At 25.1% G+C, this 64,534-nt stretch overlaps 2 protein-coding genes across 2 annotated transcripts; both read left to right on the forward strand.

The window, feature by feature from the left end:
* The first annotated feature begins 38,608 nt into the window (after positions 1–38,608).
* On the forward strand, positions 38,609–39,658 carry LOC145840679 (L-aminoadipate-semialdehyde dehydrogenase-phosphopantetheinyl transferase-like). The gene has a single exon (XM_082948002.1). It carries the CDS (start codon positions 38,678–38,680, stop codon positions 39,533–39,535), a length of 858 nt encoding a protein of 285 aa, XP_082804128.1. The 5' UTR covers positions 38,609–38,677; the 3' UTR covers positions 39,536–39,658.
* Positions 39,659–40,014: 356 nt separating this feature from the next.
* LOC145840968 (calpain-7-like) lies at positions 40,015–60,709 on the forward strand. The gene is made up of 18 exons (XM_082948325.1): positions 40,015–40,143; positions 41,156–41,269; positions 42,252–42,437; positions 47,530–47,865; positions 48,641–48,735; positions 49,225–49,341; positions 49,599–49,694; positions 51,799–51,848; positions 52,894–53,084; positions 53,523–53,694; positions 54,047–54,165; positions 54,768–54,843; positions 56,591–56,768; positions 57,938–58,068; positions 58,721–58,926; positions 59,242–59,334; positions 59,653–59,786; positions 60,249–60,709. The coding sequence occupies exons 1-18, from the start codon at positions 40,042–40,044 to the stop codon at positions 60,394–60,396; spliced, it is 2,544 nt and encodes an 847-aa protein (XP_082804451.1). The 5' UTR covers positions 40,015–40,041; the 3' UTR covers positions 60,397–60,709.
* The last annotated feature ends 3,825 nt before the right edge of the window (positions 60,710–64,534 follow it).

Here is a 64,534-nt window from a genome sequence, read left to right on the forward strand (position 1 = left end):
TTTAAAGTAGCTTTACAGTATCTTTTTAAAGTTTATGTACTATTTATCATAGTTTTATATCTTAAATATCTTTAAACTATAATAGACCTAAATAATGTGTACGTTTAAAAACCTAGAGGAATATCGAAAACCTGGAGATATTTTGCCAAAAACATTTGGAAACCCTGAGAGGGCCTCATATAGGGTTACCACACGGTCAGGAAAAGTCAGGAAAAACTAAAAAAAATGACAAAAGTCATGAAAAATGGGGCTTTTTGAAAAAAATTCAGTAATAGTCAAGAAATAAGACAAATTAAAAAAAAAAGGTAAGATTTTGGTCAGATTAATTTACAAAGTTCCTTAATTTCCAAAGCCTTCAAATAGTAAAAAACAAATTAAAAATCATTTAAAGTCAGACTAAAACTGCAAAATTTTCCTTGAATTTTACAAAACTTTTTATTACCTATTGCCTTCATCTGGTATAAATTAGTAAAATATCCTTTGTAAAACTGCTAATTTTTCTATTAACATATTGAACAACTACGCTACTTGAACAAGCAGTTTTTTTTATGTTCTTTAGTATTGATGATCTGTGGCAAGAACACTTCCATAGTGAAACTGTGATATATACACTAAGAATTTCTTGCATTTTTTCAGTTTATGATATCTCCTACGCAGCCTTTTGTTTTTAAATTGTACCAGAGTACTTAGCCTGTTGTTGCCTTTATGCATCAAAATATTTCGTGCTTGGTAATTAAATTGCCGTGCAGCATTATGAAAGACGTGGTAGTTACCAACCTCAGCTTTACCAGTTACTCAAGGCTGTGTACTAAATGATCAAGCTTCCCTAAAACCTGCCCTTGACCTTGGTTGTGCTGCAACCAATTTGCTTGCAAATTTGAAGAAACAGATTCAGTTGAAGACCAAAAAGTTTTAAACTTTCGACAAAAATATAGATTATTTTTAATAAAAGCGGTTGAAAATTTCTTGTGCAGAATGGCTAATTGAAGTACATTTGTAAAGAATATGTCATGCCTAAACCCGCATAGCCTTAAAAAATTAGGAGTCACAATTGTTATTAGGCGTTTTGCCAACATTGTGCACCCCTTTTCATAGTAAAAAATTTGCTCTAACTCAGAAGGTGATATTAGCATTGAACAATTTAGAACTTTGGTGAATTGTCCAATAAATGCGTTTAAATTCAATAGCTTCAAGCTAATGGTAGATTGTATGGACTAGTTCTATTTTGAAACATTAAAATTTACTGCCCAATCTTCTCTCGGAAAGTTGTTGCAACCATAATTTGTGTTGCACAATGACCAAGCTGAGGTCGAACTAGATTAAGTATTAAAAAAGTTTTGCTTTAAAAAGTATGAAATGAGAAACTATAACATCCAGAATAAGAGTTATAGATTATATGTGTGCATACAAACCAGAAATAAATAAGTTAGAAATATATATTTTGCTGTTTAGTATTTATAGTATTTTGCTGTTAGAGCTGTTTATTGCAAATACATCAATCATACAAAGATGGTTTAAGTGATGTAATGGAAGTTAGATGATTGAAATAATCAATAAAACTGTTGTACCAACCTGTATAAAAATAAGATTTAAAATTTATATAGTTTCAAGTGTTTGATTATGTATTTTAGAAGAAGTTTTAATAGTTTAGATTTAGAAAAGTCAGGAAAAGTCAAAAAAAAATTCTTATCTTAATCTGTGGCAACCATGCTTACGCCGTAAAAGGATGAGCTACAAGGCAAAAATTTGAAACTTAAATAAGATGATCCGGATTTGAAGAAAATGAGGAAAAAAAATATTAAGTGGTTTTAATGGTAGTTAGTTAAGAAATTTTGTTAGAGGGGCATATATTTTTTATTTTCTTAAAGGGGCCTAATGATAAAAAGTTTTGAAAACCCTGATATAGAAAATGTTTGTTTTGTTTTTTAATAAAACCTAGTTTTAAGTTTTTATACAATATGGTTTTACTAATGCGATACTTAAAAGGTTTTTAATGTTTGTACATATTTAAGGTTTAAAAAAAGTATAAGTGAAGAGTTTTTAAATAAAAATATTTCATTAAATTTACAACAATCTCTCTCAATAAGTAAAACTTATTGTTTAAGTTGCTTATTGCTAAGAATTTTTTTTTTATATTAAGTATTATAGGTTTCTGTACATTAAATTCTAGGTGTCAAAATAAACAAAAAATTAGAAATGGATGGTTACAATCCATATTACCCAGTCAATATGCAGCGAGATACACCTCAGATGAACAAGTCAAATAGGAACACTCTAACTTCACCACTTCAATATACAGCGTCGCCCCAGTCATTTAGATACCGAAATACAGGTTCAATAGCAATGAGAGCTTCAAACTATCCTCGTTATAACTAAAAGTTTTCACCGCCGCCATATAATAGAAGTCAAATTTATAGCAACCAAACACACCAGAACTATGGTATGAATCCAAGAATGATTGGTAATAAAAATGTTAATACGTACAACAGAACAAATTTTTAACAGCCCTTTCCTCAAGTTCAACCTGTGATGCAGTAAGTTTTTTTTTTTTAATTTTAATAGAGTAGTATAAGAACTTAACAATATTATAATAAAGCATTTACTACATCTACTGAAGTACAAACAGCAAGAAAAGCATTTATATAAAATTTAGATCATTAAGTGAAACTTCTGTAGAAAGTATCTAAAACGTGAAAAAAATTAAAATATAAGAAAACCACTATCAACTATGTCATTTCTAATTTAAAATAATGTTTATATTAATTTAAATTTTTATAATTAAAACAGTTATTAACAGATTTTACAGTAATTTTTGTCTTTATTCGGTTGTATACTTAAAATAAAAACTTTTTTATCTAGTTTACAATTGTGAAGTTTTAAAAATAATAAACTAATAATCGTAGCATAGAGTGATTTTGTTACTTGTTTAAATTTTTCTATAGTCTTTTAATGTAAATATTATAACTTACACAAAGAAATTAAAAATATATATTATAAAGGAAATTGGGTACTACCAATGAAAAATTTCATTTTAAAACTTAAAAAATATATAATTGACTTAAATTTTGGTTTAATTCCGTTAAAAATAATTAAAAATGACGATTTTTTTTTTTACTATACTGAATTTATATACAATATATAAATCGAGTACGAGATAATTTAAACAATAAGTGTAATATTTATAAAAAAAAATTAATGTTTATATTTTTATATACACTCCTTAAATTTATAATATTTAATGGTTAAATAAAATTTCACAGCAGTGCACAAAGTGACAAAAATGTAACAGGAGTTGTACCGAAGAAAACGTACGACAGAAATGACGTGATTACGGCTGCTCAGATGATTGGCGGGGAATTAAAGGAAACTAAACTTTCTCAAACAAAAGTTGGTCAAAATCAAAAGAAAAATTATGGTAGTAGAGCAGAATTTGTGGAAGATTTTAACAAGAAAAAAGTAAACTTTGAAAATCTTATGAGGAGAAAAAATGTAAAAGGTATGTGTTTTTTATTTTATAGGTGAGATAAAATAAGTAAAATTGTCTAGTGATATAAAAATATTATAAATATAATGTTCTACATCATTTGGGTCACTTATCAATGTCTTTATGAGTTCATGAATCAAATATTCTCTATTTTAAGAATATATTTTTCTCATAGTAAGGTTAAATAATAGTATACTAGAATTTAAATTAATTTACAAATCAAACAATATAAAATATATTAAGAATACATATGGTATAAATAAAAAAAACTGTATAAATTAGTTTCAAACTTTTATATGAAAATGACACTAAATTTTTAGAATTAGTATTTTCAAACTCTGACAATTGTAAATTTTTACAGTGTACATTGTACGTTTCAAAGACATTTTATAAAATAAATCAAAATTCTTATTTATTTTTAATAGATATAATATTATAGTTGTTAACTTCTTAATACAATCCATAAGTATGAGTTTTATTGCAACTAAGAATGTTACTTATATTATTTTTAAAGTTATTGAAGCAATGTTTTAAGAATAAATCATAGTGAATTAATAGGTTTGTACTCCTATATATAACTAGTTTAGTACAATATTTCTTAACATACCTGTACTTATTAAATGGTCTAAATACTCCAAAATTTAATGTTTACTTACATATTTTTTTTTTCTAAATTAAAAGCTTAGAAAAAAAAATCTCATATAAATTGATAGTATCGAAACTAAAGTACAGACTATTTATGAAAAAAAATATAAATTATACATTGTCTTGAGAACTTATACTATTTCAAAAAACCTTTATAATAACAACTGTTTTATTTGACTATTAGTTATTTAACAAACATTATTATACAAATTTTTTTATTATAATACAAGCTTTTTAATTTTTTAAAGGTATTTTTACAATTTGGAACTTTCTGCAAAAAAAATTTTCCAACATTATATCCTTAAAACTAAAGTCTATAAAAAATTTTAAACTTTCAAAACCATTTTATTATTAAGAAAATGGTTGAGAAAATAATCAAGTAGCTTTTTATGGTAATATATTTTGTTAAATATATCTATTTACATGCATTTGTAATTTGTTTGAGCAAAGTTTTTAAATAAAAATAATTTTAAGATTTAACATTATATTACCAAAAGTTGTACTATTATTTAGAACATTATTTTCTAAATTAATCTGAACACGACTAAGCAATCTGTTTTATTACTTACTGTCAAATTAGAGTGTTAAAATTTTAACACTATAGTTATAATACAGTAAAAAAAACGAGACATTTTATTTCTTTATTTTTTTTACTTGACAAGTGTACTTTACATTTATATAATAAATATTTTCAGCAGAAATGCGTCAGGTTTCAAACGAATTAATGGAAAAATAAATTCTTAAAAGTGAGAATATTAGATTATTAAATACTTATTTTGATGTAATTTTATTTGATTTGAATACACATTTCTAAACAATGTAAATCCTTTTGATGGTTAAGTTTAAAGAAATGTTATAAAAAGATGATAAATAGATAAAACTGATTGTTTTCGATTGTAATAAACAATGTTGAACTTTATTACAAAAAATTTAAATTTAAAGCTAGTTTATCTATTCTAAGAAAAGAAAAAGTTAAGTTAACAAATATAATTTTATAGGTCGATATTCGGTAGCACAACTAATGAAATAATCTTTATTCACCTTAACTTGTCTGATTTCTTAAAAATCATTAAACAATTGCACCAAACATTTCTTAAAAAAATAGCATTAGGTCTTTTTTAGTCAGCTTAATTGATCAAAATTATAAGAATTCACTTTTTATTACAGACAAGTTTTTCATTTTTTAACAAACCAAAATTTCTTATGTTTTCTATCAAAGGCAACAATGTACAAAACTCAACTTCGTTTGGAACTACAATGCCAAGAATGACTTCTCCACAAAATTTAACCGTTCAAAGTGCTAGTTCTTATGGTGTTTTCCCAAATGCTGGACTAACTTACCAACATCCAGAGAATAACTTTCATCAAAAAGTTGAAAACAATTTTAACTCTCCTTTCGTCGGTTCCGTTCTAAAATTCATGTGTAAGTGTACTAATTATTCAAATAAAATAAAATAGACTTTTCTGAAACAATTTGTTATTATTAGACTCGTATTGAAAAATAAGCTTTAACAAATTATTTAATAGATTACATAAGTTTATGATAAAGTACGTGATTAAAACATTTGGTTTAATGTAGTAAAATTTATAAAAGTAATGAAGCTGTAAATATTATTTAAACTATTTTACATGTTAAAAATAATGTTATATAGGTTTAAGTGAATCAAAGAATCTGACTTGCATTCAACTTTATCAATTAAATTATTCATTAACATTAAACTGAATTACATGTTTTCGAAAATGGTTGTAGATAATTTATAAGAAATGTTTGACTAAATAGGACCAAAAAACAAACAACCTCAAACTTTTTAAATAGTTCTATAACGTTTTCGTAAGAGTTAACATTATAATAATAATCTAAATGTTCAGCACTTCTGTTTCCATTCATCCACAAAAACATGATCTACAAAATCAACTTGGAGCTTCAAAACCAGTGTAGTGGTAGTCAGTTGGTGCTGGTAGAGTTTAAAGATAAAAAACACATAACGCTTGTGTGAGTCAAATTGTTAATAGAAATATGGTTAAAAGTAGATTTAAGTCTTGTAAAATATTGATGTTTATGTCATTAACTTAAAATGTTGTTAAATTCTAATGATTAAGATTTTAGTAGATTTTGAATAAATATATAAAAACTTATAATTGAACTTTACTAAACTTGATCGTCAAAGTTTCGATGAAATACTCATAAATAACCTAAAACACTAAAAACAGGATAAAAAATCCTTCGGGCGCAATATTTCCGAAAAAATATGTTAAACTAGAAAGTTACCCTGAATTTAAAGCTGTTAACATATTGAGTTTTCTTAGTTCTTCTAAAGTGGAAGTTGATGGAAATTACGCTGTATTAAAAGACTCTTACGACGTAATGCTATAGTTAGTTTAAATTTATATATAACGATAGGTTTATATGTTTTTTTTTGTCAATTTCGAACCAGTTTTAAACTCTTTAACTAAATTCTAACTTGTTATAGTAGTTAAGTTTTTAACTTAGTTTAGTAATGCCAGCTAAATTCGAACTTTCGTACTAAATGTTATGTTTTTTTTGGAAAAAAAAACCTTAAACTTTAAATAAGTTGAACAAAATTTCTTTTATCAATTTAAAATAAAAATCATTAAATATTTATTACATAAAAATTGTTTTTCTTTAATTTGTATAACAATAAATTATTGAGTAGAATTAAAAACACAAAACATTTTATCTTTCGTAACTTAAGCAAAAATGTTCAAAATGAATATAAATAACTTAAGATTAATAAAGATGATGAATACTCATTCCAAAGTTAGTAATGTAATAAAAACAGTGAAATTGCCATTTAGTTAAATCGGGATTTCTCCGTAGAAACTGTTACTTAAGAGTATCAGACTCTTTCTGTTTAAAGCTTCTTAAATAATTTAAATATTTTATAAAAAATCAAGGTAGTTCTCCCATTTAACAACAAAAGCATGTAATATATTAAAATCTATGTTTTAAGAAGTTCGCACTTGTAATCTTGTTTTTATGTTCTCGTCTTTATTTTAAATTCAAACAGCAGACTAATGTATAAGTAAATTTTATATCTGCAAACATATTTTCTATCATAACTCACAATTTCATTGCAGTCTTGTTCGCCGTGGAGCTGTAATGCAAGGAGGAACTCTGATCTTACCAGCTTTTGAATAATGTCATTTGTTCTTCTAAAATTTCGACTTGGATGTCTTATATTGATTTTCCAGTTTAATTTTTGAGTGGGCAATATTTTGACGACAATGTTTACAAAGTATTTTTTAAATAAGTAAAATAATAATAAAATGTTTATATGTCACTCTAACTTTCTTTGAATTTGACAATTTTATAATTCTTCAAAATATTAGATTACTTTGTTTTTGTTTATAAATTGTTTTTACAATGTCATGTGAGCTTTATTTTTTTATAAGTTTACGTCTTGTTAATTTGTTTTAGAATAAACTTAATCGGTTATAATATATTTGTAGTTTATATTATTTTCCTACTTAAGATTCGCTAATTTACATTTTGAAATAAAATGTAAATTATTAGAATGTGTTTTTAGTGTATTTGAGTTTACTTTAGGCAAGAAAATTAGAGTAAACTTTAATGATAGTTCTAAAATTTATCTTTAGGTAATTTTCTAAAAAAACGAATTGAGTTTTGTTTGTCATGCTATACGGCTTAAAACTTAAGTGAGAATGAAATCTAGACCTAGTGGTACAAATAACTTTTTTTAAGATAAAACTCATCTGAATACAAAATATTTTGGACTAGAATGTTAATTCAGGCGTTCTAACTTACTAGTTATTGATTTGGCTGCAGTAGTGCAGTTTCAAATAGTTTATTATTTATTTTTAGTGTTTTAACTGATTCACAAAATTAGGATCCGGCCGGACGCGGATACATTTTTTAAGTTTGAATCATTAATTTCTATCAACAATTTTGAAGTTTGGCATGACTTAAATTTCAAATAAAGATCCGCCTGGATTAGATCATCTAGTATTTCAAATCTACAGTAGACTACCGATTAAGTACGCAGTTTTTTTGGTACGCACCCCGCCTTAAGTACTCACTTATCCAGAAAAACAAAAAAATGATTAACTTTTTTTTGAATTAAAAATGAAATTTAAGAACTAGTTTTGAAAAATCTACCTTCTGGACAAATACAGCATTTAAAAAATTTAGTTTCACTGTGAGTTGCTTGATGTTGAACTAATGAACATTGTAGAGCAAATTTTAAGAACTATGTTAACGAAACTAGAAAAAAAAAAGTTTTAAAAATACAACTTTATCTACATTTTTAACTATGCCGTTATATGTACAATTCATTTATCAAAATAATAGATGTTACAATAAAACTTCTAAAATATTCCAGTTTTTTTGCCTAAATTTTAAATCATCAAGATTATATAGATTTTGTTATGTTTCTAGGTAGAATTGCTAACCTGCTGAGTTAGCCTAAGACTTTCATAACATTTAAACTAGGGTGAGTAATTCTGAGTAGTCTAAGTGGCCTGAGATTGTGACTCAGGTATTATTACCCTATTATTAAATGTTAATAAACTAAATACTTGCAGAAAAGCGGAAAGAATAATAATATTTGAGCTGTAATGCTATAAAATAAATAAATTCAGAGGACAAAAGTAAAAATAAACATACAAATACAACATAGTTAAGTTATAATTTAATTTAAATGTATACACATTGATGTTTTGAAAATGTTTGGTAAAAACAATGTAGTTTGGTACTTTTCCTCTAACAAAACAAAATATGTGGCTATTTATAAGAAAAAAAAAAAAAACTAAATTACATATTATATTATGTCGTCAAAAAGTACGCACTACCCGTGCTAAGTACGCACTTTTTGGTCGGGTTCAATTTGCGTACTTAAGCGGTAGTCTACTGTAATTACCTTTTTTTTAGAGTCAAAATATTGCCGATATATGTTTTCTAACGTTCAACATTCTCCGAATAATTTCTTAAAAAAAGTTTATGGCTCGACATTATAAACTCAATATCTAGTTTAGAAGTTATAAACTTTTAAAGATATCTAGAAAAACTTTCGTACCGGATCTTAAATTTAGGGTTCTATTTAAAATTTGGATAATTTACTGCATTGTATAAATTCTTATTCCTAACCCATTTCAACTTTTCTTTTGAAAATTTTTTTAATCCTGGCCAACCTACTCAAGAAACATCTTACAGAAATATTTTTGCTTGGTTTAGTATTATTTTAAAAAAATATTCATTTTTTTATTTTTTGTTAAATGGACAAAATCTCTTTTTTTGTTATTAGTTGCACAGACTCCTGAAAACTAGTTTAGAATCATTACGTATGCTTTTATACCATTGAACTTATAAAAGTTAGATATTTTTATTTTAATTTTTGATTTTTTTTTTAAACTAATATATATATGCGTATATCTAACAGTTGCTTATATATATGTATCTATACATATTTATTTATTTATTAGGGTATTAAATTTATACTAAACAGTCTTATATCATATATATGATGACTATTGATTTTTAGCTCACGTTACAGTTAGACATAAATACATAAAAGATCGATAGTTCATGGCACGACGACTATTTAAATAATCATTTAAGTTCATATTAAAAGAAAAAAAAAAATTTCTATATGAAACACCAAGACTTTAAAAATGTTAAAATATGATTAGATTTTTTTAAAGTTATATTTCCTGAAAACAGCAATTAAACAACTGTTTTCTTGCTTGAAAATTATAAAGAGCAGTGTTGAGAAAATGATGTTGTTTTGCTAATGTAAAACATAAATATAATTTATAAAAAATGTAGAAAGAGTAATTAAAAACTTTTGTAACAGTTCCATTTTTTTTTAAATAATATTAAGTAGTTATTTTAGTTTTCAGTGAAATAAAAAGCTTACATTTTTATAATACTTAACAGCTAAATTTGTAATCTGCTGCTAAACTTAACGTTTAAGGTTTGATTGAAATTTAAAAAATATATTATTAGATGCGTAAACATAACTAAATTAATAAAATTTATAAATCACATTTGTAAATGAAATCAAATTGCGCTTAATAATTGTTTAAATTCTACGGAAAGTTTTAAGGTAAAATCTTTGTTCATCAAAGCATTTAAGAGAAAGCTCGCAAGGTCAAGTGTTATACTGATGAAAGTTTAGATAAGAAGAAAATAAAGAGCAGATAAAAAAATTCTGATGTAATATTAAATAAAATTAAGAAAATTTCTATATAAACCAGCCACAAAGATTTGTGAGGTCATTTTGCTACAGCTTAGTGCAGTATATATCTTATTCAAAAATAGACATTTTTGTTCTTTTGTATAAAGTTTTTTATTAAACAATGTTTTCTTATTATAAATATTATTTTAGTATTAGTTTTAAGCAGGTAATTCTTATTTTAACTTAAACATTCTCAAAGTATTGTTAATGTAAGATTTAACTCATGTGTAAAAGTTTTGACCACATTTAAAGTATTTGATGTTCTTTATATACTTGTTAGTGTTTTTAATTGTTTATAATGGAAAATATTCAATCATTGTTATGTCTAGTTTTATATAGAGTATCTTGAAGTATTATTTAATATTAGCTTTTAGTATAAATAAGTTTTAGTAAAAATTTTGAATGACTCAACTATACTTTTTAGTGTGGTTGAAAAGTACATTAGAACCTTACGATTACACTTAAAATATATTTTTATCTGTATTTTTTGAGATAATTACCTTAAACTTTTAGGAAAGGTTTCTTGTCATATTAAAAAAAAAAAACTTTGTAGCAACAAATTTAAAAAGAAAATAATAAAACTATAAAAAGTATGAAAAATAAAGCTGATTTTTTTTGCATAAAATTTTAAGTTGTTTTTTTATATTTTTTTTTACTACAAAATATTATAGATATGGAAAGGAACATTTCCCTAAAGTTTGAGGTAACTATCTCAAAAAACGTAGAGACAGATAGATTTTAGTTAAATAGTCATTTTTTGCATTTTTAAATATACCAGTATAAAGCAAAGTTTTCAAAAGTGTTTAGCTCTAACAGGCTTATAGCTAGAAAATTTAATAATATACGAGAGTGAAGTTGGCTTGGTAACGTTTTTAATGAACTTTTTAAAAATGTCTCAACTTTAGACCCAATTATTTTCCTTATCTTAATAACTTTTTTTTTTTTGTGTTTTAGAGGATTAATTAACTATTAAGATAAGAAAAATAATTTTGTCAAAAGTTTGGACATTTTCAGAAATTTTTGTAAAACGCCCGAAGTGCTAAATTGTGCTGACTAAACAAATATACAAAATATTGCTATCAAAAAGATAAATTTATTATAGTTTAAAGTTAAAGTGGTGCTTACATGTAAATTAAAGCAACATTTTAAATTCAATTACTTAAACACTTAAAGTAACAATACTTTGAAAACATTTAAGTATTTTTATACCATTGAGTCAATTTTCGACCTTAAATGTTTCTTTTTATTATAAAAAAAGAGACAATAATTATTGGACATTCCAAAACCTGGAAGTAAAAGGAAAAACTAAAAAGAAACTTTTCAAAACTAATTGCCACTTTAAGTATTTTATAAGTTTTCGAACATAATTTGAAAACACTTTAAAGTCTCTACAAAACGAATAGTAAATCGTTTTTTAAATTCTGTATATTAATGTTTATACATGTTTTGAGTAAATAAAAATCTATTTTTATTGGTTTATATAAAGATAGCAATTATTTTTGTTCAGTTTAAAAAACGGCTATAACGAAAGGTATATAAAAATTTTTCTTTAAATACAATTGTATAATGTTATTCCCATTTAAGAAAATCTATTGAAATTACCTTGGATGATGCTGAAAAGTATCAAGCTTAAATTATATTGTATTTGATGTCTTTTTTAACCATAATTCTAGGCTAAAAATCAATGTTTTAAGCCTCCTAAGTTTAATCTAAGAAGATTCTTTGTTTTAAACTAAATGTATAAAACATAGTATGAATTATATTTATATAGAACTAAAATATTTAATTAATTTAATTTTTCAATGACTAATCAACATAAATTATTGTATTGGTGCAATAGCTTTCTATTGTAAAATAAAAAAAACTAAACATTTAAGTTTTATTAGGTTTTTATGATAAATAAGTTTAGTTTTATTTATGTATTTATAAAATACAGTAGACTACCGCTTAAGTACGCACATTTTTTGGTACGCACCCTACCTTAAGTACGTTGTTGGACATCGACGTGAAAATTTTATTATTTTCGTTTTGATAGTCCAAAAGTCGAGTTTATAAGTAATTTCATATTTAAATCCTTTTCTTTTACCAATAATTCTTAAAATGATAAAAAAACTTTGGTTCTTAAAAACATTGTTTCGAAAAATAATAAAAACCGCTAGTTGACGCATTTTTGCCATGTAGAATTAATTACCGATCACGCCGGGTTTCATGCTTTAATCAGCATATTACATCATGCAACCATGTCTTGACCAGGCGATTGTTATGTAAGAAAGACGTATATAAACTGCAGAGCAAACGAGAAAGGGGATCATTTGAATTTCGACGTTAACAAGAAGCATCGCTACGCCAGTTTCCAGTCCGAAGCGTAAGCCGCTATCTTGGAAAAGCTAGCTGAATTCTCGGAAAACCTTCTCTTGGCGCTCTGAGTGTAAGTCGCCATCTTGGAAAAGGTAGATGAACTCTGGTGAAACATTCTTATTCAAGTATTTATTTGTTTGTCTGAAACATTTGCTTTATACTTAACTTCATAACTTTGTAGTTTTTATATCTTGTTCTATATACATTTTGTATACCTACTTTAGCAACGTCGGCGGGGCGTACAATTTGATTTAAGTTGTTAACGTGCCATACTCATAAGCCTACGCATACAGCAGCAGACAAGCAGCAACAACTTCCAGTTTGGATCAATTTGAACATTGAACTCGACCCATAAGCGCACGCATTCGGTGGCATCAATTTATTACTCTTATCTTTCGTTTTCTTTATTTAAATATTGTATCTTTTTATCTCGCGCGCTCTACATCCAGTGTCGACGAGGAAATATAAGTTCCTACATTCTGAACCAGTAAACTGTACGAGCAACCATTTGTTACAGTCCAACTAGAATTGTGAACTGCAAGAAGCCTTCTCAAGTAATAAACTTATTGTCTTGTCTTTGATTGTATTGTATAATAAAGCATATAGATAATTGTTAGTTTATATTTAAACTTAATTTATAAGTAAAATGAATAGGGTATTAGCTCTTACACACTCTTGCACTCGGTCGCAGACCGAGGTAGCGACCAAAGATAAAGATGGCCCCGAAACTACTGCTAATCTGGCTCCTGTCGAAACTGCCGAGGCGGTTTCACATGAAGCTAGAGACTCCAGTTGTTCGGAGTACATCAACATAATTATCCAGAAAAACAAAAAAATAACTTACTTCCACATTTTTAACTGTGCCGTTATAAGTACAATTTATTTATCAAAATAAAGGATGTTATATTAGAACTTCTAAGTAATTCCAGTTTTTTTGCCTGAACTTTCAATCATCAAGTTTTTCCGGATTATTTAATGTTTCCAGGTAGAATGGCCAACCTGCTGAGTTAGCCTGAGACTTTCACAACATTTAAACTAGGGTGAGTAATCCTGAGTAGTCTAAGTGGCCTGAAATTGTGACAGTCCTGTTATTAAATGTTAATAAACTAAATACTTATGTAGTGGTTGCAGAAAAGTGAAAATAAAAATGATATTTGAGCTGTTATGCTATAAAATAAATGAATCTAGATGACAAAGTAAAAAAAACCTACAAATACAACATAGTTAAGTTATAATTTAATTTAAATGTACACACATTGATGTTTTGAAAATGTTTGGTAAACACAATGTAGTATAGTACTTTCCCTCTAACAAAACAAAATATGTGGCTAGTTGTAAGAAAGAATACAAACAACTAAATTTCATATTATACTATGTCGTCAACAAGTACGAACTAACCTTGCTAAGTACGCACTTTTTGGTCGGGTTCAATTTGCGTACTTAAGCGGTAGTCTACTGTATAAACTTTTAGTTTGAAATTATGATCATAAAAGACATAAAATATATTAGATTTTCAGCTTGATATTGGTGCGACATCATCCTAGGTAATTACCGAACAGTTGATAGCTCTAGTTTAGGTATTATGATATCAAGTTTAATGCATCTCAATTTACTAGAAAGTTTTCAACAAAAAGTTAATAATTATTATGAAATTGATAGCTTTAACTGTATAAGAAACTCAAAAAAAATGTATAAGTAACGAAATTCAAACTATATACTTAAGTTATTTATACCTAAATGGAGCTTAAAACCTGATCTTCCAATAACTAATAATATTGCCAAATGGTCAGCCTTTTATTCACACAATCACTAGTTAACTCAGGCTGCTGATTGTTTTTATGACTTTGTTTTATATCTAAAACAATGTTTGAATAACCAGTATTCTGTTTTAGTACAAATATCTTTTTTTATATAGATAAAGATGAAGATGAATAAGGTAAAAGCAAAATATTATATGTTTAAAAGAGTTTTATTTTTTTGATAATATTTCAACTTAAATATTTTCAAAATTGTTTTTTCAAATTTTCAAGTTTTCTTTTGAGTTTAAATTATACATAAAAAATTGTGGATCTGACATAAAAAATTGTGGATCTGACTTATTGGAAGTTAATTTCTTGTAATTCTCAATTATTACCGAGATCTTTACATAAACAGTGAAACTATTTACTTTTTGTTCTTTTGAATAAAGTTTTATATAAATACTGACAAGTTCTTTGACCAAAACAGTTACAAAACAAATACTTTTTTTTTACTTTTAGAGCTCAAATCAGAGAGTTTAATGATTTGGACTTTTATTACACTGGAAATTAGTTAAAGTTTTTTTTATATAATGAAACAGTTCAACTTATTCCTATTATAGAAATAATAATAATATGATAATAATAATAATAATAATAATAATAATAATAATAATAATAATAATAATAATAATAATAATAATAATAATAATAATAATAATAATAATAATAATAATAATAATAATAATAATAATAATAATAATAATAATAATAATAATAATAATAATAATAATAATAATAATAATAATAATAATAATAATAATAATAATAATAATAATAATAATAATAATAATAATAATAATAATAATAATAATAATAATAATAATAATAATAATAATAATAATAATAATAATAATAATAATAATAATAATAATAATAATAATAATAATAATAATAATAATAATAATAATAATAATAATAATAATAATAATAATAATAATAATAATAATAATAATAATAATAATAATAATAATAATAATAATAATAATAATAATAATAATAATAATAATAATAATAATAATAATAATAATAATAATAATAATAATAATAATAATAATAATAATAATAATAATAATAATAATAATAATAATAATAATAATAATAATAATAATAATAATAATAATAATAATAATAATAATAATAATAATAATAATAATAATAATAATAATAATAATAATAATAATAATAATAATAATAATAATAATAATAATAATAATAATAATAATAATAATAATAATAATAATAATAATAATAATAATAATAATAATAATAATAATAATAATAATAATAATAATAATAATAATAATAATAATAATAATAATAATAATAATAATAATAATAATAATAATAATAATAATAATAATAATAATAATAATAATAATAATAATAATAATAATAATAATAATAATAATAATAATAATAATAATAATAATAATAATAATAATAATAATAATAACAATAATAACAATAATAACAATAATAATAATAACAATAATAATAATAATAATAATAATAATAATAATAATAATAATAATAATAATAATAATAATAATAATAATAATAATAATAATAATAATAATAATAATAATAATAATAATAATAATAAAAATAATAATAATAATCATAATGATAATGATAATGATAATGATAATAGTAATAGTAATAGCAATAGCAATAGCAATAGCAATAGTAATATTAACAACAACAACAACAACAACAACAACAACATCAACAACAACAACAACAATAATAATAAAGTGTTTATTTTAGTATTATTTTGTTATGTAACAATGACTTCTGATATTTTTAACCTTAAGAAACCTTAATAATAGGTATGCACAATATTTTCAACTTATATATTTTTTAGAGTTGTATAATTAAACAACCTGGTTATGTATTTGGACATCACTCACACTCAAAACTATACAACAGACAACCTCACAAGGCCCGGCAGCCTCTTAAGCTGAGCAACATTCTATAGCACCAAATCCTCGCTCATCTTCAACATGGTCTTGAGTAAAGAAACACCTAAAAAGCAATGGACTGAAAAACTATCATGAGTTTAGGATAAAGTAGGATGACTACCTGCTAATAGATGGTGACACATACAGAGGACTACAAGGACCTATCTTCAGGCTTTTGAGTCGTGAAGCTTTAAGCTGATTGTATTTTTAAATCTAGTAGTTTCGTATTCAATACCTAAGTTAAAATTTTTAATTTATTTACTAATTCTAGCACATAAAGTTTTCATGTTTAAGGCTCAAAAATTTTTATTTATTATAGTATCTAAATTATTCACATTTTTTTCTAATTCTATGCTATTATAGTTTTATTTTAGAGTTAAAAGCTTTTTTTACAAATTTGAAAGTTTAATTTTTTTCTAGTTAACATCTTATTCAGTATAAGTAGTCTTTAAAAATTAAAGACGCAATTCCTTTGTGTGTTATAGTCTAAATTTATTTAGTTCTTTGCCTTAAATGTAATAATAATGTTTTTTTTTAAATTATAAGTTTTACATTAAGTATAAGTAAGTTTCAATTTAAAGACTCTAAATTTTTCTGAATATTATAGTATGTTAGTAGCTTGTTTTATTCCTTAACTTTTGAGCAACTAATTTTTTTTTATATAACAGTTTCACATTTAGTTTTTTAAGCGCCTAAATCCATAGTGTTTATTTAATATTTTATTCAAATTATTGATTAACTTTTTAACTACATCATTTACAATTTCTAATTTGCTTATTTTGCTTTATAGTATCTTCCATGTTTTGTTTAACTTAAATTATTCATGTTTAAATTGTAATAGAAGATCCCTTAAAGGGCGAAACTTAGTTTTGCTAATAAAAATTTTGAACAATTAATCTTGGTTAAATTTATATTTACTTAAAAATTACATATTTGTTAATTAATTTCATAGAAAGTATTCTTCTATACAATATTATCCACTTACAATCTTAAATGACATATAACATTGACTCTTATATCAAATCTTAGAATATATGCTATAAAATAGTTTTTACAGAATAAAAAAATTCAAGTATTTTTTAGATATAATAAGTTTTGTACAAAAATTCCGATACAACCCCATGGAATTGAAATTTTTCAAGGCCAATTTCTCGAAATTTAAAAAAATTCACTAAAAGTCTGTCTTATCCTTCATTTTTAAAACAATATAGTTCAAGTTTTAAGGAAATGTATTCTTCAATAATACAAACATTTTCTAGGAAACAGATTTAGTAAGAAAAACATTTAAAAAAATTATGACTGAAATAAATAAAAAATTATAATTTTTTATGAATTTTTTTACAAAAATTACAAAATCTGTTTTTTACAAGTTCTTTGGAATAAAATTGAGACCACTCTGAAAAATTTTTAGAACAATTGCTCAAAAACTTAAGGAGTAGATATATTTTAGTAAAATAGTCTATTTTAGTCCTTTTTGTTTGGGCCTCTCATAAGGAGCCTATTGAATGCTCTGACTTTTATCGCTTATGTCTCAAAAGTTGTTTTGAGTTTTAACAAGCAATAGCAAGTAGCTTATCTAACTATGAAAAAAAATAAGACTAAGTTTAAAGAACAATACCCCTACCCCCCGATGCCCTTAATATTTTAATTGATAAATCAAATTCCTTTAATCGATAAGTTTAATTTGGACACTATTTAAAACAGCTAAAGCTTATTAATGCTGATAAATTATAACTTTTTATTAAAAAAACTATATAAAGATCCTTCTTATAAATCATTTTCTAAAGAACCTATTGAACTTTCCATCTTTTTACCCTCTTATGTCAATAAATAAAATAAAATTATGAAAATTAAGTAAAAGTTTTCTGCTATTCAAGTTAATTTACCCAACTCCTGGTATTACATGTAATATATTTTTCTTTTAAGAAAAAATCTATACTTTTTCAAGTTGTATTTCAAATAAGTTTGAACTGCATATAAGTTTAAAATTAATTTTGTAAAATATATTTTATTAACATAATTTTTTGTGTTTTTTATATTTTAAGAGCTTAATCCGATGGAATAAAAATAAATAATTAAAAAAATTGAGCTATGTACTGGATTCGAAGCATTGACCACGCAAAAAGAGATATTTGTAATTTACAGCTTGACCACTCAACTATATATATTGTGATAAAAATTTATTTTTTGCGTTTATATATGTAATAATATAAAAAACTTGAAAGAGATGTTTGCATTCCTAATTGTTATTTAACAAATATCTTATAATGTAGTTAGTTATGTACTTTTTTTGTTGCATATCTATGTAGATCCAAAAATGATTAAAACAAACAGGATAACTAACAGTTATATTTTCTAATAGGAAATCTAAGTATAAGTAGTATTTTCTTTTATTTGAATTGTTATACCGAAATATAAGCATAATATTTTAACTTAGACTTACAAAATGCTAAAAAAAAAAATTCCTTACAATTTTTATGTCTACTTTATATGGATCCAACAAACTTTTTTTTTTTGAAATACACACTTATTTACTATTGCATTAGTTTTTTTTACCAACAAATTTACTTTTTTTTTAATCTAAAAGTTTACTTATTACCAGATTCTATATTATCCAGCTTAACTTACACTTTTTAAATAATTTTTTGTAATGTTTTACAAACATCTGTTTAAGATGTTTTAAGTTTTTTTGTATTTTCTTACTAAAAAGTTTGTTTATTGAAAGGTTTTTTATAAAAAACTGTTAAGCTTATAACTTTATCTTAATTTTATTAATTTTCTCTTAAATTGGTTAAACTTAGAACTTAAGATGTTTTGTAAAGTTTTTTTTTTTTCTGAACATTTACTTTACTTAATAGGAACAATGTTTGTATAAACTCAGTATATAAAAAATATTTAGATGTTTGGATCGGGTTATAAAAAGATAATAAACAGAATATAAACATTTAGATTTTTAGTAAAAATAAGCATAACATAGGTTAAAAAAGTATTTAAACTCAGTAACATATGTTTTTTATGAGTTATAAATAATAACTATTACTTTTCTTTTAAATTATTTTTTCAACTATCGTAAACTTTTAAATTTGACTTGAATATCAAAATTTTATTTTTCAAAATATTTTGTTTGTTTTTCTAATGTACCTGTTTATATCTAATTATAATAATTTAAATTATCATGTTTCCTGCTAAGCTAATTAATTAACTTGCAATCTGCTATACACAATATAAGAAATCCACTTTATTTTACATAACGTATGTTATAGAATTTTTTGTACTTTTTAATCGTTATTTTTTATATTATTAGTTTTGATACAATATATTTGTAATTAATTATAAATTACATATTTAAATTCATATAGATTTTTTAAGATACTAAAATAGTTTATTTTTACTTCTAAAAATTACATTTTAAAAATATGGTGTATATAACGTTATGATTTATACTAAAAAAATAAACATAAGTTGCTAATTAAAACTTATTTAATAACAGTTAAATATGTAACTATACCATTAAATAATTCAAAACTAACAAATAAATCTACAGAATTTATTAATTAAATTAGGATATTAGTGTTTTATATTAAGACATTTTTTTCTTCAGATTATTTACTAAATTTCATATGGTTTACAATTTTATTCTTTGCCTTTGCATTCTTTATTTCACTTTTTAGCCCTTTTTTTATTTATTTAAAATAAAAGCTATTCAAACTAGGGAAGTTTTGGCGAAAATGAGAACTCATGTTTAAAACATAACTTAGCTAGTTTTTAGTTTTTGTTTCTAGCTTAGATGTTTTTTTTATCAATCTAGATCTTGACAAATCTAGCATAAATTTGAGATTATTATAATTTATATAAATAATGTAATGCAGTACTAAAAAACAATTAAATATTAAAAAGGATTAACTAACAGCATTAAGTATAAAATACAGTGCTTAGATTAATTTTTAGTTTAAGTTCTTTAATGTAATTTAATTTTTGGTGTATAAATTTGCATCATATTGTAATAAAAAATTAAAATTAATTATATTGAGATAGTAAAAAGTTAGAAATTATTATAATTTCAGATTATGTTTTTAATTCTTTGTCCTACAGAACAAAAAACTTGTATTCTTTATAAAATTACCTAAGATATGCTAAATATTCTAGTTTTATTGATTTACTCTAATTTTTTGTTTATATTTAAAAGAATTTAAAATAAAAGCAAAAGTTTTCTTATCTACTTAAAATGTAACTTAATTTTTTTTTTTACAGAAATTACTTAAATATATATATATATATATATATAAAAGGTTAAAAGTTAAGAATGGAGTATAAATGCAGTATATGCCTAGGTAAGCTGTTTCCAATAAACAGTGATGTTTCAGTCCTTCAATGTGGCCACATGTACCATAAAAGTTGTATAGAAAGAGCAATGAGTACTATCCAAAAGTGTCCAATTTGTCAAACAAAAATTAAAAAGGGAGTGGAAAGAATATACCCAGACTCTTGTGATCAACTAAACTACACTTGTTGTTCAAACGAAACAAAATATTTTCTTGATGAAATTTTTGACTATGAAATGGAAAAAAGAAAAGCTTTCTTAAAGATAATTGTGAAGCTTGACAAAGAAAACATAAGTCTAAAAGAAACGAATAAAAACTATGAAAACAGCCTTCATGTTGTGAAAAAGTTTCTTAAATGTTTTGAGGAAGAAACCAAGGACTGGCAAGAGAAAAGTAAGTTAATGAAGATAAAAAACAACACTTTGTCTGTGGAAATGGAAATGTTGAATAAAGACAAAAAAACTGAAAACGTAACTGAAGAAATAAAAATAGAAAGTGGAAATAGATTTTCCAGTAAAGATACTTTTAATGGTAAAGGTTAGTAATGTAAAATCAGTTAAGAATTGTATGGCTTTAGTTTTAGTCTTACTATAAATGTATTTTTTACATGTATACTTTATCATATGTTTTGATTTTTTAAAAGCAAATAAAGAGATCTTAGTATTTTATTCTTTCTAAATTTTTTGTTTAGTGAATTAACTTTAGATCAAAGACATAAGGTTGTACAATTTTGTTTGCATACTATTTTCATGACTGTTAAACATTTTTTTTACTGTAAGTACTGTAGGGGTAAGGAATACAGCACATTTTTTTGATATATTGTTAAGTTCGGCTGTAAAAATATGATTTAAGTGTGTTTTGGCTTAATAATATAGAATTAAAAATTAAAAATAAAATTTATTTAAAAAAAAATTGCACCCTAAAAAACTGATAAAAACCCCAAAAAACAAGTTTATCTTTGTTATTTCATTAAAATAGTATTCAAGTTACTTGTGCATGCCCTGAACTTATAGTTTATATTTTAAATGAAAGACTATACTTTTAGACATACATTTGAAGACATTTCAACTGCTTTTAATGTTATAAGAAATCATAATCACACAAAGTGTTCTTGTTTTTTCTGTAAAATGGTGCCTTATAAAATTAGAAAAAGCATAGCTGGTTGTATAATCTAATAAAGTTTTTTTTTATTTTAAAATAAAACTTTTTAGGTATGCTTACTCACCTTAAAAATGTAGGTTATGTGTTAGGTATATAAGCGGGTACGATGTTATAATTCATTAAGCAACATATGGTTAATAAACCTGAAATAAGTAATAATAAAGAAATATTATAAAGTTATAATTATTTTTTTAATGTTGTATGGCATTAAACATTAAGTTAATGTTTGCAAAATAAGACTATAGAACAGAAATAAAGAACATTGCACTGTATAATTTAGCATTAACAATCAACATACTGCAGTATGACTGATACTTTAACAATAATAATATAAATCAACTGTTACATGAATGCTAAAATTTAATATATTTTCCTTTTAAAATAATTAGGTCAGCATAATACCCATAAAGATAGAAAAAGCTATCATTTAGGTTTTTTAAATAAATCTTCGATCTACTATCAATACTATTTAGATATGATTAGAAAACAGAGATAGATCTTTTTTTAGAAACATTACATTCTAAATCAAATTTACAATCAAAATAGATTCTAAATCTACGTTAAGCAAATCAGGTTTAGGTTGGTGTTTCCACTTAAAATTTTTCAAATCTTGAACTCTCATGTCCATCTTGCAAGTCCCATCAAAAATTTTACCTATCATGTAAGCAGTATACCATTTTGTTATAACGCTTTACTATTTAAGTTGGTATAACAATGCTCTACCACACATTTTCAATTTTTTTCTCTGTATATGTTGGGAATAAGCCTCTACAATCAATAGTACATCAGTGTTTGTTGGTAAAGAAAAAAAGAGCACTTTTTCATCACCTTTTAAAACAAGAGCACATAAATTCTCTTGGGTATTACCATTAATTTTAAAAGTCCTGGATTGTATACAAGTTCAGATTTGTGTGACTCTGTAAAGTAAATTCAATAGTTAAGCAAAACAACTACATTTTTATCAAGATGAAATTTTTAAATAGAATGCAGCTCTTCCACGCTCACTACAGGCCAAATACAACTTTAACACATTTTGAGATACTTCTGCATGTATTGATCCCTTTTCTTCCATTTTTCAACTTTTTATTTTATCTTTTTGACCTTTAAATTGTTATTCCGCTACCCACCTTTTGCTCTATCTCATTAAAAAATTAATAATTTTATATAAAAACTTTTTATGTTTATTTTAAAATTAATAATTTGTAAGTAATTTTCAGTCTTTTCTTATCCCTTTTTTGAGAAGCGTTGGTTCTTAGATTTTGCGACTAACGCTCGCTTTCAAAATCTAGAAAGATGCCTTTTAAAATTTAACTTATTGTTTGGGTGTCTGTTTAGTTCTTCATTAATTAATAATGTTAACTCAGTAGCACGTGGTGGGTTCGTCAAACTAACATAGATCAAAGACATAAGGTTGTACAATTTTGTTTGCATACTATTTTCATGACTGTTAAACATTTTTTTTACTGTAAGTACTGTAGGGGTAAGGAATACAGCACATTTTTTTGATATATTGTTAAGTTCGGCTGTAAAAATATGATTTAAAGGTGTTTTGGCTTAATAATATAGAATAAAAAATTAAAAATAAAATTTATTTAAAAAAAAAATTGCACCCTAAAAAACTGATAAAAACCCCAAAAAACAAGTTTATCTTTGTTATTTCATTAAAATAGTATTCAAGTTACTTGTGCATGCCCTGAACTTATAGTTTATATTTTAAATGAAAGACTATACTTTTAGACATACATTTGAAGACATTTCAACTGCTTTTAATGTTATAAGAAATCATAATCACACAAAGTGTTCTTGTTTTTTCTGTAAAATGGTGCATTATAAAATTAGAAAAAGCATAGATGGTTGTATAATCTAATAAAGTTTTTTTTTTTTTTAAATAAAACTTTTTAGGTATGCTTACTCACCTTAAAAATGTAGGTTATGTGTTAGGTATATAAGCGGGTACGATGTTATAATTCATTAAGCAACATATGGTTAATAAACCTGAAATAAGTAATAATAAAGAAATATTATAAAGTTATAATTATTTTTTTAATGTTGTATGGCATTAAACATTAAGTTAATGTTTGCAAAATAAGACTATAGAACAGAAATAAAGAACATTGCACTGTATAATTTAGCATTAACAATCAACATACTGCAGTATGACTGATACTTTAACAATAATAATATAAATCAACTGTTACATGAATGCTAAAATTTAATATATTTTCCTTTTAAAATAATTAGGTCAGCATAATACCCATAAAGATAGAAAAAGCTATCATTTAGGTTTTTTAAATAAATCTTCGATCTACTATCAATACTATTTAGATATGATTAGAAAACAGAGATAGATCTTTTTTTAGAAACATTACATTCTAAATCAAATTTACAATCAAAATAGATTCTAAATCTACGTTAAGCAAATCAGGTTTAGGTTGGTGTTTCCACTTAAAATTTTTCAAATCTTGAACTCTCATGTCCATCTTGCAAGTCCCATCAAAAATTTTACCTATCATGTAAGCAGTATACCATTTTCTTATAACGCTTTACTATTTAAGTTGGTATAACAATGCTCTACAACACATTTTCAATTTTTTTCTCTGTATATGTTGGGAATAAGCCTCTACAATCAATAGTACATCAGTGTTTGTTGGTAAAGAAAAAAAGAGCACTTTTTCATCACCTTTTAAAACAAGAGCACATAAATCCTCTTGGGTATTACCATTAATTTTAAAAGTCCTGGATTGTATACAAGTTCAGATTTGTGTGACTCTGTAAAGTAAATTCAATAGTTAAGCAAAACAACTACATTTTTATCAAGATGAAATTTTTAAATAGAATGCAGCTCTTCCACGCTCACTACAGGCCAAATACAACTTTAACACATTTTGAGATACTTCTGCATGTATTGATCCCTTTTCTTCCATTTTTCAACTTTTTATTTTATCTTTTTGACCTTTAAATTGTTATTCCGCTACCCACCTTTTGCTCTATCTCATTAAAAAATTAATAATTTTATATAAAAACTTTTTATGTTTATTTTAAAATTAATAATTTGTAAGTAATTTTCAGTCTTTTCTTATCCCTTTTTTGAGAAGCGTTGGTTCTTAGATTTTGCGACTAACGCTCGCTTTCAAAATCTAGAAAGATGCCTTTTAAAATTTAACTTATTGTTTGGGAGTCTGTTTAGTTCTTCATTAATTAATAATGTTAACTCAGTAGCACGTGGTGGGTTCGTCAAACTAAATTTTACAAGTCTTTATTTTCTGCCTGTTTTGAAATTAAAAATTTTGGCGGCATGAAGACACATCTTGTATGAATTTTACAACACAACTTTAAAATTGGCTTAATATGTGCATAATGTACCACGTAGTTCAAATCGTGTATTATTAGGTTGCCGAGATCTTCATACATCTTAGAAAATAAATTAATAATTTTACTCTTAGTAAAATACTTTCAATAATCATAATATCTTATTAATAAAAGTAGCTTAGAATGTATTTTATATCTTTATTAACATGCAATTAAAATCACTTTACATAAATAGTATCTTTTTAGTTGATTGACTGCACATATTTGACATTCAAAAACCAAAGAAACTAAAAATAAAAACAGAAGAAAAGGTTGCTTTTTATATTAGAAAAAATGCATATTTTATGGTTATGACGTCATAATTTATCAAAAGTAGTTGAAATGTCTTCAAATGTATGCCCTTATATATTATTCTTTAAGTAGGATATAAATTATAAGTCTAGGCATGTAAAACCAAAAAAAACCTATATATTTTTTTTGATCAAAAAATAAATAAATATTTGATTTTTTGGTTCGAATCAGTTTTTTAAGGTAAAAATCAGTTTTTTTGATAAGTTTTATTTTAAAATTCTTTTTAACAAAACTTGATCACATCTGAATCATATGTTTTTATAAGTACATCACCGAAGTACTTTATACCCCTAAGTACTGACAAGGTCTTTGAACAAACCAGTTTACTGACCAAAAAGTTTTTAAAAGAATGAGTTATTTATACTTTTATAACACATTTTGTCATTAATTATGTAATATAAAATGTGTTCATTTGATATCTTTTTTAATTTATAAAAAAAATATTAAACTTTTGCATTGTTTAAAACTTATTGTAACTGTTGAAAATTTGAATAAATTTATAGAAAATAAAAGAGATGAGAAACTAAACGCTCTTCAAACCTTTAAGTATAAACTGGATACAAGTTTACCACTGAATTTCTTGACCACAAGTACTTTAAAAGAAGTAGAAAATATGCTAGAAAACATGAATGACTTCGAAAATACAATGCTTAATAAACTAGTTATAAAGATAAGAGAAACAGAGAATGAAAACAAAATCTTAAGAGAATTAAATAAAAAGTTTGAGGTTGACCTTGAAGATTCAAAAGTTATACTACAAAAAGTTCAAAACATTGCAGAAAGTTCAAAAGACACCTCTAGAATGATACAAACTCAAAATAAAAGTACAAATACAACTGAATCTTCAGAAGATAGTTATGCAAAAAGTCAACTAACAGGTTTTATAACTTTACTTTTAAATCGTATTAGTATATTTACAATTAGAACTGATGATTTCTTGATTATGTTTTTAAAACGGTTTTTTAAGTATTAGACTTCTTTATATAAGTTTAAATTTTTTTCAAATTTTTTTTAAATTAAATTCAATAATAAATTAAACTAGATTGTATATATTTTTTTTGTTAAAGTTATTTTATTTGAATGATTTGTATAAATTTAAAAGATCGTTAGGTTTTTTTATTAATTTCGTTTTTCTTACCGCCTAAATCTTTCAAAAGTATAGAATAAATTTTAGTTAATTATAAGAATTATTTTAACGTCAAGCTAAAAATAATTAAGTTATAAAGAGTCAAATTTAAAAATTTGTGTAAAAGCTTAAATCAGACGAAGCTATACTTTACTGTTTAATTTATAAATGTTAGAATGAAAACATTTAAAATCATATAAGTTATGCTTACACTCAATTTAAAAGTAAAACATTACAAAAAACTACAACAATGATAAACATGCTATTTATAATTTTATAAGTTGTAGAAATCTCGTTGTTTACAACTTTTATGCTTGCGACTTCTGATGACAATGATTCTAAAACTGAGAGATGTTAAGTGTTTCTCACTCTAAACAAAATTTCGAAACAACTACCCAGGTAGTTTCAACACAAATAGAAATGTTGGGAGGCGTTATGGATGAATGGTTGTCCAATGTTGGGCTAAAAGTGTTGAAGTGGGTCACAATTAAAAATAAAACTTTTAGCTTTTTTGTAACGTCTAGAGCAGAGTTTCCTAATGTGGGCTAAGTTTACTCAGGGGGCCAAAGGGGTGCATGAGTTCATAATTTTTAACTTACATTAGATATTCTTGATTTGTAGATAAAGAGCAAAAAAAAATTATAATTAGTTTTTTGGGTAGTCTTGTTAGATTCGGCCATAGCTTTTGCAATTTCTTCAAAGGGGGTAATTTTTAAATAAGTTGGGGAAACCCTGGCCTAGAGCGAGAAACTATTACCATCTCTTAGTTGTAGAATCATTGTTCATTAGAACTCGCAAGCAAAAACATTGTAAACAATAAGATTTCTAAAACTTAAACTATAAAAATAGCTTGTTTTTAGTGTTCTACTGTTGTCGCTTTTTATAACGCTTTTCTTTATTCTACAATTTTAAATATTTACTTTTAATAGTTCTATTTCAAAAGTAACTTTTATCACTAAAGTATAACTTAATTCTCATTTATACTATTAGTTTAAATTTTAAATTTAATTCTCCATGGCGTAAATATTTTCAACTAGTTACGAAAAATCCTTATACTTTACTAAAACTTATACTTTACTTTTGTCAGTATTTTGTAAACTTATTCTGATACTATGATATTATACTTATAAACAAAGGTCACAAACATATTTTACAATTTTTCAAATTTAATAGTTTGTACATAAATTTTCTAATAATATCAGTACTAATAAAAAAATAAACAGTTTAATAAAAACAGAAAAAGAATTAAGGAGTAATGGTGATGAAGATAGTATGTACATCACTGGTGGGATTACAAAATCAAAAAGTGGATCAGATACTTTGGTAAACAACAATTCTGTCTACAAGCTTAACTTAGATTCAAGTGAAATGAAATTACTATTAGACCTAAAATCACCAAGAACAGCTCATCAATCTACTATTATTGGAGGTAAAATATACTTAATGGGTGGATATAGTAATGGTAAAGATTTAGCTGATATTGAAACGTATCCAGTTTTCAATAAAGCAACTAGTCGTTATGCAACAATACCAACTATGCATAACGAAAGAAGGTTGTTTGGAATGTGCACCTTTTCAGGATGCATCTTCATAGCTGGAGGGTATAGTAACGATCATAAAGATTTAGATGCGTGCGAATTTTACAGTACCAAAAGTTATGAATGGACTAAAGTGTCAAGTATGAAGGCTAAAAGACGTTCGTTTGCTTTAATATACTTCCAAGATAAAATATGGGCAATCGGTGGTTACTCAAACAAAAAAGTTTTAGACTCCATAGAAACATATGAACTGAGTGAAAACGAATGGACAGCTTCCAAGGTCAAACTTAAAACAAAGCGAAGTAGTCACGGAGCTGTGGTTCATAACAATAAGTTCTTCGTTATTGGCGGATATAACGGACATGAAGTTCTTTCATCAGTTGAAGTTTACTCGAGTGAAACAAAACAGTTCAGTTTTGTAAGATCAATGAATCAAGCACGTTTGAGTTTCGGATGCAGTATATTAAATAATAAGGTTTTCGTGTTTGGTGGACGTTTAGATAGTGACAACATTACTGACTCTGTTGAAGTTTATGAAAATGGTGTTTGGTCTAAAGGTCCAAAGTTACCTCTCAAATTGAGTGAATTTGGATATGCAAGTAAATATTAACTCGACTTTTTTATTGTTTCAAGAATGCCTTATTTTAATTTAATTTTTGTTAAAAACAGTTTTTTTATAACAGTTGTTACTATGTTATAATTTTACAAATAAATAAGTTTTAGTTGTAATAGTTTTTACATATCATCTTAAAAATTTTGCATAAACTTTTTTTTAAATCACTTAATTTCTTTAATATCTATTTGAAAGTAAATTCTTAATATGTTAGATATTTATTTTAGAACTAAAACAATATTTAAATTTGTAAAAATGTGCTTAAGCGAATAGAAATCATGTTTTTATGGTCTTATTTATAATGCGTTGTCAGTTTTTATTCTGGCCATCATAAACAAAGTTAAGAAGTTTTTCGCTATCGAATATAAACAATTTCTCGGTAGAAAAATATTTATTCAGGAGCGTTGAAGTTCATTGCTTAGTATAGCACATTTTAAAACCATTGTAAAATTATTTCATTTGTTCGGTTTTGGTGTTCTGCAAGCTTTAGTAACACTCAATTTGTTTCAAATATTTACTTAATTTTTGCTAGTTTTGGTTCAAACTTATATATCATAAGTGAATGTAAAATTAAATTATGTTTGTTAATTCACCATTGAAACAATTTCTTGGAAAATTAAAATAATTTAATTTTTCAAACTGCATATAAATGTTAATTGTTTCGTTTTAAAGTTTAATTCTGGCTGTTAATACTTTTTGCTTTTGTGTGACTTTGTTTTTTTGTTAATTGCATAGTAAAAATATAAAAGTTTTACATACTTCATCTAATATATATATTTTTTTTTCAATTTTAAAATAGGTACAAAGCATTACTTATTTAAAAAAACTATGTTTAGATGTTAAGGGTGTTATAATTTGTATTATTTATTTTGTTTTTATTATACATCGAATAAAAATTTAGACACATAAATACAGTAGGGACAACGATAGCGTTTAGTAAAATAACAATTTTTTTTAGTTTATTCCAGGTTTTTGAAAGTACAAGTATTTTTGTCCATCTTTAGTAAAAGTTTAAAGCTGTATCTTTAGTATAATATAGTTTTCTTAAATAGTGTATAAATATTGAAAAAAATACTGTAGTACTACTTAAAATTTAAAAAAAAAATTAATGATATAAAATAAAGTTTTATATGACAAATATTTTGTATACAATCACAACTTTTTATTTAAAAATTATTTAGAACTCAACATTTTTTAGTGATCTTAATTATAAATTTCTTTTTTGCTTTTCAAAATTTCTCAAATTCCAAGTTTTTTTTTGCACAAATTCCCAGTTTATTTGTTTTTGCATGTATTGTCAAATTTCAGATTTAGGGTAACTTAGTGAGCTGTACACTACTTGCTGGTAAACACTGTTTTGAAGTGTTTTAATATATGCTGCAATAAAATTGACTTTACAATGATGTAAAAGTAAAGATTTTTTTCGAATTAAAGAAATAACTCAGCTTAAAAAATTAAATGATGATCATTTTCTTAAAGCCACTACTGCAAAAACTGACCATGGTCTACCATGGACACCACATCTTTAACTTTCATGGATATTTACAAACAATTACATAAACTAATTACTGTTAGCACAAAAGAATATTTAAGGTAATAATGTGAAATGACACTTAAGAAAAAATAAGAATACTTGCTGGCATTAAATTAAAAAAAAAATCTAAGTAAATTGTGAAAACTTTTGTTTTAATAATCAATTAGATAAAGATATTTTAAGCTAAACTCAGAGTATCTTGTAAAAGAACATCACCTTAGTCCTTGACAAGACGTTTAAAGGTATCCGTGGTGTGCGACTCGATAACCGAAATATTCTTCGTGAACTAAATCCAAATATCAAATATTTGAGCGTATTTTTTGTTGTTTACCGTTTTTAAAACAATTTCAATAAGTTTTCTACAACAACAGACCAAAAGTTATATAACAAGAAATACAATGCAACTCTTTAATAAATTTTTTTCATGATTATAAAAATCTTGATGATTATAAAGGTTTTATATCGTTTTTTTAAATATGCTAAACATATTAGTTTGGACTAGAGAAATTCTTAGTAGCAAAAATCGATACAATTCATTGAAAAATCAAAGTAAATATAGTATATGGAAAAAACAAAATTTTAGATTATATAATAATATAATGATGGTATCAAATAGATTTAATTTATAAAAGTATTGTTTTAGTATTTTTCTTACAACTCGTTGTTATTTTTTTAATTGAAACAATTTGCTATGTTTGCCTTATTTTCCCACATTTTGCTTTGTTTGCCATATTTACCATGATTTTCCATATTTGCAACATAGTGTTAATAATAATATACATTTTGCAACAAGTAGATAAAACAATTTCATTGTAGTTCACATTAAATGTTTTTTATATTTGTTTTGTTTATAAATATTTTGAAACATCATTATTAATCTTTGTAGTAACAATAATCTCAAGCGTACAAAAGTTAAGTAGACAAGATTTATTTGAAAATTATTTAATCAGTCCAGCACACAGTCAGTTCTGTACATGTGATTTTACTTTAGTATCAATAGTTATAAAAAATCAAACAATGGTTTTGAAAATATTTTAATTTAATTTATTGCATATTACGTAAGTTAAAAACGTTTTCAGATAAAAACCCGTCTTCAGTAAACTTATAATAAACTAACAGAACTAAAACAAATTCATGCAACAAGTAAAAAATTGTGAAAAAATTTATTATAACTTGTAATTCAAAACTGTTTATAAAACTAAATTTGTAAAGTCTAAAAGATTTATTACATTATATGATATTTTTGTATGTAAAAGTAAATTTAAATGGAATGAAAATAAAAACATAAAATATAGTTGTTATAAAATATAGTTGTTATAAAATAGTTACTCTTATCGAGAAAATAAAGATGAAAAACTTTTCTCAAGCAATAATTAAAGTAATTATAAAAACTTATATTAGTAAAAATTGTATCTTACAAACTTCTCATCTTAAAGAAATATTACTTTTGATGAATAAAATAGTTTTTTTGAAAAAAAAAATTAGGTTAAAAAAAAATAAATTGTTTTAAAAACAAGCTATTTTTCCTAAAATATTATTTTTGAAGTAATAACTATATCAAATATGTAAACGAAAAAAAAAACTTTTCTGAAACAAAAATAAAATTTAATAAAACTATCGTATTAAAAAAATTGGTTGCTGTAAAGTCATTGGTTTTATAAGTTTGATATTATTTGTGAAAAGGCAGTATCGTTTAAGTCATGTCTATACCTGTTTGTAGTAAATTGACCCGTTATTTCTCTAAATAATCTAAATTCGTATGGTTGCTCGTTGAGTCTGTAAAAATGGTTAAATATGTTTCTTAAAAGGTTTTGCTCGATGCTGGATGGATGTTTGTTGGCATAGTAAAATTAGAGTGAGGCTCGATAATTTGTCTCGGTGGTGGTCAAGATCTTCTAGTTCTAGTTATGTCTAAGAGAGTACCAACTACCAACTTTGGGAAAAAGACGTAATTGTTTGTCCCATATAGTTCTCATCACAGACATATTAACTTTGCTGCATAAATTCTATAACTTTGAAACTCAAATTGTTATTCAACTGATTAATTTGAACACTTTTGGATTTTATAAAATAAGTTTTTTTAAACTTTTCCGCCTACTCTCCCTCGGTTGCATAGTAAAAAAATTTCACAACGGTAAAATGCACCAATTGTCTAATAAATTTTTTCGCTTTGAATACAATTTTTTAGACTATAATAATTAAAAAATTAATTAATGATGTTTACAAGCTTGAAACGGTAGAAAAAACATGGAATCTGAACTAAAATAAAATTGTTTTATCTACTTAATGCAACAATATATATTGCTAATAACATTATGTTGAAAATATGGAAAAGCATGGTAAATATAACAAACAAAGCAAGATGTGAGAAAATAAGGCATATATAGCAAATATATTATTATATAATGTTAACATTTTGCTTTTATCATATAATATATTAACTTTGATTTTTTTTTATAAATTATATTAGTTTTTGATATTAAGAAATTTTCTAGTCCTAACTAATATGTTTTATTAAAAAAAACGCATGTAGACATTAAGATTTTTATAATCATTAAATAAATTTATTAAAGAGTTACAATGCCTTTCTGTTTTTTATCAACTTTTGCTCGGTTGATGTAGAACATTTTTGAAATTGTTTGAAAAACGGGAATGTCCCTTTACAAGATACTACGAATGTAACTTAACTAATTTTTATTTAATTAATTATATTGTATTGTTTATTGACCCACACAAAAAATAAGCTCAAAATATACATAGTCCACAGATCTGGTGTATAAAAAAACCTTTAATTATCGAGTCGTACACCTGAACAGTTTAATGTCATGTCCTTGTATATAGTAATTTGTCATAACTAAAAAAGATTTCTCAATTTACTGAAATGTAAAGAGCTTATTTAAAAAGTTTGCTATTTATCTAATTAATTATAAAAACAAATGTTTTGACCATATAATAAGTAATTTTGAAAATTTGATACCTACAACTTCCTTCTTTATTCTCATCTGTAATTTTAAACTATTACCTTCAAAATTTGTTTTGTTGCAACAGCAAATAGTGAATTTGAATGTTTGTAAATATCCATGGAGGTAAGTAAACCATGGTCAGTTTTCGCAGTAGTGGCTTGAAAAGATCATCTTTCAATTATAGTTAAGCTGAATTTTATTATTTAATTCAAAAAAAAGATCTTTATTTTTACATCATTGTAAAGTCATTTTTATTACTGCATATATTTAAACAGTTCAAAACAGTTTTTACCAGCAAATAGTGTATAGCTCACAAAATTGCCAAAAATCTGCAATTTGACAATTTGTGCTAAATATACTTGGAGTTTAAGAAATTTAAAACGAAAAGGAATTTTAATCAAAAACAACTAAAAACTTTTAAATATCTGGAAATTTAATAGTTTGATGTAAAAATTTTGATTATATATAAAATTGTATCATATATAAATTAATTTTATATCAACTAAAATTATTTTTATTATAAAGTATATTTAAAGTAGCTGTACACAAAGTTTAAAAAGAAACTTTAAAACCTGGAAAAACCTGGAGTTTACAATTAAGGCTAAAAAACCTGGAGTTTTTAACAATTTTAACATGGTAAGTAGTAAAAGTTCAATTTGAATCAAAAAATCTATCATATAGATAAAACATTTTATTAATTCTAGGGGTAGGGAGTACAGCACATTTTTTTGTTCATATTGTAATATTCATTCAAGTACATATGATTTGATGCGTTTTTGCTTCATGAAGAAGAATCTAAAAAAAAGTTCAAAAAAATTCAAAAAAAAATTTTGCTTCCAATTTCAACCCCAAAAATCACATACATTTTGATTTTTTTACTTTAACAGTAATAAAATCACTTATACAGTTTCTAAAATTATAATTTATATCTTAAATGATAGCTTTTACTTATTGACATATATTTAAATACATAAAAACTACTTTAATGTACTATGACATCATAATCACCCTAGTTGTACAAAGTTTGTCTGTAAAATGTAGGGGTAGGGAGTACAGCACATTTTTTTGGCCATATTGTAAAATTCAAGTAAGTACATATGATTCGAATGCGTTTTTGCTTAGTTAAAAAGAATCTAAAAAAAAAAAAATTTGCAAACAAAAAAAGTCACTGCCCAAAAACTGATTTTAACCCCAAAAATTACATATTTTTCAACTACAACAGTAATAAAATTACTTATACATGTTTTAGACTTATAATTTATATCTTAAATGAAAGTTTATAACTGTAGGCACAAATTAAATACATTTCAACTGCTTTTGTTGTATTATGATGTCTTTACTACCCTAATTATGCAAATTTTATCTGTAAAATTGTTTTTTGTTTGTACTATAAAAAGCAAATTCTTCTGCCGTTTTGTTTTAAATTTTTGATTTAGAATATAAAATGTGTCAAGTCTGCTAGGCAGAAAGATATTACTGATGTAATGTCATTTCAATTGCATGTTTATATATATATATAGTCCATTTTAAATCAATTTCCGTTATTAGAAATTATGATTATTGAGAGCACCTGTCTAAGAGTAAAAGATCTAGACTTATATATCATAGAAAGCACATGTAAATTTATTAAAATTAGTGTAATTTGTTCTTTGAATTAAAGAATTTTTATTTAATTAAACAATAAATGTTTAACTGTATCATTTTTTTAAAACTTTAAGTATGTTATTGTTTTCAAATTACTATTACAGTAACCTCTCGCTTATTTACGCACATTGTGTCCACAGAAAAATGCGTAAAAATATGAGAGATCGTAAAGATACGAGAGGTACCAAATATACTTACTATAATGACTGTTTTTTTGATATTGTTACTAGTTAAAGACAGACTGGGGACTTTCCCACTTTTAACAACTTGTTTTATCCCAATTTATTTATAAATGTGAAAACAAAAAATAAAACTATACATATATTAAAAAAGGATTTAAACTTATATAAAATAATAATACTTGTAAAAAGAAATTACCAACTTTAATATTAAGTAGATAGTAGATTTAATATTAGTTTTTATCTTTATTTATATGTGACTTATTTGATACTTAACATTTATATTCTATTCTACTTACTTATAATTTAACTTAAACTCAAAAAAAAACGTCAGAATATGTTTACTGAAAAAACAATTGAGATTTGTGTTAAGTGTAAGCTCTAAATTTATTAAGTATCACTGCTACTTTTTGCTAAGAAGTTTCATTAGATTTCTTTTTTAGATGTTTAACCATATAAAGGGCGAGAGTGCAATAATATTTATTTGTATTTTAAACTCTCATTATTTCATTATACTTTCATTATTTAACACAGTCATATTTCTTACAGAATTTGAATTTAATTTCTTATTGTTAACAAAATATCTGATATACTAAGGTATAAATAAATGTTTATCAATTAGTCAAAGAGCATAAGTTTACAACTAAAGATATAAAAAGAGGTGAGTTAGCATTTGAAAACAGATTTTAAACTAAAAACATAAAATAAACCTAATTTGTTTAATATTTAAAATAATTAAATTTTTAATGTTTGAATTTTTTAGAGTTCTAAAATGCGTGCGTAAAGATGCGAGAGGTTACTGTACTTAAAGTTTATAAAGTATTGTACATCTAATAAATTAAAACTAAATTTGTTAATTTGTTTAAATGTTTTAATTCTCAAATTTTAAAGCTTTTTATCAAATACTTTTTAATTTTAAATTCATAGCAGTTAATTGTTATTTTATTCACTTATATAAAATGCTCTCAATAATCATAGTCTTTAATAACGGAAAGTGATTTAAAATGTACTATAAATATATATAAACATGCAATCGAAATGACATTACATCAGAAATATCTTTCTGCCTAGCTGACTTGAAACATTTTATATTCTAAATTAAAAAACTAAAAGTAAAAAAGCAGAAGAATTTGCTTTTTATATTAGAAAAAAAAGTTTGATTTTACAGACAAAGTTTGCATATTTAGTGTAATTATGACGTCATAATACAACAAAAGCAGTTGAAATGTCATTAATATATGCCTATAATTATAAGCTGTCATTTAAATATAAATTATAAGTCTAGGACAGGGTTTCCCAAAGTGACAGGTACTCCTGACAGATTCTCAGGGGGCCAGGAGCAACAAAGGGGTAAGAGGGGTAATTGATTAGGTAATTAGGTAATTCATGAGGTCATAATTTGAAATTTACACTAGATATTATTGTGTTGCAGATGAAGAGCAAAAAAACAAAAAAAAAGGTCTTAGGTGTAATTCCTAGGATGATGTTGCACCAATATCAAACTGAAAAAATATCATACTTGATTTCTTTTTTAACCATAATTGTATGCTAAAAATCTATTTTTTAAGCCTAATATGTTTTATCAAAAAATATACTTAATTTTAAACAAGCTTTATAAAAACATTGTTAGAATTAAATTTAATTATGATAATTTGTGAATATTGGTAAGTCAGACTTAATTTTAAAAGAATTGTGTGGTAACCCTGTGTTATGTAATCACTATAATACTATTTTTATTTCAATCTTTTTTAAACTAGTTAAAACTTTTAAAAAACTTATGTACACTCACTTCAAAATTAACATGACAGTCATTTGTATAGAATTTATATATAAGACAAATTTAAGTAATGTTCAATGCAATCACTAATAAGATTAGTATTTTTGTTGAAAACTTGTAAAAAAAATGTTGTTGTATATTAAATAAGTTGTTGGTTTGTAGAAGACCATTTATTCACTAATTCTATTTACCACAGTTATAGGAGTAAAACTTTATTTATAGTTTAAAAACAAGTTGTATGAGAATACAAATCAAGCTTTTAACTCAATCTGCCAAAAACAACAAGGTAGACCAGAAAGAATTAAAACTTGGATTTGGAAAATGTAAGCTAAAATCACAAAAAAATTGTCTAAAGTTTTAAACCGTTTTACTTGTAAAATAAGGAGTTTAAAATAAGAAATACTCAAAAACAATTAAATACTTTTTAATATACAACACATTTTAAGTAGCATTACAGTGTTTTTCAGGAACTTCCTTTTTCTTTACATAAAATTAATTTTCTAATAAAAATAAAATAAATAGTTTTGTACTTTTAAGACCTAGGGAGAAAATCTGTATGTTAGAAAGTTATAAAAACCATTGCCCACTATGTTAAGCATTTACAATAACTTAGGTAGAATTTTTAAAAATATTGACACATGGTATAGTTTTCAAGCTTTAAAATGACAAATTTGTTTTAAAATATACCTTCTTTTAAATAAACAAAAATTAAAATGTTTCGAACCATCAAAAAAATCACTGTCTCAGTCTTTTACAAAAACTTCAAAAAAAATTTCGTTTAATAAAAAATAAACATTGTCTATTCTTATTCAAATATTCTAGATATTCTATTTGTTAAGTCAAATTTTTAATCCTGTCCGGTCTTTAGAATCAAAAGAAGCAGGTTACCTTAATACCAATATTTAAATTTCTTTTAAATAAGAGATCTTTTACTTTCAAAATTCATTCCTTAAGTAGTTTAAAAGTTTATTAGGTAAAATATTTTAAAATATTTATTAATAAGTTTTTAGATGTTATAAACTAAAAAGGGTGCCATTATACATTTTTTCTTATTTACATATTGAAAAACAAAAGAGTTTTTTTATACCTCTTTGGTTTGTGCTTTCCATTAGAAATCTATCATACTCTTCATCTTAAAATAACTTATTATTTTGTTGAGCTGCAAAAACAGTCTGAAAGCTGAAAAAAAATTTTAACACAAAAATTTAAGTCTTTATTTGGTTTCTAACTGAAAGATCAGCCTTAAAATTAAAATTGATAATGTCTTAATGATATGTTACTTTATCTTGAATTGTACTGTTTGTTTTAAAAGCAAATATTTATAAAAAGTATAAATTCAATTAGAAGTGTGTTTAGTTATCAATCTATTTGTTCAGCTTCTTTTTAAAGTAGTTAAAATTAGGGGTAAAATGTATTTAAAACTAAAAATAATATAAACTAAACAATGTTTGAAAATTATTACTTTTATTATCTATTTTTACACTGTAAAATAATTACAACTAAATAACTTACTAGAAAAATATTTTTATTTATATAGCTACTTATTTACTGTCTACTTATATGGTTTATTGAAACAAATAAAAAGTGGTCAAATTAATTAATTTTTCATTTGTCAGCTATTAAAATGAACTAAGTGAATTTTACATATACGTCAATTGTGAAGTCATAAATGCTAAAACATTTTAGTGTTAACAGTTAATGAAGCAAATGATGTCAACTCTCAAAGTGGCATTCAATGCAAACAGCTGGAAGCCGACTGTGTCTGAATGGATCAATGCAGGTAGGCTTATACAACCAGAAGAGAGAAAAAGAATCTCACAGTTTTACTTTTTGAATGACGCAAAACTGTCACTTTGCGCCAGGCTCTTGATCAGGTACTCGATCAGCAAGGTGGCAAACATTTCCTGGGAAGACATTGAACTTTCAAGAGATGACAGAAGCAAGCCAGTTTTTTCAAACAAATCCTTAGTGTCTTTCAACGCGAGCCACGATGGTGATTGGAGCGTTGCAGCTTGCAGTTGCCATGACAACGTTGGTATAGACGTGATGAACGTTGTCAGGAACCAAGGAGAGACATCCAGGTTCTTCAAACTGATGAGGAGCAAGTTTTCAGATGAAGAGTGGAAGGTGATACTTGCTCCAACAGAAGATGCTGACAAAATGAAGCGTTTTTACAGGTATTGGTGCCTGAAAGAGAGCTATGTGAAGGCGATTGGCACAGGTATCTCCTATCCTCTTGAAAAACTTACTTTCCTGCCGTCTCAGCTACAACTGGATTTTCAAACAATATCAACTACTGAGCTGCTTATTGATAATTGTAAAGCATCACAGTGGTCTTTTGAAGAATCTATGCTCGATTCTGACCACTGTGTATCTGTTGCCAGAGATGTTAAAGATAAAAACAGCAGTAAAAATGATAGTTTTAATATATTGAACTTTGATGATGTACTTGAAATATCTGAGCCACTTTGCAGTGTAGATGATATTGAACAGGGCTTTATAGAGACTTTAAACAAGCCGACTAAAGAAATAAACAAGTTTTATAGAAAAAACTAAGATAAAAAATAAGTTGTTTTATTTATGAAATAGATTACAATAAAAGTTCAACTTTGTAAAACAATGTGTTTAGGCAATTAAATTTTAGTTTACCTTTCTAAAAGCAATTAAGTATATATTACTTATTTTTATCTTTATTAACAACAATCCAATGTTTGTCATAAAAATTTTAGTATATTTTCACTGCAACTCTTCAGAAATTAACTGTAGATATTTGAAAAAAAAACAATAGCTTTTTAATTAAAAAAAACTTATTGTTATTTATATAGGTAAAAATTAAACTATAGTAGGCTTAATTTTTTGATATTAAAAAATATATAATTTAGTTTTTTATTTCAAGTAATTTATGCTAGTAATATGTATTCTTAAATAATATTTTAACTTTTGACAATTTTTTCTTGATTCATTTTTTTACAGTGTACTTATAGTTTTTTAATTTTGTAATCGTTGTATGCATTAAGCAACTAAGCAATTATTACAGCATTTAAACTGATAAGTAAATTGTAATGAACACACAAGCATTAGAAGCAGACGGGATAAGGTTTGCTTGTTCTGCTGTTGAGTATGACCAGAAAGGGTATATTGATGAAGCTATATTCTTCTATAGGGTTTGTTATTAAAGTCACTAATATTAAAAACTTTGAAACTATAGTTTTCTTTGTCCTTAAATTCTTCAGTAAAATTGTCTGTACTATTATTAAACTTAAAAGCTATTTACTTAGATTTAATTTTTTACATTGATAAAGCTATGTTTGTTAGTTAATTTAAATAAGTAACGTAGGAAATTATAACTTGTATATTAATAATATATTTATAAGTTACCCATTAAAGTATTTATTGGTTATTAGAAAATGCTAATAAAAACAAAACTCAATTAGAAGTTAAAACTACTTTCAAGCTGTTTAGAATCATTAAACAATGAATACAAATACTAAGTTTACAGGGATACCTATATATTTTTGTTATATATTTTGCATAAGGGCATAAAGGGGTTCCAACAGTTTTTTTAACTTAAAATAAAATAGGCTCATATTATATAAAAGATTTAAGCACAAACTACGAGCCAGTTTTTACAGAAATATAAAATCTAAATATTTAACTTTTTAGGTATTTTAATTTTTGTTAAAAGTTTATGAAAAAAATGTATAGAACTCAAATTTTTAGAGGTCAATTTTTTGGAAGTTTAAAAAATAACTAAAAATCTATCTTCTCAACTAGAGACCTCAAACTTTTCAAGAAATGTTACTTTTATGGTTTAAAATACTTTGAAAGTTGCGATTTAAAAAATATTTATAAAAAAATGGGTGGTTTAATTTTCTTTTTTTTTTAATTAAAAATGTTTTTGCATTTAATCATTTTAAAATTTGTTAATAGACTTTCTGTGAAAATTTGAAGAAGATTGGTTAAAAACTAAAGTAGAAGATAGATTTTTAATGAAATAGTCTTTTTCACCCCTTCATTAGAAACCTATTGAGGTCACTGTCTGTGATTGCTTACATCTCAAAAATTGCTTTGATTTATTGTTGGACCCCCCCCTATGCTTTTATTAACTATTAACCCATCTGTACCCCTTAAACTGTTTCTTAATAGTAAGTTATAACTGAATACTATTAACTACAGGAAGCTTACCAGGCGTTATCTCATGCAGCAGCCGCCGGCTCAAAACTGGATTGTTATCAAAAAGCCAAAGAGTACAGTGAAAGAATAAATGTTCTCATTAAGATGAAAAATAATGTGAGTTATTTTTTTAACATTGTTTTAAGTATTGATGTATTATTTCCAAAACTTTGTTAAATTATATTAAGTGGATTGTTTTAAGTTTTTTAATTTAGTTTTTTTTTTGCTTAATAGACATAGTGCTGAATTTGAGTAATAATAACACCAAAGTCAAAAGCTTGCTATAATGTACAAACCAATATATGAAACCTACACAAAACTTGAATTTTCTAAACTTAATGATGGTTTTAGGTATGAGGTGTTATTTCAAAAAGGTCTTGTAACTGTTTAAGTATATTTTTTGAACAAGTTTTAACTAATATAAATGCTTACTGATTACAGTTAGTATTTGTGTTTTTTATCTTTTTTTTATCATAAAAAATGAAAAGTTGTAATGTTTTATTTTTTTACTGCTAATAATCATAGTGTAGTGCACATGTTTACCAGTACATGAGTAATACAAAAAGTTTTTATAAAATTAAAATTTTATTTTTGTTATTTTTAAGCCCTCTGCCAATAGTTACAGTTACCTTTCCAGATTTTGAAAATCTGATGATATATTTGCACCTGTTAGCAGAGTTAGAATAATTATCTAAAACTCAAAGTGATAATCTTATACATTTCCCATCAGTACATGAGAAACATAAAACACTTTCAAAAAATCATACCATTTTTTTTTCTAACTTTAAAGACCTCTTCTGTTTCTGAACTCAAATATCTTCCCAGCTTATAAAAATTATTTAGTGATATTTCAATCGATTTGCAGAAAAAAAAAAACAATTATCTAATACAAAATAAGTAGCATTTATATTTTCCATCAATATATAAAAACACAGTATTTGTTTTCTAGTTTAACAATAACACTTTCGTTATTTAAAATCGATGTGCCAATGGATGCAAATATCTTCCTTTGTTTAAAATATGCAAGATATTTGCACCCATTTCTGAGTTGAAATAATTATCTAACACTTAATATAAATAACTTATATTTTCATACCAGTACATGAGGAACGCAAGGCAACCCACACCACAACAGCAACAGCCTTCGAGAACCAACACAGCTGAAATGAACGCCAGCAAGACTGCCAAGTTCATGATCGATCAGGCCCTGCACAAAGATGAAAATAACAAGGATGAAGATGCCATGGAGACGTACGTTGACGCCGCAGGGTTCTGCCTTAAAATGGTAAGTTTGGTTGTTTTGTAATTATTTTTTAGTATTGTGTGTTGTACTTGATGTATCTTAAAACCAAGCTTTTTTATGGCTAGAATCAGTGCTTCAAATTGTTTGAATTATATTTTTCATCTTTTCTTCCTTAAAGTGGTCAGTTTGAATGACTAAGATTTTGTTTGAATCTTTAATATCGTACAGTTTTCTCTTAGTTTGTTTGATTTATTTAGAATTCGCATTACAAAGTCTTTGTACTCATAAAATCAGTGTTTAAGTAAAATTTAGCCCAGTAGAACAACTTTAAAAAGATTTTTTAATTATTTTGTAAGAACCTTGGGTTAGATTATGTTACAAATTTATGTTTATAAAAAGTAGAGTATAGGTATAGTAAGTAGATTGAACCTTTCAAAAAAAAGTCACTTTTCACAGAGTATTAAAACATTTTTTTATGAAGTCAATTTTGTAAACAGTTTCAAATGAAAATATATGAAATAATACTTATTTCATTTTTAGTAACCTCAGAAGTTTGAAGTTCTGATTTTTTTTTTTGCAAAACTCTATAAATTGACACTAAACAATTAAAAAAATAAAATAAGCTGCAATAGATTTGCAAATAAACTTTAAAATGATAAAAAAGATTAATTCTAAGTAAAATGTAGTAAGCAGTGTCTGATTGCTAAAATAAAACTCTACAAAGTAAGAATGGTAAAAGTTTTCCATTATGGGCTATCTAGAACTAGCTTCGAATTGGAAATAAAGAAGTGTTATAAATTTATATATTTTCAAAATTCAACTGCTATATACACCTTAATTCGTCCAGAAAATGCATTAAACTAAAGAGATAAAATATAACTGAAGTTGTTAGACTTTGAGCAACAACAAATTCAGTATGTTTTCGCAGAATTGTTTTCTAATTGTATTTTTACAACTGAAAAATAGACTAAACTTGAATTGTATTTAAAATGTTTCTTTTTTTTAACTTTTTGTAAATGCTAAATTGATGTAAAATATAAATCAGCATTCAGTTTTTTTATTTTTAGACAATTTTAACATAGTACTGTATTAAATGTCAATGTAAAAATATGATACGATTTATTATATATTTTTTTTACTCAAATAATCGCAAGTAAAGAATACCAGGTGTCTATGTTTTTTATTATTAATGTTTATTCAAAGCTGCTTAAAGTTTTAATCATTCAATAACAGTTAAGGCCATAGGGGGGTCCACTTTGTTTTTTACAACTTGATCTTATTCTGTAGAATTTAATCTGAGCTCTCAGACACTTTTAACCGCTTAAAAAAACTCAAAGTAACTTTTGAGATATAAGCGATCAAAGAAAGGGCATTCAATAGGTTCCTTATGGAAGGCGAAAACTAAAAATGCGAAAAAAGACTATTTCACTAAAAATCTATCTCCTCCTTCATTTTTTGAGTAATCTTTCTCAAATTTTTACAGAATGTGTATCATTAAACTTTAAAGCAGGTTTTCCCAAACTAATTTTCTAAATCGCCCCCTTTTCAGAAACTTGAAAAATAAACGCCCCCCACGAATTTACAAAGTAGTTTTTCTCTTGAGTACAAACTTTTGAGCCAAAAAATTTGTGTTCGAAATGTAATTTAGTCTGGTACTTCTTAAGCACGCACTTTTGGGCTGTGTTCAAAGTAGTTTACAGGGCTTGAGAAAATAAATTACATTTGTTTTCTTGTAAGCCTAGTAAAGTGTATTAAAGTACTTAATTATTAAAAAGCCTTGTGTTATCTGTAAACAATCCTGTTTAGATATGGATTGTTTAGAAACTAATGAAACTTTTAAGGCAGTGGTGGACAACTTTTGTTGTCAGCAATTCATATTTACTAAAAAATCTTTTCTAGTTCAGCTCATTAAAAAAAGTAATTGCGGGCTGCATAATTTAAAAAAACAACATATAAGAAAATTGAAACACTCGAGCAAAATTGTAATAAAATGATTTAGTATTATTGTGATCTAGGAGGTACTATTGTGAACAGAAAACCAAATTGAAAGCGTATTTCAAAAGATTAAGTATCAAAAAACAAAATTTTGTTTATTTTGCACAAGTAGTTTTCAATTTAATTAGCGGGTCTAAATTTGACTGGATTTTAACCGTACGTTACCCATCTAAAATCTTAACTGAAAGCTGACATTATAACAATCACTCATTTAAGCCGCACAAAATAATCAAACTATTTTACAAACAGACATATTCTAAAATTACTATACCATAGATTAAAAACTTATAAAAGAATGAACAGTTTATTTTACACATAATAAAATAAATATTAAAACATAATATCTAATCTAGTTTGACCGACTGGTTGATTATCTCACATGAAAAGTGGTTTCATCAACAGTTTCAGTTAAATATGGAGTTAAAAATAATTAATGCAGTAAAATTATTAATTTTATTGCTAAGATATATTATAAGCAAGTTAGTTGTAAAGTTAAAAACTTATAATGACCTTTAAAAGAATAACCCTTAAATTTAACATTTACTTTTTTTCTTAAATTAAATTAGAAAAAAAAATCATAAGTTTTACAGTTAGTTCTGTGAACAAAAAGTAATCAATAAAAAACTCTTTTAGTTATGTTAAAATTTTGTTTTGTAACTGTAGCAGTCTTTTTTATGGTTTATTTAATACTGTTTAATTTTTTTTTCTCTAATTATTAGCCAATTAGCTAAAAATTTGGAGTCATTTTAAATAGAGACCTCAAATCTATACTCTTTTAAAACAAAAAAAAAATTTGAAATAAAAACTTTAATGGTTATCAAAGTTTTTTTATTTTTATACAAATTAAACAAGTAGTAACAAAATATGTCAAATAAATTTCTTTCAAACAAATACTTTAATCACTATGCTATAAAAATTTTATTGTAATTTAAAACGAAAAATATAAACTACAAAATTAACCAGGTCAAAATAAAACTATTAACAGATTTAAAACATAAACCACTTAATAAATACTGAAGACTTCCGCTTGAGTTCGCACTTTGAACGAAATCAAAAAGTGCAAACTCAAAATTATTACCTTTTTTTTTTACAAAATGAGAAGTTTAAACATGTTATATACAATAACGTTATAAATAAACATGAAATCAACTAAAACATAAAACAAACATTCATTAAAAAAATATTTATATAAGCTATTAAATAGTATGTATTTTTTGTTTTGTAAATACTTAGTTAGTAATAGACTTTATTTAAGTTAAATTTAAGAAAATATAAATTTGCACTTTATTTTGGGTAAAAAGTGCGAACTCAAGAGGAAGTCTACCGTAATTAATATTTATTAGGCATTATGCAAACCTGTTGTAGATTAAACAACTTAATAAAATTTTTGTTATAAAAAAACTACTTAAATACAATACAAACCAGGTTAAATAAGAAGTATTTTAAAAGATCAAAAAAAGAAAAAAACTTTCATAAAATAATGTCTGCTACTGAAGTCTAATATAGTGTGAAGGATGAGGCTCATGACTGTTTGCAAGTTTTTCTAATCTAATTCTGAATCAGTAAGGTATAGCCTCCTTTACAAATATACAGATTAGATATTTTGCTCAAGTTGTTGATAACTGAACGCTTTCTCAACAACATAGCTAGAAGGAAAAAACTATAAACAACAATCTAAATTCCTCTCAAATGATTGGATACTTTTGCCTTAGTTTTTAATAAGTCCAAAAGCTTTCATATCGTTCTTAGGAAAAATTTACTTTAAGTCAAGGTTAGTTTGTAAGTCTGAGAAGGTTTTTTGTAAGTCGTTTACTTCAAAAATATCTGCCTCGAAGGGATTCATATTTTTATCTTTATGATATCTTTTTTTTTTAAATCGAAATTTTACTACTTAATATGTTGAAATTGTTAAAAATTCCTGATTTTTGAGTTTTTTTTTGTCTAAATTGTCAAATTCCAGGTTTTTTCAGGTTTCTAGGTTAGTTGGCGACCCTGTATAGTTTTATTTCTTGGTCTAACTTAGTGACTTTAAAAAAAATCAATTGGAAATATCATGAGGTGATAGTTAATAATATATAACATAGATTTTTACAAACCATTTATTATCCCAAATAACATATATGTCAGGTTATAAAGTGATAAGAGGGATTCCGATCGTCTATGATCTATGTAATTGTTAGAAATAAATGATAGAAAATATATGAATGAAAATATGTATTTTACTTGAAAGTAGGAGTCATAAGTACTTGATTTTTAACTCTATATTTTACATAAACAAAATAAACTTTTTTTGTTTAAGTTTTACCTCAGGGTCAAATATTTAATAGCAAGATAAAATTAGTCAAATAGCAAGCTAAAATTAGTAAAATAGCAAGATAAAAAGTTAAAATTTTATGACAGCCCAAAATTTAAAAATCGCCCCCTTTTCGCCCCCTTACTAGTTATCGCCCACCCTTTCGCCCCCTTACTAATTATCGCCCCCCGAATAACCAAAATCGCCCCCAGGGGGGCGATATCGCCCACTTTGGGAAACCCTGCTTTAAAGAGATCTATTGTAGGAATTTTTTTCATTTTGAGTAAAAAAAAAATTATTGTCAAAAAACTACCCTTTTTTTAGTTTTTTGTGGATAAAATTTTTATTTTTCAAAATTTCAAAAATTCCAACATTCAGATTCTTCAAAATATTAAAAGGAACATTTCCTGAAAATTTGAAGTCTCTAGGTCAAAAAATGAAGGAGGAGATAGGTTTTTAGTGCGTTTTAAAATTTCCGAGAAAATTGACCCCGAAAAATTTGCGGTCCATACATTTATATTGAAAAATTTTTACAAAAAATTAAACATCTCAAAAGTTAAATGATATTTTTGAAATCTATAAAAACTGGTTTGTAGTTTGTACTTAAAGCTTTCACATAAAAGCCTAAGTTAATTTTTGTAAAAAAAAATGTTGGACCCCCCCCCCCCTATGGCCTTAATATGTAGCCTAAAACCTCTGTGCCAATAGTTGCAAGTATCTTCCAAGGTCTTAAAATCTAAGAAGTTATTACAACCATTGGTAGAATGCGTGATTGATTCCAAAGTATCATAAAAATGTAAGATTTAAAAGAAATAACTTCTACTTAACTATCAACCTAATTTCCAGGCAAAGCAGCCGGAAATAGTAAACACACCGACATCAAAGCAGCTCCTCAAAATGGCCAACTTCTGTATTGAGCGCAGCGAGGCAATAAAGAAGAAGATAAACAAAACCCCCAAACCTGAAACCACGAAAAAACCCCATAGCGAAAGTGACCAATTAGCCTTGCTGTCACAACTTAACGACCTGAAGCCGTTCTCGGAGGAGATCGACGGAGTTTCGCAGGAGAGTTCAGGTGATTCTTTGCAGGAGAATCCGGATCCGCACGGGGTGAACCAGTCTCCTGCGGAAAGATCAAGCGGTCAATCGAGCGCGTCAAGGTTGACTCCGGAAGAAATAAGAGTGAGTTTTGTTTGTATTAATATTGCCTAGCTATAATTGTAGATTTGTGTTAGTTTTAAAATTATTATGTTTTTTTTCCAGTTTACTACTGTTGTAGTACATTTTTCAATAAGATCGACGAACAAACGAGAAAGATAATTTTTTAGTGAGTTGTTATAAAAGTACTAATGTTTTTGTTCAAAACACACATGTTTATGTTTGCGTTTGTTAGGTAAATTTATTGGTATTTTATAAATTAATCTGATTGAAAAATAGACATACTTGAAAATATTAATTATGCTAACATTTTTATTTCTAATTTCAATGTAGTTTAATATTACGCTACAATGTCATGATTTTAGATTATTACATAAGTTATCACATTATTTAAACAAACATAGAATAAACGTTCATCTGTATTCAATTCTGTTTAACGTAAACTAGTTTTGTTTAAAGCTAGCCATATGAATTATAGTCTACTAGTAACTACTACTGTTTACATTTACAAATATATACAAATTTTGAATCAAATTGTTATGACAATTAGCCATTAAAATAGTTGTATTTGATGATCTTACTAATCATTACAAAACCCCTTGCCATATACAAAAGTACATTAAAAAACCTGAAAAGTACAATAACCTATGATCTGTCAATTTAGTTAATTGGAGTAAATAAAAATTATTTTTACTTGTAAAACAAAATAAGTTTTAGGTGTATATTTAACATCAGCTGAGGAGCATTGTTTTTCATGAAAATCAGTTTTTAATTTTTATGGTTTAATATTTTTACTCAGGTACTGAAGTGCACATCACTGATAAACGGTAAAGAATACTTGCCGTTCATAAGCGCAGATGTGCGCGATAATTTCCATTTCAGAACTGAATTCACGTTGGTTTGCTTGTTTTATTCTTATTTAAATAATATATAACTTGTGAAATATATGTTGAAAGTAAAGTATAAATTATAAAGACTGCTTTCAAATAATATTGGATTAGTTTGTTTTAAGCTTATCTTTAAATTGATAATAATTAAGTTACTTTTGTTATCTAAGGCTGTGCTTTTTGTTTAATTTTAACTTAATATTTTTTCGATATTACACAGTTTGTAATAAAGTTGATTAAAGTAATTGTTGAAACTATTGAAATTTATAAATTACACAAACTTTCTTTCAAATTTAACAAGTGGTAAAATCAATATTCAAACTACTATAGTTATCAGCGGACATTGCGCTTTGTATCTAACTTAAAAAAGTAGTTTACAAACTGCGTTCAAAAATCATCTCACGCAACAACGTACAAAAACAATTTAAACTGTAAGACTTGCTCACAGTGTAAAAGATTGTAAAACTTTGTAAAAACTCATTACATTCCCTCACAGTGACAAGCACGGTTTGTTGGAGTTGTCGCAGAAGCAGCAGCGCAAGTTGGACCGGTGGAAGAGACCGCAGGAGTTCATGAAAGATCCCAAGATGATCATGTGCGTATCATCTTTCAGGTTCGTTTGTTTATATACTACTTGAAAAACAATTACATATTATATATTGTTTATTTATATTGTATATATATTTTACTTGAAAAGTTCATACTTCTCAGAAGTATATTTACACATTACTTGTAGTAAAACTGCTTACATTATACATAATTACTTATAAGTCACTTACATGTATTTATGGTTTCACCTTTGAGGTTTGTTTACATTTTATATTGTACTACTTACATACTGCTTACAGTATACTTATATATTGCTTACAGCATCAAGCAGACGCTGGTTTCTGATTGCAGTTTCATCGCTTCGCTGGCTATAAGCGCCGCCTATGAGAGGAAGTTCAATAAGAAGTTGATCACAAAGTGAGTTGATATTTTTATGATTTTATTATTACTTCTGCTAGTATATGATAATATCTTGCCAGATTCTAAAATATCATACAAGAAATTTTTGACAATTTAAATAAGTATATATTATCATGAATGACATTAAATTATCTAGCTCACTTTCGAAGAAACTTGTTTACTGTAGCCATTACATACTGTTATGTGTCATTAAAGAAATTTTTTGAATTTTATTATAGTTAATATTGTTTGTTTTATAATTATTGTCTGCTATGTTAATTTTTCCGATTAATTGTATTACAATTACAACATGTATTTTTATTAAAGTATCTTACAAATTTTCAAATATTTGTTATACCTGAACACTGAATATGTTTTTTTGTGATTATTGTTTTTTATATTCAAATACCATTTAGTCTTAAAAGATGTTTCAATTAATTTTTTAGTAAAATTTTAGTTTTAAGATACTAGTCACTTTATTATTAAGCTGCATTCTGTTTAACTATTTTTATACTGAATTGTTACACATTTAAATTTTTACAGTTAATTTAAAAACTATAGTTTTTATTAAATTTGTTAAGCTTTGTTGTTGTGTTTTAATTGAAAAATATTAATTTTTTGAATAATTTTAAGCTTCCTTGTTTGACATGACTTAATTAGTTTAGAATAGTAATTTGTACTTTAAAACTACTTAACATAAAACCTATTATTAACATTCGGTTTCCTTGAACCGATGTTTCTATTGTTTTTTATTTTTTTAATTTTTTTGTTTATTAGAACTATCTTGTTTTATTTTAAAGATATATCACGTATTTTAAACTTTAATCAAATTATATATTTTATAGCATTTTAGAAAATGTTAAAATAATTTGTTTATTTCATGTTTGTGTAACACAGCTTATTGATCAACTTGTATTTTTTATTGAATGTAAAATGAGTGCATTTACATTTCATTATAGATTTATCTTTGTTAGTCAGTACTTGGAAAATTAATTGAAATAGAAAATTAAGAGATGATTTGTACAGAAAATGTTTCCATATTGTCAGAAAAATTAAAAGTCAAGACTATTTTTGTCAAAAAAAAATCTTTTTTTGTAAATTGTTACTCATATGCTATTTTACTCTTTTAATTTTTATTAGCTTTTATAAATATCTTTTAGTCAAACTATTTAGTACTTAAATACGATTATCATTATAAACAACAACAAAAAAGTTAAAACAAAGTAATTAAAATGGATTTATTAACATAAAAAAATTAGTTTTTAAGCACATTGCATAAAACAATAACGTTTTTTTTTTCTGTAAAATTGTTAGTATTGGTTTCTATATGTGTATATCTCTATATTCTCAATTTCTAACATTTCAAAACCATAAAGTTAACAAACGTCAACTGCTAGTAAACTATAAACATATGCTAAAGTATTTTAAAAAAATATATTTTTACCTTATTTAATTTACTTGCTTATTTTGTAATTGCTAGTTTTCAAAGCCAATTGAGTTTAAAAACTTAAGATATATTTACATACATTAAAGGCTTTTAAGACATTTTAAAATTGAAGCTTTAAAAGTTTTTAGTTTATTATCTTTGTGCTATTAAGTTAGTTACTTTCACGGTGAATGTTTGCTCTGTAAAGTGGCTACTTACGTAGTGCGAATAAAACTAATAAAATTTTACTAACATTATTTGCACATATGATAGCAAGTTTCGATTACAAGTCTTCCGCCTATAATAAACGCCTTATTTTTTGTTATTCACCGTAATGTGGATGTATGTTTATTAGTTTTATAATAAATTAAAAGAAATTATAAAAACGAAAACATAATTACAGCTCAAGTCAGTTAAGTTAAACCTTAAAATCACAGGAATATTGTATTAAAAATGTGAAATATTTCATAATTTAGTAAATTTGAAAAATAAGTTATAGTTATTTATATAAATCAAAATAAAAACTTTATAATAATTGTTTATTGTTTTTAAACATTGTACTGTCTGCCTTAAAGTATATGAAAACAACTTTATGTTTAAACGTTATGAATTTCAAGTTTTAAGAATTAAGAACTATAAATAAGAATTTAACTTTCAGATTGCAATTTAATATAATACATGTTTATTATTTTTCAGAATAATCTACCCGCAAAATTCCAAGGGAGAACCCATTTACAACCCATGTGGTGAGTTTTTTAATACTTTTGATTTGTTTATTTGTTAATCAAGAGTCTTAAGGCCAAGTATTTGTAATTTGTTGTTAAAATTTTACTATAAACTATAAGGTTTATTATGAAGTTATATAAATGTTTATTTAGTAATAAATTTTGTTTTTACAATGAAACCTAACGAAATTTTTACGTTAGTAAAAATACTTTAGGTAACAGTTAATATTTTCAATTGAAAAACTTTCTAATATAAAATTTTACCTCTTGTTTTAGTTATTAACAAATGGTAAGTATTGATGTTTTTAGCTTAAATTATTTGGAATTTAGTGAAAGTTATACAATACCGTTTTATATAAGTTGCTATCAATAACAATTCCTTTGGGATAATTAATATCGAGTTCTTTCTCTATGAGTAAAAAATAAGTATATTGTACACCTGCTTTAATTATATAAAAGTTTAATTAAACAGTTAAATTATATAGGATCAAATTGTTTTGATAAATTTTCACCGAAGATATATTTAAATGAAGATATAGATTATTTATTATATAACAATAAATAATAAGTTGTCGAACCAATAGCTTAAAACAAAATATCAGAAATACAGGCCATTTACATCCATTAATAGTTTTTTTATTTAGTAGACACTAAACGACCTGGTTTAAAGTTTTACACAAACCTAAGATATAGAGCGAAAAGTTTTAATTATTTTTCTTAATGAGTTTAAACATATGTGAAGATATTTTGTTTGTTAGTACTGCGAGGTAACTACTAACTAAACGTTTCTATGTGTATTTAAATATTTAGACCGCTACATAGTTAAAAATTGTGCTCGCATTGAGATAATTATCTAGAAATTTTGAGAAATGTTTTTGAGACTTTTAACTTTGTGCCAATGGATGCAAGTATCTTGCCAGATTTTAAAAAAATCGGAAGATATTAGCATCTATTGGCAGAAAGCATTAAAGTGAGACAAATTATATTTAGAGTTTTTTAAATATAGAACAAAAAACTCTTTCAAATATTAAAAGGGATTAATTGTTTATCTAATATTTTCAAACAGGCCGCTACATAGTGAAGCTTCACTTCAACGGTTGCTACCGCAAAGTGGTTGTTGACGACAAATTTCCAGTTGACAGTTCAAACAACCTGCTGTGCTCGTATTCATCCAACCGTAACGAACTGTGGGTGAGCTTGATCGAGAAAGCGTACATGAAGGTGATGGGAGGATACGACTTCCCTGGTAGTACCAGTGTGAGTTAATTTTAATATATTTAATAAAAGTTGTTTAAGTTTTAAAAAAAAGTTTTATTCGATTTTGCTGGTAGTACTAGTGTGAGTTTTGTTGATTATTCTTTTTTTTTTGTTTTTATTGGTTTTATACGGTTTTCCTGGAAGTACTTCTGTAGGTTTTGTAGTTTATGTATTTTTATAAGATATGTTTAAATATATATTATTATAAATGTACTTATACTATAAGTGGACATTGAAATGCCCCTAATACAAAGTAAATGTTTGCATTACTAAACTAGTACAGCAAAACTTGTAGCTAAGTAAGTTTCTAAAAATACTAAAAAAATTCAAATCGTAATTCTAGATTTTGACTTCAACGCTTTAACGAAGTTGATACTTGAATTTATATTGAAGTAATTATAAGTTATTTTTATTTCATATTTTCATTTTTTTTCACAGAATTTCGATTTGCACGCATTGACCGGATGGATACCGGAGCGACAGTCGTTGAGGGACAAGAATTGCAACTACGACCAGTTTTTTGAAAAATTGAAGGTCAACTTGCACAATGGGAGGGTGCTGGCCACTATTTCGGTAGGAGACATCCCTGAACAGGAAGCTGAGAGAGCTGGTTAGATTGATGGTCTTATTTGAAAAAATAAATACTAATTATGAAAATTAATTTACCCTGTGCCAATAGACACACTTACTTCCCAGGAATTTTTAGAATCTGCGGAAATAAGTGTGCCCATTGACAGATGACTTTATAAGTACTAAGTATTTTTTTACAGTTTTTTAATTTTTACTGAAGCTTGAAACTATAATAAGGTTCAAAAAATATTAAGTTGTTAGATTCTTAGTTTTTTCAGTCTCCCAAATGAACTTTTCTAGTTATGGGATTTTTCCATTAAATTTGTATTATCATTAGTGATTAATAATGTTATTTCAGAGTTTCATGATTTAATATTTTAATAATACTCAAGGATTGGTACCAACTCATGCATATGCGATATTAGATGTCCAATTTGTTCATGGGAAGAAATTGTTGCAAGTTAAAAATCCATGGAGCCACTTGAGGTGGAAAGGAAACTTCTCTGCCAATGTTAGTAACTATAATATTTTGTATATACTGTTTAAAAATATACTTAAAGCTATTTCAGTGTATTAAATGTGTGCTTTAGACATATTTAAATTCATATACATATAGCAAAATATTTTTTATAAAATTAAGCAGTTCAGTGGTGAAACTGAGTTTAGTGGTGAAACTGAGCTCAATTGTTCACTGTTCAATATTTTAATGTATAAACTATGAGCATGTTGATAGTTTTCTATGCCCTTTTCTAATTAATACATTTATATCTTATTATCCAGGGGAAAATAAGGCATTTGTTGCCTAGTAGGCATTAAAAAGTATAATGGCAGACTTTAAAGACTAGTTTTCAATAAAATTTATTTAATTCTTGAAAAGTAAAAAAAGCACCAATTAACACAGTTTTAGGAAAAATAAACAATATACCTTTAATTTCAAAAAGTATTAAGATTCAATAGTGTTTTACTATACTTTTTTTTTTGTACAACTTATGATACTGTTTTGATATAACTTTTTAATATACAAGTAATTTTATATACTTTCGTATGCTAGCCAAAAATCTAACAACTAACACTGTCTAATCAAATGTATGTTACCTTAAATATATTTATTAGGATGAAGCAAATTGGACTCCAGAGCTTTTGAAAACACTTCAGTACGACATTAATATGGCTAAAGAGGTTGATAATGGTATGTGTTTTAATTAATATAACTTAGTAAGTTGATAATGGTATGTGTGTTAATTAATATGGCTTTAAAAGTTGGTAATGGTATGTGTTTTTAACATAGATAAAGAAGTAGATAATGGTATTTGTTTTAATTAATATGGCTAAAGAAGTTAATAATGGTATGTGTGTTGATTAATATGGATAAAGAAGTTGATAATGGTATGTGTGTTAAATCGCAACATTCAATGTATTTTGAAATATAGGGTGAACACTTCCTGAAATTTTGAGGTCTCTAGCTCAAAAATGAAGGAGAAGATAGATTTTTAGTGATTTTAAAAGTTTCCGAGAAAAATTACCTACAAACTAACAGTTTGCGGTCCATAAATTTTTATCGGAAACTTTTTTTTAAATAACAATATCTCAAAAGTTAAATACAGTAACCTCTCGCTTATTTACGCACATCGTGTCCATATAAAAAATGCGAAAAGATACGAGAGATCGTAAAGATACGAGAGGTACCAAATATACTTACTATAATGGCTGGTCTTTGATAACACTTCTAGTTAAAAGCATGCTGGGGACTTTCCTACTTTTAACAACTTGTTTACTTTATTTATATGTTGAAAACAAAAGATAAAACTATACATATATTAAAAGAAAAAAGATTTAAATCTATATAAAATAGTAATACTTGTAGGAAAATTTTTCTAATTTTAATAATAAGTAGATATAATATTTATTTTAATGTGACTTATTTGATACTTAACATTTATATTCTATTCTACTAAGCAAACTCAATTTATAATTAAGCATTTGTTTACAGTTAACAAATGGTGTGGTGCCTATATTAAAATTTATAACTTAAATTAAAAATCGTCAAATGAAAATTAATGATATGTCTACTAAAAAACAATTGAGATTTGTGTTAAGTGTAAGCTCTATATTTATTTATTATCACTGCTACTTTTTGCTTGGAAGTTTCATTAGATTTATTTTTTAGATGTTTATTCATATATAGGGCAAGAGTGCTGTATTACTTTTTTGTGTTTTAAACTCTCACTATTTTATTGTTTAACACAGTCATATTTCTTTCAGAGTTTTACTTTAATCTCTTATTGTTAACAAAATTTCTGATATACTGAGGTATAATTAAATGGTTATCATATAGTCAAGGAAGATAAGTTTAGAAAGTCTAAAGATATAGAGATGTGAGTTAGAATTTAAAAACATGTAATAAATTAAAAATATACAATAAACCTAGTTTGTATAATATTATTAAAAAATATATTTCAATTTTTGAATTTTTTAGAATTCTAAAATGCGTAACTAAACGAGAGTGCGTAACGTCACGAGTGCGTAAAGATGCTAGAGGTTACTGTAATATTTTTATTTCTATAAAAGCTAGTTGTTAGTTTGTACTTAAAGCGTTTATGTAAGGGCCAAAGTTATTTTTAGTAAAAAAAAAATTGACGCTCCTATGCCCTTAATATGGATAAAGAAGTTGATAATAGTATGTGTTTTTATTTTTAATTATATATACAAATATACAGTGTTGCATATTAGTATATTAACCATGCATAACGTATATTAAGTTAAATTTGCTAAACTAAATAAATTGTTTATATTATTGAAATAATTCTTACTAATCAATTTATTTTTTTACACATGATTATATTATTTAAACTAATTATGATAAAAGTACATCATTAAGTGTTGATATGATTATTGTTTTTTAAGTGTTTTATTATTACTGTTTTCATTATTTCCAGGCGTCTTCTGGATAGATTGGGATTCGGCATTGCATTTTTTTGACGTCGTCTACATGAACTGGAACCCACAAATATTCGCCTCGACCAAATGCTACCACTGTGATTGGCTGGCAAAAGACGGCCCGCAGAAAGAAACGTTCTCATTGGCTAACAATCCGCAGTACAGGCTGGACGTTACGTTAGTACATAATTTACTGTATTTACATACATTTATATGTAATGATAAGATATGTAAGTATATTATTTCCAATACAAAAAAATAGTTTTTGAAATGTTTACGGCTGTTTCAATGCTTTTAGCATATCATCAGAAGGTTAATAATATTTGTTGACAAATTTTTCATTAAGTAAAAAAACACATTATGACGTGTCATTAAATTTGGATAAAATTAGGAAGCTTGTTCTAAAAACATTTCTTTACAAGTAAACTTATGTTTTGTTTTGTTACTATTTTTGTTTTTGCTTTATATATATTTATTTATTTTTAATACATATTTTGGTTATAAAGTCATGTTTTGTCATTTTTTCTTATATTTAGCCGATGGTTTTTTTTTAATTTCGTATATTTTTGAAGCTGCATAACATACATTTTAAACCTAATTGTTGTTCTGATGATATGCAAAAAGCATTGAAAATGCCGTAAAAATTTGAAAACTTTGCCTTTTTTATAAAGTAAATATTAATATTGCATCTAGAACTTTGAAATTTGTCAATTTAAAAAAAACTCTAAGTGTATATATATTTGTTTTTTATATAAATATTATACTTGAGGATATATGTTACCTGAGATGTTTTATGACACGGAAACGTTTTTTATTTACATTAAAAACAGAATTTAATCATATGCTGACTGGTTAAAAAATAATGTTTTGTTTTGTTCAAATATTGTTTTTATTTTTAGTAGACTTATTTTATCACAGAAGTTTTATGTATTTAAAAATATTTGACAGTTTTCACTGTTAAAAAAAGTACTTTTTTAATACAATTGTTTTATTTTTGAAATATTGTCTATGTTAGTTAATTTTAATTTGATATAAACTTACCATTTTTTATTAATTTTTTTCTTTAATCAAATATCTGCTTTTAAACCAAGTGTAAATAATTATTTATTTTTTATATAACTCTATTATCTTTTTCTGATACCTAAATACAAGCTAATTTTTCATACGGTGATCTCTAAATCAAGTTTGAATCAATTAGAATAAGAATTTAAAAGTTGCAGTTTAGTTTTCAAATTAAAATTTAATTTTTTAAATCAAAGTTGGTATTTTATATAAAGTGAAAATATAGTACTTTTATTCTTTAGTTGAACTATTATTACTCAGGCTACATTTATTATATTTTACAGAACAAAGGTGAAAACAGTGGTTTGGGTCTTGCTAAGCAGACATATAACCGAAAAAGAAGATTTCGCAAATAACAGAGAGTTTATATCACTGCTTGTATATAAGAATGATGGTAGAAAAGTTTACTATCCATGTTGGTTGGAATTTGTTCGAAAATATAAATGTTAAACAGTTTTACACAAATAATATCGTATTTAGTCTAAATTAAATATTAGCAGTTATCTTATCAGTAATTATCAACCTAATCAAAATCAGCGGATAGTACATTTCGTGAAAATAAGTTCTGTGCACACTAGACTAGAAATAAATAACTCATTAAAAAACTATTTTCTTATTATTTTTCAGTGTTTTAACATTTAAATTATTACAAGCTGTTAATTTATCTTATAATTAACTTTTAAAGCAAAACCTATTGGCGCATGGCCAAATTATCATCAACATATACAACATTAATGGCTGCCTAAACGGGGTGATATCATTACTTTTGGGAACTACTGACATATATATAACTCAGACTAGGTTAAACTAGTTTAGTTTGAAAAAGTTCGACACTAGTGTATTCAGTTGATATACTAAAGTAGAAGTTTTAGAAGTGGGCAATATATTCCCTTAAAGTATTACATAATAGAGGGCTGATAGATTTAACGGATAACTGTCTAGTATATGAGTGGTATCTAATCGGGGGGCGATTATTTTTTAATTTTAACAAAGTGAGCAATAATGATACAGAAGTTAGGAAACCCTGTAGTAAAATATTTTTAACAATATATTATTAATATCGACAGACGACCCACCACCTTATATAGACGGGACGCGGATCAACTCTCCCCACTACCTGTGCAAGATAAACGTGGAAGAAGGAAGCCACAAGTTGACATTAGTGGTTAGTCAGTACGAGAAACACAAGAACATCTCCTTCACCATAAGAACCTACGCTCCGTTGCCGGTTAAAATAAACAAGATACCCGACTTCTACAAAGCCAGCAGAAGGGTTGGTGTCATTTATGTTAATTTATACTTTTTAATATTTTGTTATTTTTATTGAATTATATCTTTTTAATTATTGAGATACAATTTTGACAATGTTGACATTTTGGTAGGTTCAAGAAAAACTGATTTTGTTGCTAAAAGAATGTGTTTTCTGTTTTGAAATTTACTTTAAAAACAATAGTATATTTTTGTAAACATTAGTATATATATTTATATATTAATTGTGTCATTGTTTAGAAATTTAATTTTAACTATAGTAACAAGATTATCAAACTCTACAACTTATATATACAAAATAATTTTTTTAAATGTTTAGATACAAGGAGAATGGAAAGGTGTTACAGCCGGTGGATGCAAAAATAACAGAGAAACATACAGAAACAATCCGTGTTACCAAATTAAATTAAAAGTTAGTTTGTTATTACAGAAACAATCCTTGTTACCAAATTAAATTAAAAGTTTGTATCTTATTACAGAAACAATCCTTGTTACCAAATTAAAAGTTTGTTTGTTATTACAGAAATAATCCTTGTTATCAAATTAAATTAAAAGTTTGTTTACGTAATTAGTTTTAAATAAAATTTCTATTTTAATAATAAGAAAACTAATTAATTTTTAAAGTTTGAGAAAATTTGTTTTCAAATTTTAGTTGAGCAAATTTTCACCTAAACAACAAAACTATGTAAATATTTCTAAAAGTAGATATTACGTCATAATAACTTTACAGCAAATGGGAGAAACGCACTGTTTGTTGCTGATAGAACTTCGCTCGCCCAAGAAATACTCCAGCGGTTTCGATGTAATCTGCGTTGAAACGAATGCAGATAAGCCTTTTAATAAGGAAAGCAGTGGCGTTTACAGGTAAGTATATATTTTTTTGATTATTCTAAGTGTATACATTTAAGTAAACTAATTATTATTCATATTGTGTAAATAAAAAATATTAAAAAAACTCAATGACTATTTGCTTATTTTGATTTCGTTAAAATTATAACAAGCTTACAAGAATATGTTAAAGTTATACTTTTTGATATTTGTTCTAAGAAATTTAAGTTGTTTCTAAAAATAGTAAAGTTTTTCAAACAACTAAAATATACTTTCTTTCAACTTTTAAAATTATCTTAATATTATTGATTTTATTACTAGATAATTATAGTTTTGATTAAAATAATATAAGTCTGAATGTTCCAAGCTGTTTTGTCTATCCTTTTATTAGAAAATTTTGAAATAACAAATAGAAAAATTAACCAAAAACACTTTTATATGTACACAACTAACCAGTGATAAATTTTACATTCACTAATTACAATTTTTCTTATACAGAACAGGATACAGTATGTGGGAAATGAAGGTGCCAAGCGGAATATACAACATAGTACCGTGCACGTTTCAGAACGGTCAGGAGGGCAATTTCTTCCTTGATGTCAGAACTTCATTCAATAACTTCGACGTCAACATGGTCAAACAATGAGTGTGGATACTTTAAATTTTACTCAAAAGTCATTTTTAATCTTTAAAAATAGTTTCTACCATACAAAAATGATCTCGATGTTGAAATTGTTAAACAGAGGTTGTAAAATGATAGACTTAATTTTCTTCGAAAACTAGCTTGTGTAAACTAATATACGAAAGAAGCCTTACCTTTTTTTTTTTGTATTTGATAAAGTTTAATTAACAGTATGTTTACTTTAAAATTTTTTAAGTTTTTTTTCAAAAGCTTTCGTTGCTTAATTTTTTTTCTATTTAAAAGTTAAATTTAATCGTTTAGAACAACTTTTTTAAGTTCCAACAATTTACAATGAAATTAAAGATTTTTTTTTATAGAACTTCCAGTAAAATGTTATTAAATTTAAGTTGGATTCAAAAAAAAAAGTATATTCATGCTATATTTATTTAGATTTTTAGCCAACCAGTTTTTTTTAATATTAATGTACGCTATTTCTAAAGTGTGTACTTCACAAACTAGTTTGTTTTTACTTTTCTGTTTTCTCATTATCACTACCAGTTTTTGCACGTTTTATCACTTCTTAGTGCTTTATTATGGTTGTACTAATTCTTTTTTTCGTTTTATTTTTTGAATATGCAAAAATATCAAGCTAATAGTTACTGCATAATTTTGTTAAAATAAGTCTATTGATTTTAACTTAAAAAAAAGTGTTTCATATTCAATAACTACCAGTTAAAAACAAAAATTTTACTTATAATAAAAATACTTTTATAAAACTTAGTTTGTTTATCAATATTGAAAAACTTTATACAAAAATCAGTTTTTTAAAAGACACACAGAAAATTTATCTTTTACTTGTCAACAAACATTCCTGAAAAATATAAATAGTTTTTTATACTTTTTTATACAAATGATTACTTTAACTTAAATAACAAATATTAGTATTAATTTATCTGCAACAAAAAATTAATAGAGTTTTCTTCATGTGTTTACAAAAGATAAGTGTTATAATTATTTTTCCGAAAAGTTTTAAGGAACTTCTAAAATATTTGTTAAAAAAATAACATAAATTTTTTATATAAGCCTGCAGTCTTGTAGTCGTCTAACTTTAAATTTCTAAAATATTTTGTTCACTATTTTTACACTGAACATAAGTCGATATATTATCTTGCTAAGTACCTGGTTTTGTTTAAACAGTTATCAATATTATGGTTTAATGAAAAAATCAGACAAAAATTTTATATAAAAAACAGGTAACTACATAATATATTTTAGATCCCTAAGTTTGCTTAGGTTGGCAGATCATTAAATTTAAGCTACTTACAAAAAATCATAGACACCAATTTTTACTTTTAGTATAAATATCTGAAAAAAATTGTTTAAAACAAAAAAATCCAAAATAATTTATTTTTTTCCACAGTTTTGTTTTAAAATCCAACACGTTTTTAAAGCTATTTAGAAGTATGTTCGAAACAAGCTTTTGAATCGATGTTAATCGAAAAAACGAAGTAAAACACACAAGTGTAGCAGCAAATGATAAAATTGCTATTTTTACAACTTGTAAACTGTTTTTGCTTAAATTCTTTTTTTCAAAGCGTACCCATTTTAACCTATCTGTTTTTATTTATTCTTTTAGGTGTCTAAAATGTTTATTTAGTACATCATACGTATTATAGTTTTATCAATAATTTAGTACACAACGAACATAAATTGTTACGAAAAAGTTATAATTTCTTCTAAACTTCTATAGGTTAAACCTGGGTCGGCAAACTGTGGGCTATATGCGGCCCTTAAAGTAAAAGTCTGCAGCCCGTGAGGTACTTTTCAGATGTAAACATATTTTTTTAAACAATAAAAAAAATTGGTAAACGTGTACAATTTGTAATAGCTAATTTTCACTAGTGTTCTTTTATTGCTCATTTTATCAATTATTAGCTGTGAAAGTAAAGTCTTTGTTTTGACTTCTACGATAATTTTAATATAAAGCGGCCCGCAAAGACTTTATCCTATACATTGTGGCCCATGAGCTACTTGTAAAAAATAAATGTCCCCTGACATACAAAAGGCTGCCGACGGTTGGGTAAAGCATTAGTAAACAGTTTTTAAACTTTTAATACTTCGATTTAACACATTTCAAAAGAAGTTCAAACTATAATTTGTGATAAGTTATTAAAAGCAATACTTAATTTTAATTTTTATTAAAATTGATTAAAGTTTCACGCTTGAAAATCAGATTTATATAGTGCTCTTTAAAGCTACTACTAATATTTAACTAGTAAAAGGTGGCATATGACTCGCGAGACCGACTCGGCCAACAACAGATATATTTGGCCTGAGACGTATTTTTGGCTAGAGAATAACTTTTTAAAAACTATTAAAACTAGTTTGTTATAACAATTTGTTCGAAGTGTTTCATAAATTTTCTCTTTAGTCTAATGTAGTGTTAACTTAATGGTAATTTTTTTTGCAACTTGGCTTTTAAGAATAGACTTACAAAAATGTTTTTATGTTCCGCCTGCTAAAGATTTTTAGTGATGAATATGGACCGCTGACAAAAAAGTTGCCCAATTGTCTCTATAAAAACAAACTAATGTCCAAAAATTTTAAAAGCACTGTAACATTCAGCAAGAAATATTTTATTTTACTGTAAAAGGGACCTTTTAAATTGTTGATTTTACTTAATTGAGTAAGAATTGTTCTTAAAGTTTGTGAGTTAAAGTTTTTGACAGATTTAATGAGAAGTTTATCCACATTAGATCTAAAAATGGAGAATCTGATATTATTTCTATGATGGTCCTCAGCGACTTTTCTTCCTTGATTTTTCTCAATAACACAAAGTACCCAAAAATTCACATAATTGCAACTCAAGTCACATAACTATCGTGAGTGACTAAAAGCTATCCCTAATCATCTTGAGGTTCTTTAGTTCTTTTAAAACAATTTTTTTAAAAACAATACTTTGGAAATTAAGTTTTTAATTACTTAATTTAACTTTTCAAAAATAATTTAGTTCAAGTTTCTGAACAAAGTTTGTTATGAAATATTGAAAATAGATTAAAAAATTGCATTCCAAATAAAAATACTAGACACCGTAGAGAAATTTTAAAACCCCGTACAACAACTTAAAGTTTGAAATAAAAACTTTTTTAGTCTAGGATCGATAAAATAATCTTAATACTAACCAAATTTCCATCAATAATTTTTTTTAATGTGCGCAAAAGAACAAAAATTTTTTTGATCGCCATTAAAAAAAAGCACCGTACTGCTTGTTCATTATTTTTGGAAATGAAAGTTAGCAATATTTATAAACTAAATTTTATTTCAACAATTTTGTATAAGTCTTATACATTTTGCTTGCAACTAGTTACATACATGAGTCAATTAGAACAGTCATTATATAAAGCTTTGGAATCAACATGCTTATTGTTAGAAAAGCTCCTTGTATGTAACTGTCAATATTTATTTTTAGTATTGATCAAGCACACATTTCTGCAAACAAAAGCATAAAAAGGTTAAGTCTTACATTGATAAACAAAGCGCTTTTATTTATAAATGACTTAAAAATAAAAATCTGGATAAGCTTCTTAACATTATCGCATATTTCGTTAAATAAAAGATGACCTTAAATACTTTTTTAGTTTTATCCCTTGGACCAAAAATCATCATTTTGTTTGTTTAAGGAAATAAATTTTGCAGAGTTTAATATTCTTTTATATTTTTATTTCTTAAACATTAAAAACTTGTGTAAAATATTTAGTGTACTTATAAACCTAACTATTTCTAAAATAAGATATGAAAAAAAAAAATTTCTAACAAAAACCACTTTTACGTACTTTAGACCAAGTTTAAGTTTTATTGAGTATCTTTCAAGGATTTTCCTATTTTCAATACTATTTTAAAAAATTATTTGTTTTTCATTATTTAGAGTTTAATAAAGATTTAAGAAGCATTTTATTTTAAGCATTTAACGAAGTTTTTTTAAAATAACTTAAGAGAAAAATCAAACAGAATAGAATTAAGTCAATACAAAAGAAATCAAACTACAAAAACAATACTAACCATTTAATATAAAGTTGAAAAATAAAGAAACATAAAATGGCTTAATTGTAAAACGTGTTTTTTTAATCTAAGTTTACAAAATAACTAGTTGTATTGTCTTTAT

Source organism: Thalia democratica, chromosome 7, assembly GCF_965202585.1.
Source record: "Thalia democratica chromosome 7, ktThaDemo2.hap1.1, whole genome shotgun sequence".
Lineage (NCBI taxonomy): Eukaryota > Metazoa > Chordata > Thaliacea > Salpida > Salpidae > Thalia > Thalia democratica.

Excerpts from the sequence above, each read along its gene's own strand:
- LOC145840679 (XM_082948002.1), top strand. The coding sequence starts at position 38,678 with ATGAAGCAAATGATGTCAACTCTCAAAGTGGCATTCAATGCAAACAGC.
- LOC145840968 (XM_082948325.1), top strand. The coding sequence starts at position 40,042 with ATGAACACACAAGCATTAGAAGCAGACGGGATAAGGTTTGCTTGTTCT. Across the intron at positions 40,144-41,155 it reads AAGCTATATTCTTCTATAGG|GAAGCTTACCAGGCGTTATC; the intron begins GTTTGTTATTAA and ends TATTAACTACAG. Across the intron at positions 51,849-52,893 it reads ACCCATTTACAACCCATGTG|GCCGCTACATAGTGAAGCTT; the intron begins GTGAGTTTTTTA and ends ATTTTCAAACAG.